We start from the raw sequence: 58881 nt of genomic DNA, 5'->3' as shown, positions 1-58881 counted from the left end.
CCTGAAACAGGGAGGAGGGCAGTCAGCAGCTCAACCACAGTTACACTCGCTCACCTGTAGGAGGTGCACCCCGAGGGAGGCTCCAGGTCTACTCACCCCCTTCACCTGGGGACTCTGTGGGGCCACATCTGCTTGAGAGAAGAGAGGGTCCTGCCACCAGGATCCAGGGGACAACTGGGACTAGACAGGCCCCAGCCAGTCCTCAGGAAGCCTCAGCCCTATGTCACTCTAGGAAGCATCCTGGGGGTAGAGGGGTCTCAGGAGAGCAGTCACAGGGTCTCTGCAGTGAACTTCCTGTGTGTCCCTTCAGATCCACAGGCGCAGCCCCCAGGGTGAGGGGTCAGGAGGTGGCCCTGGGGAGGTGTTCGGGTCCTGAGGAGGTAGTACCTGCTGGCCCTGTGAAAGGGGCTAGTGCCCTTTCAAAAGAGACTCCAGGGAATTCCCTCAGGTGGCACCATCCCTGAGGCAGAGTGGCCCTCTCCAGACACCAAACCAGGGCCATCGTGGCCATGGCCTTGGCCTTCAGACCTCCAGGACAGTGAGTGGTGACTGCCACAGCACCAGGGCTTTGGCTTCATGTGGCTGCAGCCTCAGTGGACTGAGAGGACCCCCTTCACCCTGCAGACCTCAGGCTCCTGCCACCAGTGACAGGTGCCACCAGTAGGAAGCCAGAGAGGATGTCTGCTGGGTGGGAGCTGAGGGGAGGCTGAGCGATGGAGTCTTCAACGGGGACTCGGGGTGAAGGGTCGGGGGACATGGGGAGCACCTGGGCCCTGCTGCAGCCCAGCCCCCCAGAGCCCAGACGGTGTGGCCTGCTGGGAGTCCACTACCCTGCCTGGCTGCTGCAGACCCTCTGGTCTCTCCGAGGCTCCCATGGGTGGTGGGATGGACAGCAGGCACAGAGTCACCGGCCCTTGGCCCTCTTGCCCCTGGGGTCTGTCTGCCATTGGTAAACTGGCCCCAAGACGTGGGCACCAGAGCTCAGGTGAGGACAAAGGAGGACCGGTTTGCAGGTTTCACTCTGGGAATTCTCACAAAGCCACTGGAAAGCGGGAGACCGTCCTACTTACACACGTAAGCAGCTGAATTCCTGGTGCAGACTCAGGAGTGGTGGCAACTCCTGGAGACGTGTCTGTTCAACTCCAACCTTCCCCAAGAAAAGTGAAAGATCAGGGGAGAGAAGGTGCCGAAGCCACCTTTCCTGCCCGTAGGACACCACGGGCAGGAAGGCCCAGGGCTGCAAGACAGCTCAAGTGGGGTGGCAGTGGGGGGACGATGGGGGTCCCTGAGTCCCTCCCAGCCAGCCTGTGGGGAATCTGGACTCAGACCAGCGATCTGCGAGAGTGAGTAGTCTCCAGAATCCAGGAGCTGCCCATTGCCACTGAGACCAAGAGGAAGATAGCATCAGCAGACTGACCAACTGCCCAGCGTGGCTACGAGCACACCTGGGACGCTCACCGAAGCCAGGCTCCACTGTGAGAAGCATCAGCCCACGCCTCCTCCTGGGACTGAGCTCAGGAGCACTGCTGTCCCTCTGTGCAGGACACACCTAGGTTGACTTCTCCTAAGAGCAAACCAAGTGCTGGGCAGCGGTGGAGCTCAGGAGTTGGAGCATGAGGCTGGTCAACACCAGGCCATGTGCTTGATCCCCTAAAAGAGAAAGAAAAAAAGTGCTTTTTCCCTGGGGCTCAGGGACCAGGGACCTCTTCCAGCGTGACAGGGGCCGGGCTGCCCCTGCTTGGAGAGTGCTCAGCCTGGCTGGCCCTGGCAAGCTGCTCTGCTGAAGGCATCTGGGAAAGTGCAGGGGGACCATGTCGCTGGGAGGGCCGAGTGGTGGCTGAAGCAATGGGGACCTCACTGTCTGGCCCCAATCCTGACACCTCCCCATCTGCTGCTAAGGTGGGGGTCCATCCTGACCGCCTGGGGGGCAGTGCAGGGCGGGCTGGAGTCAGCCTTCTTCAAGCACGCCCCCTGGGAAGAGACCCTGCACTCCCTGTGTGGAGCTGGGGGTCAGGGGGCTCTGTCCTCTACACTGGCCCAGCCCTCCCACCTGGGGCCGGGCCCCCTCCAGGCTTCCCACGAACACTCCTAGTCAGGTCCACCCAACTCCCCAGCCCCATTCTCTGCCCCCCAGGAGGCAGGTCCACTTGAAGCTCCAATGTAGGGGCTTCTCTGCTCCCTCCAGGCCCCTTGGGTCACCAACACTGGCCACACTTGGTAGTGCTGGACAGACGGGGGGTGGGCAGTGGAGAGTCGGGCCTCAGCAGGGCACTGAAGTGCCCAGAAGCGAGTTCTCAGTGGAGTCTGCAGCAGCAGGAAGGACCTGGAACCCAGCCACCCTCCTGCCTTGTGAGGGGGGCCTGCTCCCAGCCAAGTGACCACCAAACCAGCCTCCAGGTGTACAGCAGCTGCGGCCACCTGGACCTCTGGCTCCTCAGTCCCTGTCCCTGGTGAGCCTGCCCCTGGGAGTCCCTCCCTTTGTCCTCCCTGCACCAGAGCCTGGGCACCTGTCCTGGGGAGAGAAGCAGGAGACCTGCTGGCCAGGAGGGGCAGTGACCAGGGCTGGGGCCCTGAGCCTGGCAGCTGGGAGCAAGAGGTCTGAGGCCAGCTGCCCACTGCACACTCCTCCCACCTGGCCAGCCCTTCCCATGCCCTCGTTCATCCTGTCACTGAACCAGGCTGTCCAGACACAGCCAAGAGCAGAATTGGGGGTGCTCTGCACTCCTCGGGGCTCCCCTGTGGCTTCCACCTGCCGCACACTCACAGAGACGGAGGGACTTCTGGGAAGAGCCTGGTTTATGGGACAGGCCCCTGGAGGGCAGCCTGGACCTTCACTGCCCACAGTCACTGCCCACCATCCCCACTAGTCCCCTCCCTGAGCACTCCCCCTGCTGACCCATGAGTGGTGAGGAAGAAAATGGATGCCACAGGGGCCTGCCCCTCTGAGGCCCTGCCGTGTCTGTGGGGCACGAGGCAGATTGCTTGACCTCTGGAGCTGAACACCGTGGGCAGGCGTGTGGAACAGACTCCTCACGATGGACCACGTAGAGGCTGGAGGCAAATTCCCAGAGCTCCAGCCAGGGCCGGGGCTCCCAAGTGGAAAGAACAGAAGGGTCAGCGGGCAGGGCTTCAGGGACACTCCTCCCTCCCCACTCTGGGCACAGCTTTCACAGCAAGGTGGGTGCCCAGTCCTGAGAGAGAGAGAGAGAGAGAAGGGCATCCTCAGGGGGTCCCCAAGCAGGGGCAGAGGGCTTGGAGGGCCTGCGCCCACCAACTGGCACCTCTGCAGCCCCGGTGGGGGGCCAGCACGTCACTGCTGTAGCACACACTCACCCGCACACGCACGAGTGCACACGCAGACCACATGGACGGCACCAGGGCACTGGGCAAGAGAAGCACCAGCTGCCCCAAAAGTGCTCTGTCCTCTCCACACACGCCCACCTGCCCGCCAGGTGCCAGTCCTGATGAGCCTCCAGGCAGGGCCTGGGGACCAGGAAACTGGGGAGCTTGATGGCGGAGGTGCCCCAGGAAAAGTGCTCCGTGGGGTGGGGAGGGCTTGGCTTCCTGCAGATGGCAGACACTTGGTGATTGTGAGGCAGACCATCGGGCAGAGGGGGCCTGGCAGAAACAGAGATTTAGACGGCCTGCTTCAGAACAGTCAGTGATGCTGAGCCGCCTCAGGGCAGGGACTAGGAGGTTCTGGGCATTTGGGCACGAAAGGGAAGGGGGCCCTGGAGACTGGGTGGGAAGGAGAGGCACCCAGCTGCCAGCCACGTAGGAACCGCACCATCTGCCCCACACAGACAGGGAAACTGAGGCTCAGCTGACTTGTTTCCCTTGCCCAGAACCCAGGGTCAGGGCGTGGTGGAGCTGGGACTCAAAGACCCTCCTACCCCAGCCATGGCTCCAGGACCCTCACACCCCTGTCATAATATTTGTGCTAAGTTGCCTTGATGATTTTTAAACCCCTGGCCTTGGGGCACCTGTCCCTTGCAGGCACCATGAACTCACATGGCCACCCCGCTCCCCTCCTGACTCTTCCACCAGAACACAGCTCACATTTCCAGAGAGCTGGCCAATGGCAGAGCAGAGACTGGGAGTACGAGGGGCAGGGATGCCGATATCAAGGCTCAGCAGGCCTGGAGCTCGACCTCTGGATCCGACAGCCGGGGAGATGCTGTGAGCACAGGCAGGTGCCAGGCAGAGGGCCCCTCCTCCTCTCACACAGGCACATGTGTTGCTCTATCTTTAAGATTCCTTCTTGGAAGGCAGCAGTCCTGGAACATGTGCGATTTCCATGTTGTGGGAGCTCAACTCTGTGAAATATGCACATTGCATCCCTGCATCTCAATCACAGTCAACCCCACCCACCTCCCCATGTATAATAACAGTGAAGATAAAGGACGCAGGTTGAAGCCACTGAGTTCTGGGTGCTTTGTTACGCAGCAGCAGGTAACTGAAGCAGCTATTATTATGAATTTGGTTAATGTTTTAATTTCCATAAGAAAGTTTCTTGTCCAGTAATAGGCTGGCAGTCAGTTGAGAGAGGGGCGGTGCCTAAAGAAAGTGGTATTCCTGCGTGCAGGGGGGGGGGGGCTCTGGACCTGTGCCCAGGAGGAACTCAGCTGGTGACTACTCGTCCTATTGGTTCAGGAGAAATCCACAAGGCACCAAGTGTGTCCTGGGCCGTGTTGGGGACATGGGAAAAGATAGAAAAGAAAACAAACAGGTGTCCCTCAGCCTCCGTCCTGATGGAGTAGCCAGCATCCCCTCTGCTGCGAACTGAGTGGGCCCAGTTCCCAGACCTTGGACTTCCTGCTTTAAAACAAGGAGGGTCCTGGAAAACCAAGCTGTGGAGGTGAGGACCTACGGACCTTCCCCGTCTGCCATTCGAGGGCGTCTGCAGCACCATGGGAGGAGCTCCCCCAGGGCAGCATTGGTGGCCCTTGGGACTGGGATGTGACCTTGCTATGTCACACAAGCACATAGAGTGGAAATCACCCCTGCACGGCAGCATCCAACAAACACAGAACTCTGAGGGGATCTTGGCCCTTGCTGCACAAGGGACAGGCCAGCTCCAGCACCTGAAGGGCCTGAGCCAGGGCAGGAGGCGGAGACCTATGGCTCTACAGAGGTCTGGAGCAGCTCACGGCTCAGTGCTTACACCCAGAGCTGTGCTCTCCAGGGCTGAGCCAGGCTACAGTGTGCTGGGTTGGGGTCCTGCAAGCTCCTCGCCACCACTTTCCTTAAAGAATCAGTTGCTTGGGGGCTGGCATGTGGCTCAGGGCTAGAGCACCTGCCTACCACACGCAAGGCCCTAGGAGAATCAGCTGATTGTGGTGCTGAGCCTTTCTGGCTCAACCAGGAAAGAACAGCCCAGAGTATGGTCACCAGGTCCCAGTGTTGAGAGCCACAGCCAAAGGGGCCCCAGCAAATTTCCAGCTGCCAGCAAACTTCCAGCTGCCGGCTGATGATTGGCTCACAGCGGCCCCAGCAACATCTAGCTGATTGGCTCCTCCACGGAGCTGCTCATTAGGGGACTTCTTTGGCTCCGCCCACGCGACCCAGCCAATCGGCCTCAAGAGCAGGAGGATTGTGGGAGTGGGGGAGGCTGGTGTTTGGTGAGAGGCTTGTGGGAAGCCGGTGGTGGCAGTTGGGCTCTGAGGATTTTTTCCTGAGGAGCTGTTTTGTTTGGCGTTTGTAGTTCTAAAAATAAAGTTCGTTTCTTTTGACAAGTGGCTCCTGAATTGTGCCCAGCCAGACTGCGGCATCCCAGGACAGCCTGCTGCCTACTTTGTGTAGAGCAAACATCCTTCTCCAGGGACATTTTTCTAGGTGGCTTTAAGCAAATGCCTCGTCATAATATTTGTGCTAAGTTGCCTTCATGATTTTTAAACTCCTGTGTTAGCACCAAACAAAAGCTTCAAGAGAAGCTCAGACAAAGGTCAAGCTGGAAACAAACATGGACTCAAGAGCCAGGGCTTGTGTTCGCCTGTGCAGCTGTAGCCCCGGGCTAGAAAGGGCTGGGGGTTCCTCTAGGGGCTCCTGACAGATGTGGCCAGATGGCACGGTCATCGGACAGACCCAGCTGTGACTGCAGCCCTGAGAAGCAGTGAGTGGCCAGCACCACCACCTCTAGTGTTGGTGGACACTCAGGTCCCAGCCCAGCTTGCTTCTGTGGCCAGTGGGAAGTGCTTTCCAAAGACAAGCCCAGTTTGATCCAGTGGAGCTTTCAGGCCGATTTTGCTGGACTGGGCATGTGCCTCATATCCTGCAAAACTGATGCACAATCCACTCAACACCCTTCACTCCAGATGATACCCATGAGCATCAGCCTTGTCCCAGGGAGTGCTAATTTGTCACTCCCCAGTTCTGCAGGTGAGTTGAGGCCCAGAAAATTTAATTCTCCCCCTCTCTCTTTCTCTCTCTCTCTCTCTCTCTCTCTATATATATATATATATATATATATACACACACACACACACACACACACACACACTTTATTTAGAGACAGGGTCTCACTGTATTGCTTAGGGCCTTGCTAAGTTGCTGAGGTTGGCTTTGAACTTACCATCCTCCTGCCTCAGCCTCCTGGGCTGCTGGGATTACAGGCATGTACCACAGTGCTCAGCAGAGAGTTAAACATTAAGGGCCACAACTTGATCCTTGCTGTCTATCTCCAGGCCTGTGATATGCACTGTGAACAAAGGGACCATGTGTGTTTCCTTTGAATTGAGGATCAATTGTTTGCGTGCTTGTTTTTATGTGCTAAGACACCTTGACGAGGACATCACACTTTGGCAGCGCAGGCAGGCCCAGTGCAGGCAGAGCACAGAAGTGTGCACATGGGCCAGCAGAGCCATTGCCAGCAGCCGGAGTGTCTCCCTGATGGCCGAATCTGGGCCCATAGTCTGGGCAGGGTTTGCTGTCCACCTCCCCTTCTCTCAGTACCCTGTGACTCCCCCAACCTGCAGATTTCCAATTTCCAACACAGCAGATGCAACCAGCTGGCCCATGAGGGACAGGGACAGGCCCCTGGGCTGTCCTCCTGACCTTGGACACCCCAGGATCCAGGATGGGTTCTTAGGAGGAGGGGAGCAGGGGAAGGGGCAGGGAGGGCCCAGGGGAAGACATTGGTGTGGCCCTGGGTAAGCTCATGCCTGGTTGCTCTTGCCAGAACCCCTGCAGGGGAGGACTCGGGGAAGTTCAAAGAGCTTGCCCTCCAGTGGCCAAGCTACAGGGAGAGGCAACCTGTGGAAGGCTGGGGTGGGGGTGGAGGGTGCCCAGGGTTGCACCACTCCCCAGGGCAGATGCCCCTCCCCATCACACACTGCCCCCTAAACCCTGCAGGGCAGGGCTCTGATCAGATCCAGGTGGTGGCAGTGGCCCAGAGGGTGCCCATTCACACCCCTCCAGCACCAGAAGGCCCAGAGGACCCCTCTGCTCACGGCACAGGACTGAGACAGCTTGGCGAGGAGTGTTGCTCTGTCAGCCTGCTTTCCGTCCCCCCACCCTGGGACGCTGTTCAACCCCTTCCAGACTGAAGAGTAGTGGAGCCTGTCTGGTGCTCAGCCTCTGGCACCCATGGGCACTGGGGAGGGAGGAGGGCTCAGCCAGGCAGTGCAGAGGCCCAGCCCGCCAGCGGGAAGCCTCCTCACCCAGCTCTCCCCACTAAGACCTCTTCCTGCTCAGCCAGCTGGAAGCCACGGGGGGCTTTCTGGGAGGCTTGCTGGGGGGCTGAAAAGTTTGGAGAGACTGGAAAGAGGCTGTGCTGCCTGGGGAGGGGTGACTGGAAAGACCCATTCCCCAATACCCCTTCGCACCGGAATCCCGGTTCCTTGGGCTCACCGAGTCCAGACTGCCCCTGACGGCACGCAGGGGCGGCCGTCAGTCTGCGGGGAGGGGACAGCGGCTGGGGCTGCCTCCCTCCTCCTCCACCGCCCCTCACCGCAGGACGCGCCGCGCAGCCGCCAACTCAGTGGAGACGCGAGGAGCCGGGAGGGCGCGGGCGCGGCAGGAGGTGTGCGGAGCCTGGGTGCGCGGAGAGCGAGGCAGGAGAGCGCGAGCGAGGGAAGCGAGCGCGCCGGCAGCGGTGCGTGCGTTCCGCTGGCGCCACGGGCTCTCCCGCGAAGCCCGAACCGGGCCTGGCGCTGTGCTCGGCGACCGCGCTGCCTCCCTGGAGCCCCGGTGACCGCAGAGCCTAGAGATCGCAGGCAGCCCCCAGCCCGGCAAACGCAGAGCCTGGAAGGAGCCTGAGGAACCGCAGAGTGCGGACCCGGGAACACAGAGCTGGGAATCCGGAGAGCTGAGCCCCGAGCCCGGGGAGCCCCAGGCGAGCGCGAGCCGAGCTCTCCCAGGGCGGCGCGGTCGGCGTCCAGCGCTTCCTGACTGGACGGCGCGCCTCCTCGCCTCTGCACCCTCCCCCGGCTCCTCTTCATCTGCCCTGCCTGAGGCGCGCCCACCCTTGCCTGGACTTCCAGCCCCAGAGGCGCAGGACAAAGCCGCGGACCCCGCGCCCACCATGCGCCTCAACAGCTCCGTGCCAGGCAGCGCTGGTGCGCCGGTGGCCGACTTCTTCCAGCAGCCGCAGTCAGAGGTGGAGGCAGCGCTCCTGACCCCGAGCTTGGTCAACGGCTCCGGCAACGTGTCCCAGCGCAGCCTCCCGGCGCCCAGCAGCGACCTGGACGTAAACACCGACATCTACTCCAAGGTGCTGGTGACCGCAGTGTACCTGGCACTCTTCGTGGTGGGCACCGTGGGCAACTCAGTGACAGCGTTCACACTTGCCCGCAAGAAGTCCCTGCAGAACCTGCAGAGCACGGTGCACTACCACCTGGGCAGCCTGGCGCTGTCGGACCTGCTCACCCTGCTGCTGGCCATGCCCGTGGAGCTGTACAACTTCATCTGGGTGCACCACCCCTGGGCCTTTGGCGATGCTGTCTGCCGGGGCTACTACTTCCTGCGGGATGCCTGCACCTATGCCACCGCTCTCAACGTGGCCAGCCTGAGCGTGGAGCGATACCTGGCCATCTGCCACCCCTTCAAGGCCAAGACCCTCATGTCCCGCAGCCGCACCAAGAAGTTCATCAGCGCTATCTGGCTGGCCTCAGGGCTCCTGGCCGTGCCCATGCTCTTCACCATGGGCCAGCAGAACCGCAGTGCTGACGGCCAGCACCCCGGAGGCCTGGTGTGCACACCCATCGTGGACACTGCCACCGTCAAGGTCGTCATCCAGGTGAGTGCCTCAGGAGAGAAGGGCAGGAGGATATGGGCCTCGTTAGCCCCTCTCCGGGAGCCTGAGCACTTCCCTTTCTTTCCCCAAAGTAGTTTCCCGTGGTGTGCCCCCTGGGTTCCAAGGCCCAGAGAGCGGTCACTGAGAAAGGCCACTCCTGGGAGGCTGGGAGGGAGCAAGGGTGCCTCAGAGCAGCCCAACTCCTTCCCACTTCTCAGGCCAGCGTGGCCAGCCCCACGCCCCCTCAATCCCTCCTTCCATTGAAGGGGCCTGGAGCCCAGTCGGTGACCTGGTGACCTCCGGCGGGGGGGGGGGGGGGGGGTTCTGAGATCTGACGGAAACCTGAGTGTGCTCTCAGGGAGAGGTCCCTTCATCAGCTTTTCTAAAGGCTTTGTGCCCTCAAGGGCTACACCCCAGGACTCTGCAGCAGGAGCCCCAGCTGGGCTCCCCCTGGGCTTCTACCCTGCCCTGGCCAAACCCAGGAGGTGGGGCTGCTGTTGATGCCACAGTGGGCTGCTCCCCGTTTAGCCACAGTCTGGCCATCTGTGAAGTGGGGTGATTACAAAGCTGGCTGTTTGAGAGAAGCTGGAGGTCTGCAGGGCCAGGGGCAGAAGCGCTCCCCACTGCCCTGATGCTGCTGTGACGGTTGGTGCTGGGAGCTGGAGAGGACTGCGGGGAGCGGGCAGGGCCAGATGGCTAAAGGGGGCCCTGAAGGTCTGAGCAGAGCACCCTGGATCTCTGGCTGGAGCCCTCCTTGGAGTGGGTGTGGATGAGGCCGCGGTGGGGAGTTCTGCTGGGCCCCAGGTGTGAAGGCCCGAGGTGTGAGGAGGGCGTCCACAGAGGAAGTTGGGCAGAAATGACATTTTGTATGGTGTCTTGAGTCTAGGATATAGGTGGCCACAAGGTACAGGCTTTCCTCCACCCCTGGGTGGGTAAAGAAGGCAGGGGTGGGGGGCCTGGGCAGGGTCTGTGTGCTGTGCCACACTGACAAGGGGCCGGCTGACTGTCCCCATCTGGCTGGCCCTCACCAGCGGAGGCAGCCTCCAACAGAATTCCACAGTTGCCTTGGAAGCCCCAGTATGGTGAGGTGTAGCTTAGGGGCAGAAGTGTCAGGGCAGGGACAGCTGTCATCTGGCTGTCAATCCCTGGGTTTGACCCTCTGCCGGCCACTTCCGACATGCATCATAGGGGCAGATAAACTCTTGGTCCCCAATGGCTGCACACAGAACTTGTGGCTCCCAGTGTCCCCACTCAAGGGCCCTCACTGGGATGCAGCAGGGCCCTCCCCACACCAGAGGCAGAAGCAAACAGGATGCCCCCTGTGGTGGACGGTGAGAATTACCTTCCCCCTCTGTTTTCCTTCCCCAGGCCAGGTCCATTGTGGGCTCTGCCCGGGGGGTGCCCTCCGCATACTCAGTACCTTCCCCTGCAGGTTTGACTTGACATGTCAGGTGGCATCTGCCCCAGGAGCCACCTGGGCATAGCCCAGGCCTCCCAGCTCCTGAGCTCCGTCTGGAGCAGCCTGGACTATTCCAATCACCAGCAGCAGAGGAGGGATGGGGGGACTGCCTCAGCCCCCATCAGCTATTGGCCCCCAGAAGCATCCTCTCTCTCCTGATGCCTGGGGACCCTCCACAATATCCCTTGGCCTCTCCAAGTGCCATTCATCTGGTTTTGTTGCTGGGCAGGTTGGGAGGCCTATTCAGCCTGGTCCTGGTCACTGGTCCCCTTAAGGATGCCTGTTGAGCGTCCACCCTGGGAAGGGCTCCGACTTCAGCAGAGGCAGCTCTGTAAGGTCCACTTAGCACTCACTGGCCTCCCCGGCACCTCCCTTTCTCTCTGAAGGCCTGGCTGTGTTCTTGGAGCGGCTGATTACAAGGACGCTCTTTCATCTGAGGCTCTGACCAGGCTCCCAGAGTCCAGAGCACAGCAGTGTGCTTGAAAAGCAAGCTCCTGAGAAGAGGCTCTGACCACCCCTCCCAGCCACACCACCGTCCGCCGCCTTAGGAGTGGTTGCAGGGGGATCACTGTGCGCAGTGCCCATGTGAACACCACTCTCTACAGCACCTGGCCCAAGGTGGGGCATCCTTACCCAGCATCTCCCTCTCACTGATAGCGTTTGGAAGAGTTAATGTGTTGGCCAATAAAATGGCCCCACCTTCCAAACCAGGAGGCCTCTCCCAGCTTGAGTGTCCCCCACAAGGTCTGCCGTCCTCCACATCCATGAGGCTCTGTCCTGGGCATCTGCAAGCAGAAGGCATGTTTGGAAGCAAGCTGGGTGTTGGTGGTGGAGTTTCGGAGCAACTTGGAAGCATCACTGCTGAGGAGAGCCAGCCAGGTGCTTTCTGAGTGTGCAGCCTGAGTGTGGGGGGTGGGGGGCAGACACAGGGCAGGGTGGCCAGGACATGATGCCAGGCTTCTCCCAAAGGACAGAGACCCTTGCTGGGGCCAGCAAGGTGGCTGGGAAGAGGAGCTGGGGAATGGGGGACCTACAGGGTGCCCAAGGGTTCCTCTAGGACGGTCATGTGGTCCTGACCACATGGCTCCACCTTGAGTCCAAGGTGGTCCTGACATAGTCCAGGCCAGCCTCCTGCTCTGGCCTTAGATGTCACAGCTCTGTGTTGCTGGCCTTGGGGCTGGTGGACAGGCAGCAGCTCAGGCAGGTCTTGGGTTCACCCAACCAGGGAGTGTGTACTAAGTGTGCACACCTGCGTGGGGAAGACGGGCCAGCTGGGGACAGATAGCAGCGGTCTGAGGGAATTGGGTGTCTAGTTCAATCTGCCCAAGGCCTCACTGTACCCCATCCAACCCCCAGCCCCAGGGTAGTCCTAGCGCAGCCACCAGCTCTGAGTTCCAGGCCACAAAACTTGACACATGCTGCCCCTACATGGGCTCTCATTTACCTAAGGACAGTGCGAGGGCCTAGGAGGCCCTGATCACCTCCAGTCCAGTGTCCCGAGGCCTGGGGCCTATGCACGCAGGTCGTGTGTACATACACACAGAGCACACACATGCACTGGGCACCATGCACTGCGTCCAGTCTGGATTCAGTGTCCCTCTGCAGGCAGGGGCACAAGCACGTTGCTGCCTTTGTTGTATAAAGGGTGCTCTGGAATAGCCCTCCAGTGAGGGGTAGCATCTGAGTACCACACACCCGGGTTAACAAAGGAAGAAGGAAGCAGAGCGTCAGAAACCACCACATGCAATCCTGGAGCCACCAGCGCAGGTGCTGGTTCTCTGCAGCTGACGTCGCAGAGGACAGAGTGGGTGGGCTGAGTCCAGGTGCTTGTTCACAGCCCTCTCAAAGCCTTCGAGGGAAACATGGAAATCAAGCCTGGCAGAGCCCTTGGATGCAGCTACCGGCTCAGAGGACAGGCAGGGGACAAGGAACGGGGGAGACCCAGCATTAGGATGCCCTCAGCAAAACCCAGGGGCGAGCAGTGCCTGGGACAAATTGCCAGCTTCCCCTGCGGAGAAACCGAACTGGCAGCCTGCGGTCCTCCTTCATGCCAGAAGCAGTGAAGGTTCTGGGCGGGTGACGGCACCTCCTGGGTGCCCCCGGCTGTTTGTTCTGCAGCTACCTGGGTAGAGTTTTAAAAACCGCCCTTATCTCTTAGAGGCACATACAGAGAGATTTACAGACAGAATGCCGTTTACTGTCTGGACACAGGGACACGGGGGGCTGTGATGAAGCAGACTGGCCGCGAGTCTGCTGTGGTGGAAAGTGGGGATTGATTTTTTGTATATGTTTGAAATGTTTCAAGCTTAAAGTTTTTAGAGCTGGGCACAATGGCCACATCTAGTCCTAGCAATTGGGAGCTTGAGGCAGGAGGACCAAGTGGGCCAGAATTCAAGACCAATCTTGATCCAAAAAGGGTTTAAAAAAGCCTAAGATGCCCGAGGAGGAGAATCTGGTGTTCGGACAGCAAGTGTCACTGCAAGGCCCTGAGGAGGAGGGGCCACGTGCGGAAGAGGTGGGCTTGTGTCATAGCACTGGCGCTGGCCTGCCTGTTGGGGCCAGGTGGTAGACACAGGGTGTGCAAGGCGGCCAGGCAGGGTCCACACCTGGATCTGGTGTCCAGAAGGTGGAGCAGAGGCCAGAGCCACCTGTGCCCACCGCGAGGCTGGAGGGGGACACAGCCCAGAGGTGCTCAGACAGGCAGGTCCAATCTGATCCTCTCAGGTGTGCCGGGTGGAGCGTGGGGGCGCGCAGGCCCGGAGTTGGTGGGGCTGGCTCTGGCCCAGGGGGTCCCAGGCGTGAGTGCCTCAGAGCAGTCCAGGGCCTCAAGACCCAAGCATGGGGCACTCCTGCAGTCAGACAAGGTGGTGGCATTCCAAGGACATTCATCTCCAGGAACAAAGGGTCTGGAAGCTCACCCTCGGCTCTGCGGCACGGCCCCTCAAGTGCCCAGGACAGCAGCCAGGACCGTTGGAGCGTGAGCATGCACCGTGTCAGTGAGGCCTGGGGACACCAAGAGGCTGACTGAGAGCCCTCCATGTGACCCGTGGAGCTCCCGGGGTCACAAGCAGGACAGGCAGGCCCCTCAGACAAGCAGGGCAAGGGCAGAGGGGCACTTCAGACCACAGAAACAGTCCCATGTGGTCACCTGTGCTTGTGTTTAAGAGAAGGAAAGTCCTGAGCTTCTTATTTGTTGGGACAGAATCCCCACAGTGTCAGGGGTCCTGACACCTGCAGACGTCCGCATTGACAGGGACTGTTGACTGTTGACATGGTGCTATTGCTGCCTCAGTCCCAGAAACTGTCCCCTCCCCATCAAAAACACACTCTGCCCTGCTCCACCCCTGCCCCTGCCCCTGCTCCTGCCCCTGCCTCACCCCTGCCTCACCCCTGCCCCGCCTCACCCCTGCCCCTGCCCCTGCTCCTGCCTCTGCTCTGCCCCTGCTCTTGCTCCTGCCCCACCCCCTGCCTCACCCCCTGCCTCTGCTCCTGCCCCACCCCCGTCCCTGCTCCAGCCCCTGCCCCTGCCCCTGCCCCACCCCCTGCTCCACACCCTGCCCCAACCCCTGCCCCTACTCCAACCCCTGCTCCTGCCCCTTCCCCACCCCCTGCTCCAGCCCCTGCTCCAGCCCCTGCTCCATCCCCTGCCCCTGCTCCACCCCCTGCCCCACCCCCTGCTCCACCCCCTTCCCCACCCCCTGCTCCAGCCCCTGCTCCATCCCCTGCCCCTGCTCCACCCCCTGTTCCACCCCCTGTTCCACCCCCTGCTCCTGCCCCTGCTCCACCCCCTGCTCCAGCCCCTGCTCCATCCCCTGCCCCTGCTCCACCCCCTGCCCCACCCCCTGCTCCTGCCCCTGCCCCACCCCTGGCTCCACCCCCTGCTCCACCCCTGCCCCTGCCCCACCCCCGGCTCCACCCCCTGCTCCACCCCTGCCCCTGCCCCTGTCCTGCCATGTCCCTTGTCCTGTCTGGACTTGGCCACCCGCTCTCAGGTAACCGCAGGCCTCTTCTCAGGTTTCCTTCAGACTCAGGTTTGAGGGACACCTCAGGCTGAGTGCAGGAGGCCAGGCCCGGAGGCCACTGTGGATTCCAACCATGTGACACCTGAAAAGGCACAGCTAGAGCAACAGGCACAGAGGGATGGCCGAGGGCTATTAGCCGCGAGGGGCGTCCTGTGTCCTGGCTGTGGGGGCTGTGCCCTGGGTGTTCATGGAAGCTCCCTGAGTGGAGGCCAGGGGAGGCCATGGAGCTGCAGTGGGGGCAGGTCTGAGGCCCCACCCCCTAACAGCTTTCTGCAGGGTCTTCTACCCTGGATGGCCACCTAGAGCCCAGTGCCCAAAAGAACCAGAGGAAACCAGGGGACAAGAAGCCCCCAGGTGGCCCTTTCATGCCACTCTCAGCTGCTGTCACCCGGCTGGGGGCTGCAGATGGAGCAGGCCTACCTGGAGGTCGCAGTTACTCTGTGGCTGTCGATGAAGGGCTTGTGGTGGCACCTGGGCTGAGAAGGCTCAGTGTCCTGCACACAGGGCTCCGGCCGCTCAAGCTGACAGCAGGCCATGCAGGTGCCACCACTGATACAGGGGGTGCCCGAGCAGTTTTCCTCCCAGAGGTTCCCCAGGCTGCAGGTGGCGTCGTGCCACCACCCACCCCCAGTGTCCTGCCATAGCTCCCACGCCCTCAGGGCCGTGTCTGTCCACCTCCACTGAGAAGCATCTGCTGCCTGAGGCGAGGCCCAGGCCAGGCCTCTCCAGAACCACAGCTGGGGTTCTCCTGCAGGTCTGAGATGCCCCTGTCCTTCCCTCCCTCCCCCCCTCCTTCCTTCCTTCCATTGTCCCTGGAGCTCCCACTGCCTGCAGGTCACATAGGCCACCAACTAAACTGGTGAAGTCTCTGCCTTGAGGGAGCTCAGGTGAGTCCAGGGAGTGGGTGCAGTCCAGGAATCGCAGGCTGTACGGCAGCAGAGAGCGGGAGGCAGGAAGGGAGGGTCGACGGCTCACAGGTGACGGTCTCAGGGACGCACACAGCATCAGTGGTGTGGGAAAGGAGGACTCCCCGCAGAGGGGCGAAACACACGGCTCTGTGCTGGTGTGTCCAAGGAATAGCAAGGGAGCCCAGGTGGCAGAGTGACTGGGCAGGTCAGGCCAGGCCTAACACCAGTGTGGTTCTTATGCTAGGAAAATGAGTGGCTCCCGAGCTCCTGCAGCGTGGCTGCCTTGTGGGGAAGCACTCCTGGGTCAGAGAGATTGGCCAGGGAGCTGCTGCAGCGCCCCACGCGCTTGGTCAAGGCGATGTAGACGAGCAGGGCAGACCGGCCAATACTAGACCCGTGTTCCTCTTTTTCGAGTTTGTTTTTCGGTTTACATACGGTAAACTCTGCTTGCTTGTTTCCGTGCTTTGACTAATGCACAGAACGTGAGCCCCCGCGGCACACGCTGGAGCGTCCCCTGCGCAACCTTGCTCTGTGCTCTGTAGCCGACCACTGCTCCTGGCCCCTGGCAACAGCCAACCCCCCCTGCTCCCTGCGGCCAGGCCTTTTCCAGGATGGGAGCAAATGAAGCCGGGGGCTGTGGCCTCTGGGGTCTGGGGTCCGAGGCACACAGAGCCCCTGCCACACAGGCACACGCGGCCTTGGGTGGGGTGTCCTTGGTGCTGTGGAGTCGAGCTCCATGGGGTGGAGGCTGCACATACTGCTCTGCCGTTTGTCTGCTGAGGACGCTCAGGCCGTTTGCAGTTTGGGGTGATCCTGACCATTTGGGTATGTACCAGCGTCCACCAGTTGGGCTCCGCACAAGCACGAGCTTCCATTTCCTTAAGTAAACACGCAGGAGTCCCACTGTGGGCCCTACAGGGAGCAGGGGTTGGCTTTCTGGGACACCACCAGTGTTCTGGGAGTGCTGTCTGCTGCTGGGTCACCTGGCACTGTGGTCTCTGGTAGGTTCCCATGGGTGTCCTGCCATGGGTCCACTTTTCACTTGCCGACAGGGTTACTGCCCATCTCCCAGGTGGTCGGCAGCCACAGGTCTGGGTCGGGCTCTGCCCCAAGCTGGGTGGTGGTTTCTCAGGGTTCCATCTCCAGGGTTCCTACGTCCTCTGCCTATATGTCCCTTATCAGGCTCATGATTCCATTCCAAAGAGGGGCTTGTCCTTGCCCTCTCCTAACACTGTATCTACACAGTGAAATCTTGTCACATCGACAAATTCCGACTCATAGGAACTTCATGGATTGAACTTTTGGCATCCGTGTCTCAGACCTCATTGCCTGAGCCAAGGAAGTGCTGCAGTTTCACGTTTGTGAGTTTTCTATGGCGTGCGAGGTATAGACACTTCAAGACCCTGCGTATCGGTTTCCAAATGCCCCAGCGCCCCTTGTGAAGAAGTGACATTTGCCCCACTGAAGTCTCTCTGCAGCCTGGTCAGGCTGCATCAGCTGAGCACAGCCGAGTGCTCTGTGCCCAGACCCTCACCTGCCCCTGATCTGTCTCTGATTCCTGTCGTTTGACAGTGAGTCATTTGGTTAGCCTGGGCCTTCAATTTTGTTCTTTTTTTTCCAATTTTTTTATTTTAATTTCTTTTCCTTCTACCTGCTTTTAGAATTAGTTTGTTAGTATGTGTGAAAATCCTGCAGGGACTTTGGTTGGGGTTATGTTAATACGTAGGGGAGCCAGCCTTGGCATCTTAACATCAACTTCCCAATCTGTGAAGATGGTACATCTCTCTATTTATTTGGGTCTTTGATTTCTTTCACACAGTAGGAATTTTCAGCATATAAGTCCTAAACATATTTTGTTCGATTTCTAAGTATTCTTGTTTTGGGTGTTACCATACATGACTTTTAAAAAGTGTTTATATTTTTTATTTTTCATGGCCAGTGTACATAATGGCCCTTGTATACTGACTTGTGTCTCACAGCCGTGATAAGCACACTTCCTGATCTAGATGGGTTTCGGGTTCCTTGGAGTGCCCCATGGAGAGGGCTATCTGGAGGGGGAGTTTTCTGCTTCACATGCCCCATTGGTGGGACTGCAGCTTCCAGGGAGCGGTCACTAGGAGTGGTAGGAGCAACCTCCTTGCTTTGCTCTTGAGTCTTTCTAAATATGAAGATTTTGGTTTATTTAAGTTTTGATGAGATGCTCTTCATCAAGTGAGTCCCTTCCTTTCCTGGTTGGCTGGGAGGTTTTGATCATGAACGGGTGTCGGGGTTTGGGCACTGATTTTGTGCTTCTCATGTGGCTCCTGTTGGTCAGTCAGCACAGGGTATCATCTTGACCACTCGTTCACGGTGCCACACTGTACGTGACTTTAACCATTTTAAGGGTAAGCTCCATTAAGCACATTCACACTGCTGCGTGACCACCTCCACCATCCAACTCCGGAAACTTCCATCTTCCCAAACAGAACTCTGTGCCCTTAAGCATGACTACCCACTCACCTGTCCCATGCCCCCTGGAAACCATGTTCTGCCCTCTGTCCCCATGAATGTGACTCCTCTCAGCGCCTGTGGTGAAGAGCGTTGGTTCCTGTCTGATGCGGAGCCGGCCACGCATCCCTTGGAGAAACCTCGCGAGCTGTGCATTTGCTGTGTCATCGGGAGTTTTCTGTCTGGTCTTGCTATCGGTTAATACTGTCCCCGTGAAGTGCGTGGGGAGGACTGCCTACCTGAGTTCTTAGAAGGGACTGTGGGGACAACAGTTCTCCTTTGAAGGCCTGATGGGACTCTCCCGAGAAGCCCTCGGGCGCGGGGTTTGTGAGGCTCTGGCGAGGTGCCGCAGTTCTTCTTGAGTAAGTTGGCAGTCTGCCTTGTGAGAAGTTGGTGCACTTGGCCCGTGTGGTCAAGCTTGGGGCCTAGACTGCTGACGGGGCTCTTCCTGACCCTTGTGACGTCTCCTTTTCCATTCCTGAGGCTGACCACAGGCCTTCCCCTTCCTGGGTCGGCACCGCTGGGAGTGTGTGACGTTGCTGTTCCTGGGACGTCAGCTTCGGTTTCACGGCGCTTCTGTTGACCTTCTGTTGTGACCTGTTTTATTTCTAACCTTCCTTCTTCCTTCCCTGCTCGCTAGGAGATTAATTTGCCCTTTTTTCCTACATTTCTTAAGGTGGAAGCTTATATTGTTGATTTAAGACCTTTGTTCTTTTCTAATGTAAACAATCAATGCTATAAAATTCCTCCTAAGCGTTACATCGGTGGCGTCTCAGATCTTTTGAAACTTCTTATGCTTATTTAGTTAAAGAGATTTCTGATTTCAGTTGCAACTCCCTCTTTGACCTTTGTGGTATTTAGAAATGTGTTTTTAAGTTTCCAAACGTCTGGGTATATCCATCTCTAACTTCATCCTGTGACGCTCAGAGACTCTTGGGTTCGTGTCAGGTCCCCGGCTCAGCCTGTGGGGCGGAGGTCGTGCCTGTGGGCAGCTCCTGCGGCTCTGCTGTGGCTGGGCAGTTGTGCTAGGCCCCCTAGCTGGAGGGGTGGCACTCTGGAGTCCTAGTTGTGGTTGGTCTTCAGCACGTCTTCTTTTTCCCTGTCTGTCTTTCCGCCTGTCCCCGTGGCTCCTGCCTCTGGCCCTCCAGGAGAGGTGCATTTCCTGGCTGGCCTGGGGCGCCCTTGTGCTGCTTCCCGAGTGTTCTGAGTGCCGCTGTGGCGCCTGGCGCTGAGGCCCGTGGCGGCTGCGGGGTTTCCCTGCAGCAGGCAGCCGGCCCCGGGCAGGCTGCCGCTTCTCCCTCACCCTCTGTCGGTGGCAATCGCAAAGTGCGTCCCGGCTTTGCACCCTCTGCCAGGCTGCTCGGCTCCTCCCCAGGAGAGTGCCGCCCTGGTCCTGGTGGCAGTTCTGAGTCCTTTAGGTGTCTTCCACGCGGGTCACTCAGGGCAATCCCAGGCTGTGTGTGGGTTCAGGTCAGGGGACCCTCGTTCTGACCCTCTCCTCTCAGACTCCTCCACACTCTCCGTGTCGGCTCCTTTTCTCTGTTGGCTGGCTAGGAAGCCAAGGTGCCCGGGCTGTTTCCCGTTGACTTCTCAGGCCCAGCTGTGGGTGCTTTTCCTGTAGTGTCGCTGCGGGACCGTCCATCTGCCTCCCGGGTGCTCAGCCTGAGGAGGGCTGTTGGTGCCCAGCTGCGCCTGGTGCTCCTTCCACCTGGCCTGCTCTGAGGGCTGTTTCCGGAAGCTGCTCTTTCCTTCCCAGTGGGTCACATCTTCCTATTTCTTTCTGTATCTGGCAGTTTTTTACTCACAGTGGATGTTGTAGAGGCCACATCACAAAGCCTCTGGGTTCTGTTATCTTCCTCTGAAGAGTGCTGGTTCTCCCCTGGGCAGGCGGTCCAGTGCAGACCACCCGTCCTGTGCTGTGCAGGCTTGATTTCTGCTTCACCAAGTGCAGATGTTAGTGCAGATCACAAGTGAAGGCCCAGGAGGGCTCCTCTGAGGTCTCTCTGGATCAGGGATTTACTTCAGGCCTGCTGGGCCTCGCTCTGGGCGTGTCCTCCCTCTGAGCTCACTTCCTGGCCCCTCTGCTGCAGGTGTGGTGTGTCCACAGGCCTCTTCTCCAGCTCCAGCCTCTATGAATGCCCACTGCCTTCTGGCCAGCCTCTCCTGGGGTTGGTCTGCACACAGCCCAGCGGCCCGGCACCCACAGGAAAGCCCTGCCTAGGCCTCTGAGCTGGCCCCTGCGGGTCCCTCTCCCACCTCACTCTGCAAGGTCCCCTCTCTGAGGGTCCCGTCCCGAGCTATGCCTCCTCAGCTTGTGGAGCCGCATCTGGCCCAGACTCCATCAGGAAAACCCGGGACGCGAGGGCCAGTGGAGGTCTCCTTGGTGCCCCTACTGTGGAGAGCACAGTCCAAGGCCCGTCCAGTGTCTGCATAGGACACCTGGTGCACTGAGTGGGTTTTATGGTTGCTTATGGCAGAAGAGCTAGTCCAGGACCCCAAACGCAGGCCTCTGTACACTTTCAACACTGCTTTAAGCACTCAAAAATATCTGAGGCAGCTTAAGATGAAAGACTTCAGGTCAAAGGAATTATTAAAACAGTGTTGCAAGAGAATACATAGCAAAGAAACATAATTACCTTAGAAACAAAGTCAGGGACAGCGCGGCGTTGAGTAAATCTTACACCGAGGCTTATAAAAAAGAGCAGCATTGTTTGGACTTTAAAACATTTTTAGCCCGTTGTCTGTGAAAAGGTGAATTTATTGTAAATTTCAATAACTCTCCTTTGACGTATTTAAAGGTTAAGAGTGTCCTTCGGCGAGCTTTGTGTTCTTGGAACTTAAAACAGCTCCTCTATTTAAAAAGACACCACTCGGTTCTGCCCCTGGAGGTTGGAAGAGCACTGGCACTTTTCATCCCTGTTTGGGAAGACCGAGTGCTCACGGCAGGCCTACCGATGCTGTGACGGGAGCATGATTTCCCTGCTCCCAGGGTCCAGGAGCGACACAAAGCACGTCTGGGTCCTGTCATTGGGAGCCCATCCACCATCTGGGGCTGTGCTGGTCTGGAGCCAGGCAAGGGCTGGCTCATTTGTACGCCTGTCTCCTCGGGCCCTGCGCCCAGCAGGATGTGCACAGTAGGAAGCGGCTGTCGAGGTCACTATTTATTGCCTGGAGGGGAAGAGGGAGCCTTCGCATCTGGCTGATAGACCTGGATCTGACAGGATCCCTGCGCCCCAGGCACTGGCCACTGGCCTCTCCCCGCACCCTCCAAAGACAGAGTAGCCAGCAGGGGCAGGTCCTGTCCAGCACAGAGCCCTTCCTGCACGGGGCAGCCTGGACCTCTTCTCTGATGGGAAGCGCAGCCGGGGACCTTGCCTGGATCCCGCTTGGCCAGGATCAGCCACCTTCCTGCGTAAGAGACAGGCAGACAGTGGAAGAAGGAAAAGTTCATTTCGTGCTATTTGATCAAATGGGGGAGAAGCAGCTGGATGCCTCTCTGTCAGCCCCTCGGAAGCCCTTCCAGTTCACAGAAATGAAAGTCAGGTGGCCCCTAGGCAGGTCGGCTATGTGCTCAGCCAGGGAAAGCCAGAATATCAGGCACTTCCTAGGGCCTGTCCCCAACCTGGAGGGGAGCCGCGTTCAGAAAGGCAGTTATCAGGAAGCTGCTCCTAGTTCCAAATGGAGTCTGCCTCACCCAGACTGTCCTCAGTAAGGGGACCCCAGGACATCACCCGGTGCCCCCCCACTGACGGGCCTGGGGAGCGGGCTCCCCCAGGGAAAAGCACGCAGATCCCTCTGGGCCTCACCAAGTGGTCTCCAGGGCATCCTCCCCTGAGAGCAGGTCAGGAGGGAGGCCCCATGTCCCCGTAAGATGGACGAGAGCACCCTGGAGTAAGGGCGGAGCCATGCTGTGTCCCTGTGCTGGCAGCCATGCTCATAAGAGGCAGGGGGGGTGGCTGTCCCCATGGCCCCTCAGTCCCCACAGGCCCAGCATGAGTGTGAAGGCCCATTTGCAGAGATGAACTGCACCTCAGGGGACTAGAGCCACTGCACAGGGCTGGACTGCATCTGAGGAGATGGGCAGACCAGGGATCTGGTACCAGGGGCCTGGGCTCAGAGGACGCTCCAGCCCCCTGCACCGTCAGGCCCAGGCAGCTGCTCAGACACTGACGTGGTGATGTGGGGTCAGCACAGGTGCCTCAAGCTGAGGATGGTTTCTGGAACCCTGAGCAAGGCGCCTCCAGGGCCCCATGCTGTCAGACCTGCCTGCTGACGGGAAGCCGGTAATTGCCGGGCTCTCAGGCAGGTTAACGCTGGTTAAACTTCCTGTGATTAATTTTCCTGACAGCTTGTTTAAAAGAAGCCTAATGTATTAAAAATACCTGCATTTGGGCTGGGGATGTGGCTCAGGCGGTAGCGCGCTCGCCTGGCATGCGTGCGGCCCGGGTTTGATCCTCAGCACCACATACCAACAAAGATGTTGTGTCCACCGAGAACTAAAAAATAAATTAAAAAAAATACCTGCATTTGTCAGATCGGCTGGAGACGTTCAGAACGCTCCCAGCCAAACCCGCCAGGGGCGGACATTCAAGCTGGGACAGCTCAGCCCCCACCTTTGTGCCAGTCACAGGCCGGGGAACCCAGGATCTCAGAGCACACAGCTCAGCCTCCTCGGCTGCAGTGACAGCGAGACCAGCTCCAGCCAAGGACACTGACTCCCTCAGCTCTCCACACTGACAGCCCAGGTGCAGGGCGTCACAGGCCAGGCTCCCTCCAGCTCTGGTGGCTCCGGGGTGTCGTGGGCCCCTGGCCACCTCTCTCCAGCCTCTGCCCTGGCTACACATCATCTCCTCCTCTGAGTGTCTGTCTTCTGAGGACACGGTCATGGACTTGGGAGGGTCACCTCAGACCCTGCAAAGATGTCTTCATCTGCCAAGACCCTTTTCCCACATAAGGTCACACTCAGGGGTTCCATGGCAGATATATGGTGGGGGTCCCTAATCACCCTTCAAAGGGACACACAGAGTGAGGCCAGGCAGCCCTTGCGGGGCCACAAGAACTCATTGCCATGCTTGTCTGTCTGGCCTGGCCAGGCCCAGGAAACCCGCTGTTCCCCAGGGCACAGGCCAAGGCTTACGGCTCCCGTGCAGAGCTGACGCTGACACACTCAACGATTGCGAGGGCCTGGATGTAGATCACAAAGCTCCCATCCAGGCCTGACACCATGCCCAGAGCTGACCCCAGGACCAGTCGAGATGGGACCTGGATCTGGTCATCCTTCTGGCCTCCCCACCCAGGTGAAGTGGGGGGAGGTGGGGAAGTAGGGGGAAGGTGGGGAAGTAGGGGGGAGGTGGGGCAGGAGGTGATCTCCTTGCCCAGGGTCTCTTTCAGCCCCATGGTGGCTATGGAGCTGCCCATCATACCGCTGAGCTGCAGGATGTGGCTGCTGCCTCCTGGCCTGGACACCATGCTGGGCAGTGCCCTCACATCAGTCCTGCCCACCTTCTCATTCTCACTCCCAGTCCTGAGTGCTGGCAAGGCCCATGGGTGACTCAGGAGGAGGCAGAAGGAGCCTGGAGCTGGCCACAAGCCTCCTCCCTAGGACATGTTGGCACCCTCTGCCCACAGCTGCCACTGGGTTCGTCTCTGCCTGAGCCTCCTGCCCCCTAGGGCCTGCTGTGGCAAGGGGTCCCGCAGTTGCAGCCCCTGAGTGCTGCCCTAGCCTGACCGGCTGTCCCTCCTGCACACACCTGGCACCTGCAGGCACTTACATGGAGACCCCTGGAGAATCCTAGGACCTTGGTTGCTCTCCCACTGGGATCACACCATGCCTTCTGCCCAAGCAGCTGGTGCCCAAGGCAAAGCCTGGCTGCCTGCTGCCCGTTGCTGGGCCTCGGTGCTGAGAGGCTTGCAGACCCAGCAGCCCTTGTGCAGCATTGGAGTGTCACCCCTCAGCACTGGAATGCTGTTCCCTCTGAACCCTGTTCAGAAATGGGCTCCGTGGGGAACGGGCGGCCCAAGCACCAGAGCTCACCAGGAGCGGACACTGAGACTCAGCAGGGCTGTCACCACCTGGAGTTGGTGTCCTTCCCTGGAAACGGGGCCCACCCAGCAGGCAGGTCTGGCGCCAGCTTCTGCCTGAGTAAAGCTGCTGGAGTTCAGTGAAGTGGCCTTGTCAAGTGTCCACCACAGGCTGGCTACTGGGCAGTGGTTCTAAGCCCCAGTCCCAGCATGGGGCTGCAGCTGGACATGGGCTTCCAAGAGGAGAGGCTGGGTCCCGCAAAGGGCCTCACCGTTTACAGAGCCAGCATGGCAGAGCCTCAGGCTGGGACGGCAGATCCCACCTTCAGGGCCTGGCATTGTGTGTTGGGTGGGCTTGGGCGCGTGCACGATGACCTGTCACACACAATAGTTCCACTGCCCCAGTGTCCTGTGCTCCACCTGTCACCCTCCCTCCAACTCCTGGCCACCTCTGATCTTGTTATTGCCTGTAGCTTTTATTTTTGCAGAGTGTGGTCCAGTTGGAGGCCTTTTGGGTGGGCCTCTAGCTTAGCACTGACCACTTCAGGCTACTCCCTGTCTTATCAGGGCTTGAGAACTCGTGTTGCTGAATTAGACTTGTCATGGCCTAGAAGGTAGCTGCCCAGGGCGGTGGGGCAGGTAGGATAGGCTCTCTCCTGTGCGCCCCTCCCTCCTGTGCCCTCCTGCTGTTCTCTTGAGCATGACATTTGCAGAGCCAGCGTTTTTTATTTTACAGAAGTCCAGTTTATCGGGACATTTTTCATTCGTGGACCAGGCTCTCGATTGTCGGAACCCCCTGCCAGCCCACCTCGCCTTTCCTCCCGGTTGTCACCGAGAAGTCTCGTCACTTGCCTTTCGTATGCAGGTCTGGGACCATCTGGAAGCTGGCTTTCTGATGGTTGACCTGTTTTCCACGTCTAGTGGCCGGTTGTCTCAGCGCCATGTGTGGAATAGAGGCCTTTTCTCCACCTGCTGCCTTCTCCCTTCTGTCAGTGACCCTCGGCCACACTTGGGTCCGTGGCAGGCTCTCAGTCCTGTCCCCCTGACACCTACCTCCATCAGCCAGCACCACGCCGTCGTGACCGCTGGGGCTGAGAGGGGCACGTGGGTTTGTTTATTTATTCAGTACAAGGGATTTAACCCAGGGCCCTTAACCACGGCCCGTCCTCGGCCTTCTTAGGTTTTTATAATGAGACAGCATCTCACGAGGTTGGTGAGGCTCACCTCGAACTTGCAGTCCTCCTGACGGAGCTGCTAGGCTTCCGGGTGTGCACCACCACACCCAGCCAGAGCGGCTCTTGGAATCGGGTGGCCTCCGTCTTCAACTTGTTCCTCTTCAGTAGCGTGTTGACTATTCAGGGTTTTTTCCTCCTTCAACATAAGCTTCATAATCTGTTGTTGGTATCTGTTTTAGTCAGACTTTTCACTGCTGTGAGCAAAAGACCTGACAAGGTTGATTTTGGAGGAGGAAGAGTTTATTTGGGGACTCAGGTGTCAGAGGTCTCAGTCCATAGACAGCCGGCTCATTCCTCAGGGTTCGAGGTGAGGCTGAACATGGTAGAGGAAGAGTGTGGTGGAGGGAAGCAGCTCACATGGTTATCAGAAAACAGAGGGAGAGACTTAACTTGCCAGATACAGAATACACACCCCAAAGGCACACCCCCATGCCCACCTCCTCCAGCCACCCTCTGCCCACACTTAGTTAGCACTCAGTTAATTCCTATCAGGGGACTAACTTGCTGATTAAGTTAAGGCTCTTGTAACCCGATCTTTTCACCTCTACACCTTCTTGCATTTTCTCATTATGAGCTTCTGGGGGACACCTCACATCCCAACCATAACAGTATCCACAAAATGACTTCCTGGATTTTTATCAGGATTGAGTTGAGTCTGTGCATTGACTTTGGAAGAATTCACACATAATGTCGAGTCATCCTATCCATGAACATGGATCATCTGTTCATTTATTTAGATTCTTGATCTAAGCATCAGAATTTTGTAGTTTTCCTTCTAGATTCTGTACATATTTTGTTAGATTTCCACCTAAAGTATTTTATCTTTTTGGTGCTGTTATAAGTGGCATTCTGTTTTAAGTTTCAAATTCTAATTGTTTATTGATGGTATATAGGAAAGCAGTCGACTTGTATGTTGACCTTATATCCTGCAAGTTGGGTAATGTTGTTTATTGGCTCCAAGAGTTTGTTCATTCTCTAGTACTTTCTGCATAGATTCTCTGGTCATCTGCAAACAGTTTTTCTTCCTTCCTAAGACATGCACGTACCTTTCACTTTTCTCTCTCTTCCTATCTTGTTGGGCAGGACTTCTGGTACGAGGTTGAGCAGGGCAGTGCTAGGGGATCTCCGTACCTTGTTTCTGACTCTAGTGGGAAGCTTTGAGTTGCTCACTGTTGGTGAGACCACAGCTGTGGGGTTCTGCGGATGTCCTTCACCAGGTTCGGAAAGTTGTTCTCTTCCTAGCTTGCTAAAAGGTCTGTCGGGAATACGTATGCCATTTTGTCACCTCGTCACCTGGTGGGAAGGTTTGGAGTTGTCAGTCTAGCCAGAGGCTGGGGCTCTTCACAGTCCCTGCCCCATGTTGAGGAGGCTGCAGTGGTCAGGGAAGCCCTTTCCAGGCCCACAACTGACCCCAGTCTATGCCACCAATCGTAGGCACCTGGCCACCTGCCCTGCATCAGATCTCGGCCTAACTGGGGTCCATTTTTGAGGCTGGTGGAGGAAGGCAGAAAAGAGGAGGGTGTGAGAGGGCTGGTGGAGGTGGCAAGATCGAGGTCAGAAGACTCTGGTGTCCCTTTCTCTGCAAAGAAAACCCATGAAGTCCTGGGTGCGGCCAGCCCAACTCACCTGCAGGCAGATGGAAGGAAGCTGAGCCCTGCTGCTAAGGGGCAGTTCTTCAGTCAGTGTTTAGAATGAGTAGCTCACCTTGACCTTGTGCAGATTCTTACACACTCTGTACTGGTATATAAGAATCAAGGGTGGGGGCTTGGGATGTGGCTCAAGTGGTAGCACACTCACCTGGCATGCATGAGGCACTGGGTTCGATCCTCAGCACCACATTTATATATATATATATTGTGTTCACATAAAACTGAAAAATTAAAAAAAAAAATCAAGGGTGACCCTGAGGCCCCAAGTCTCCACTGACTGGTCTCTAGGGTAGAGGCCAAATCACCACACACCAAGGCCAAGTGCTGCCACGGAGCTGCAGGGTGGACACCACCTTGAAATCATTCTGCAAGGCTTCCAAGAGCCCCCAGAGCTGCCCTGTCCACAATGGCCACTAGTCTGAGATTTCCAAAAGTCAGCACGAAAGGAATGATGTAGGTACCTCGTAATACTTCTGCAGGTTGGAACAAGAAGACCTGTCTACTGAGTAAAATAAGATACATTATCAAGACCATTTCCACCAATTCTTCCTGCTCTTGTGGACAGCTGCTTGCTTGCCCTCCGTGCAGCCTGCCTCCTGCTCTTGTGCCTGCGAAGTTTCCACTGGTCACCTTGGCCTTCAGGCTCGGCTCCCCCGGCAGCGTCCTTCTGCCCTGAAGGCTGGTAATACACCCTCTACCCTCAATCCCTCCAGCCCAGGCCCATCTCAAGGCAGGACGCCCTCCTAATGGGCACTCCTCGCTAGGTCTGAGCACCTGTGTTGAGTGACATGAACACAGCCTGTCCCCAGACGGCCCTGGGGCAGCAACTGAGAAGGACCCTGCAGGTGCACAGGGGAAGGAGCCGGCCCTCCTGCTCCACCGGCTCCGGCCAGACTGGGGCAGCCCTTTATCCGGGTGCATGGGTCACCACCTGGCCTGCTGGTTCCTCTGAAGCAGACCTCCAGAGGAGGTGGTACCACAGGTCAGTCTGTCCCTGTCTGATTGTGACAAACAGCCCAGCGGCCTGGCCAGCCCCACTCGCAGCCATTCAGCCTGCCTGACCACAGAGGAGGCAGACGGGCCGCGAGTACGTGGAAGGCTGGCGGGGAAGAAGATGAATGCCTCATTTGCTTCCCTCAAAGCCTGGTGGCATTTAACTGAGATTTTTGAGATTGCGTCTCTGCCACAAAAAACCCCCAATGAACGGCCTCCGGGCGCTCGGTCTTACAAATGAGCCAGTTATGTCTTTGTGACAAACAGATTATTAGGAGGGGGGTGGTTCCTCTTGTGGGTGGGGAGGAGGCAGAGGGAAGTGGTCTCCGCGCAGGGAACAGCCTCCTCCAGCTGCTCTGCAGGGTGTGCCAAGACCCCTGGAGGGCAGAGGGCAGGGGCAGCCCCCACCCACTGCGTGGCCACTGCGGGTGGCTGGCATGGGGACCAAGCCCATGTGTACCCGGAGGTAAGCCACCGCCAGCGGCTGGAGGAATGGAGGGTAGAGGACGGATTAATCAGCCTTCAGGGCGGAAGGACGCTGCGGGGGGAGGCCCCAGCCTGAAGGCCCATGGTGACCAGTGGCAGAGATAAGTCTCGGCTTCAAGTCTGCTGCAGAGGGTCTGGTCGAACCCCAGGCCTGAATTCCGTCTTCAGGCATTCCCCACGCTGCAGTCTTGTCCACAGGAGGTGACCACCAGCTAAATCTGCCTCATGTAGGAGCCAGTGTGTGTTGGTTACCCACTGGGCTGCCAGCTCAGTGGGAAGGTCATTCTGGGACTTTTCCATCAGTGTGGAGCCTGGGCTAGAACCTGGGGTGTGCAGGTGCTGGGCGGGTGGCTGGGGGCCACGGGGCTGCTCTGCCCGTGCCCAGTCCAGGTGGAGCCAGATGAGAGCCCGGGTCTGGGACATTGCACTTGGTGCGGGGAGGCCCTGGGAGCGAGGAGTCAGAGCCTTGCTGAACCCTGGGACACAATTGGCTGGAAGGCGTATGACTACCTGTGTTCGGAAAGCTGAGGGTCAAAGCCCTCTCCTGGCTCAGACCCCAGTTTGCACTCGGAATCTCTGGGACAGCTCGCCCGGCCAGGTGGCCAAGGTTGGGGGAGCAGGAATAAGGGGCCCTGGCTATTGGAGGTCAGACTCAGCCCAAGGCCCCTTCCCATGGCAACATCTGCAGGGGCCTGGCAGGCAGATCCCAGGGGACCACCCAAGACCCCATCAGAGGGCGTGTGGGCTCGGGCCAGGACCACACAGGAACCAAACGTCCTCCAGAGCTACCTGGCGGGACCCTGCTCTCAGGGCCACTCGGATCAGGCAGCCACCAGGTGTTTACATATCAGAGTGGCCTACACGGCCTGGGTGCGTCAACATCAAAACAGGGGTGAAAATGGGGGCTCACACACACAGGCACACACGTGTGCACAGATAGACACACCTGGGCACCCGGGGACCACGGAGACCCACATGTACACAGTCACATGCAGACACACACATGTGCAGAGACAGACACACCTGGGCACACAAAGCCCTGGGCCCCCGAGGACCACAGAGACCCACATGTACACAGTCACACACAGACACACACGTGTGCAGAGACAGACACACCTGGGCACACATAGCCCTGGGCCCCCGAGGACCACAGAGACCTGCATGTACACAGTCACACACAGACACACACATGTGCAGAGACAGACACACCTGGGCACACATAGCCCTGGGCCCCCAAGGACCACAGAGACCCACATGTACACAGTCACACACAGAGACACACGTGTGCAGAGACAGACATACCTGGGCACACATAGCCCTGGGCCCCCGAGGACCACAGAGACCTGCATGTACACAGTCACACGCAGACACACACGTGTGCAGAGACAGACACACCTGGGCAACACATAGCCCTGGGCCCCCGAGGACCACAGAGACCTGCATGTACACAGTCACACGCAGACACACACGTGTGCCAACATAAGTTCTCCAGGAGAATGGCTGCACTGACCACCCCCTACCCCATGGACCTTCTGAAGACGCAGCCCAAGTGCTCTATGGCCGCTGTGGGCTGGGAGAAATTGCAGAGCAAGGCCCTCAAGAGCCTACGAGTGGCCATTTCAAAGGCACCAAAGCAGAATCATCTCCCTGTGTGCGCGGCCGTAGTGGCAGGCCAGGGCCTGGTCGCCCTGAAGGACCCTGGTAGGTGAGCCAGGCCACCTCTCACCTGGAGCAAAGCTTCCCTGGAGGCAGGCGGTGTCCAGGCTGCGGAACCCTTTGCGCCTGAGGCTCTCACCCATCAGCGGGGCAGCACCCACCTTGGCTGCAGGGGGAGGTGCCGAGGTCCTCTCTGCTGCGGCTCTGCAGGTAGATCCCTGTGAGCGTGGCGCGGCGGCTGACTCTGAGTCCCACTGAGGGGAACAGGTCTCATCGTGCGCACTCCTGGGACATGGCTGACGAGGTCGTCTGGCAGGGGTGCCTGGCAGCTGGTGACGCTCAGTGGAAATCAGGAGCCACGTGCCTGCAGGAAGGGATTTGCCCACCAGGGGAAGGGTCTCTGTGGGGCATTTCCATGGGAGGAGATGCCAGCTACCAGGTGGGACGGTCAGCATGAGGTGCTCGGGCAAGTCTCATCTGATGCAGAGTGACCAGGCCCTGACCTCCAGTGTGGCCAGGCCCACTCGGCAGGAGGAGATGGATGGAGCCAGGGGGGCGGCTCCGCCAGGCAGACCCATCCTGGGGCCATCTTAAGCCACAGAATGGCGGCGGGGGGGGGGGGGGGCTTTCTTAGCCTGATAGCTCTCCCCCAGGGTCCCCACGATGGCCCGGGGCCCTGTTGGCCACACGCTGCCTGCAGGGCCCACGGCCACCCAGGGATGGTCAGTCACTGCCAAAGGCCCCTGGTGGTGAGGAGAGAGGCGGGTGGGGACCATGTTCCTTGCCGTCTGCACCTGGCCTCCCTCTGCACACGCGCCACAGTGAGGCCCCTCCATTTCTGCTCCTCCCTGTCCCACCCACACGAGGCACAGGCTGTGGACCCTCCTCGGTCCCTGGCTATTTTGGCCCTGACTTTTCCAGGACAGACAGTGCTGGGGACAGTGTCTGTCCATGGTCCAGAAGTCAAGCCTGCAGGACAGGGGACGGCGGCCAGGAGTGAAGTCCACCCGGCCTACTGCTGCGGCCCACCTGCCCCTTCACACGCGCTCTCAGGCCATGTTTGGGCTACAGTGACCAGCTGAATAGTTTGGGCAGAGACCGCCTGGCCCAGAAAGCCAAAATCAGTGACTTCTGGCCTTTACAGGAGACATCTGAGGACCCCGCCCCAGGACACAGGTCCAGTGGTAGGACAGGGTTGGGGTGGGCAAATGATGGACAACATTGGGGTGACCCCTCACCACGACTCCCCAGCTTCTCAGCCTTACAGTAGTGGCAGGAACGTGGCCTCCTGAGCCCCCTCAGGGAAGCGAGGCTGAGTGCTGGGCATGGCCTGCCCTGAGGGGGGACCCCCGGCCTGCCCTCTTCCCAGTGTCTAGAAACAAAGCCTGGGCATGTCCCACCCAGAGCCCCCAGCTCACACCCAAACGCACCGTGGAGAACCCTAAGAGATGGAACCCTCCCTGTCTGCTAAGGTGAAGAAGAGCCCGTGTGGCCGTGACAGACACGTGGGGCACGGCCTCAGTGGCCTGCGCGGAGAGGAAGGCTGCCTTGAACTGGGAGAGCACCCTGCAGCCCCTCTGGGCCACGTGCCCCTGGGGCTTCCCGCAGCCAGCGGGGCCTGTGTGGGGGCAGTGCCCTGGCTCCTGGTTGTTCTCGGGCACCTTCCTACAGCCCAGGGGACGGGGGACAGAGGCACCATGTCACATATCCCAGGGGAGACCCCATGTCTGGTCATCTTGGGGAGAGACGGGGCCCAGTTTTGTCTGAGTTGGATCCAGTACCCCTGCACCGAGGGCCCTGCGGGACGTGGGTGCCCACTCCCAGCCCTCCCTATCCACCAGCCACCCCCAAAGCCTCTTCCGGCAGGAGAGGACAGTTGGCTCTGTGTCCACCCTAATCAGATTCACCTAAGCAGGACGGAGGCTGATTCTACGGAAAGGCACGGAGAGGCTGGGGGAGCCAGATGTCCACGGGGAGCACAGGGACCAGCTTGGCCAGTGGAAGGCCATTAGACATGGGGAGGAACAGGATATTTGCTGCCCACACAACTACGTGGCAAGAAAACACTCACAACTGTGGGTTGTGAGTGCCAGTGGCCACGAGAGCCAGAGAGCCCCAGCAACCAGCCGTGGGTGGCCAGAGTGGGCAGCCACATCCCTGTCCTTTTCCAAATGTGTCTGTGACATGCACAGTGAAGTCCTGCCTCCCCATCCCAGCTGAGGACTTGGTGCAACTCCGGGAAGCCCTCGGCCCCACGCCGGGTCCCGGCCCTCCTGGCCTAGAGCAGGGAGCCTCAGCAGGGCTCGGGTGGTTCAGCTTCTGCCTGGGCTCGGGGCGTGGCTCCGCACCCCCACGCTGAGGGAGTCACCCCACTTTGAATCCTTCAGACTCAAATTGATGCCCAAGAGTTAAAAAATATGGACAGGGCTGGGGCTGCAGCCCAGCGGCCGAGCGCTCCCCTCGCACGTGTGAGGCCTGGGCTCCACCCTTGGCACCACACAAAAATAAAGACGTGCTGTCCATCTACAACTGCCAAGAGGTTTAAAGGAAGAGGGAGGGAGGGCAGACAAGGCTCAACCTGGCTGGGCGTTGGAGAGGCCGCGTGCACAGGGAGGCCAGGCGCACTCCTCCACTGCGGGAAAGGGCGGGGCCAGCCTGAGGGTGGTCAGCCCACCCCAGCCCTGTCCAGCTGAGAGTGGAGCACCCTAGAGGGACGAAGAGCCCTGGTCGGAGAGACACAGCCGGTGGCAGCTTCCTTCCAGCTGCGGCTCCAGGCCGCAGGTCATGGGTGGGGCCAGGGCCGGGGCGGAGCCGGCCCCCCCCCCCAGCTGGAGCACTGTCCTGGGCTAGGAGCATCCTGTCCTGCTGACGACAAGCGCCCGAGTGCGGGCAGCATCTGTCCACCTTGAAGGTGCTGGGAAGACCCATAGCCACTTTCCGCCCCGGCTGCTGCTCCGCACAGTGTCAAGGTCTCTGGTGAGCCTTGTCCAGGCCCCACACCCACCCCTCTCCGCCGGGGAGGCCCTTCCCCAGGGCTTAGGGTTCGGCACAGGTGGAGGAGGCCAGGGCTGTGGGAAAGGCCATTTCCCTAATCCGATTGAGGCCTCTGGGCCGAGCTAGTGGTCTCCCAGCAGCCAGGCTGGTGCCAGGCCAGCAGCAGAGACAGGAGCAGACAGGATGTGGCTCCTGAGGGTTTTCTGTTCTGCCAATTCTCCCTCAGATGGTGGCCGCTGTGGCTCCAGCTCTCAGGAGCCCACGTCCAGGGCCGCCAGCTGTGCGGAGGTGGGGAAGGCCGTCCTGCAGAGGGCCCAGGCTGCTCTCCGCTCCAGCCTGGAGAAAGGCCTGCCAGCTCCCCGCCCCCGCCAGCCAGTCTGCCCTTTGGGAAGGGACCCTGTCCATGGTGCTGACCTCCCAAGTCTCCTGGGGCTGTGGCATCTCTAACTGGGAGCCCAGGCACTGTGGTACCCTGGTCCAGAGATTCCAAACCGGAGGAGGAGGACAGCAGGTGGGTCGGAGGGAGAGGAGGACAGGAGAGAAGTAGGTAGAGGCTGCTGGGCAGGTGCCCGGGAGGACACCCCGGGAAGAGGAATAGGTGTGCCCCTGCAGGCCACAGCAGGGCAGTAACAGCTCCCGCGGGCAGAGCATCTCCTGGGTCCCCAGGAAGGCGGCCCAGGGGGTGGCAGCTTCTACCTCACAGGGTTGACACATGTCCACTAAGGGGGTCCAACAGCCACCCCAGTGGTGACCACAGTGTGGTATCAGCATGGACCGAGGTGGAAGCTAGGGAATCCAAACGTCATTTCCCTATTGAGCCCGGATCTGTGCACCAGAGCTCCGGCGGTGGGGTGGACGGGTTGAATCAGGCCGCAGAGCTGGAAGCTGCCCCTGGACCGCAGGGCCCCTGGGTAAGAGGCTGCATCCTCTCCTGCTCCGCCCGACGCTGGCTTGGAGATGCCAGCGGCTTCTGTGAGTGGAGGGTCAGACCCAGGACCCTTTCCTAGAGGCATCCACCAGGCTCCTCCTGGACCCAGGTCTGTGGTCACTTCTGACTGAACAGCAAGGCAGGCTTGATTTGACCTGTCCTGATTACGAGGCTAGTGTCCACTGAGGTCGTGCGCCCCTGCTGGGCTGAGAATCCCACAACTTTGGCTTCCTGGTCTGGCAGCACGGAGTGTGAGCCACGGCCCCTCAAATATCTGCATGGAAACTGGGGCAGCACAGTGTCCCAGGCTGGCCCCTCCCGAGCCACCTAGAACCAGGTCATTCTTAGACCTTCAGTCCTCCCCCTGGACACCCACTCACACAGGACCCTGCCCTCAGGCGTCTGTGGCTCTCTGGGCTGCTTTTCTTTCCCTTCCCACCCCCAGTCCTTCTCGGAGGACCAGCACTGGGCAGTCACCTGGACCATCTCACTCCTGGGAGATCCTGGCCTGTGACACCTTGAGCGACCCCTTCCTGCTCTCCAGACACTAGCATCCCACCTCTCAAGTGAGAATAGACCAGCAGCACGTGGACTCCTTCTGCCCAATGTCCTCCCTGTCCAGGAAGGAGTGGTGGCCTGGGAGGCTCTGGTGTGACCACAGGGCTATTGCTCACCCTGGGGCACCTGTCACAGGAACTGCCTGAGAGAGGCAACCCAGGCACCTCTGTGCCTCTGTCTGATGTTGTGGAGGCCACTTGGACCGACCGAGCTCCCTCGGGCTCTCTGCAGAGCCAGGCTGAGTGCTCGAGGGCCACACGTGAGCCTCCACACTGCACCCGGCCCAGGCTCACTCTTTCCTAAGCCACAGTCGCAGCCACCTACCTGTCCCACGGGGTGACAGACACAACTGGCTGGCCAGCCTCAACGGTGGCCTGTGAGTTCCGCACAGCTTTGCCACTTCAACCAAGCCTGCACCTTGACACCCTGGCCTCAGTGTGGTGGAGGAGGAGAACGGGGCAGTGCCAGACCCTGGACTTGCCCTGGGTCAGCATGTGGAGGGGCACCGAGCTAGCCTGGCAGGGGCTGACCATCTACTCTTGGGGCCATAGTGTGTCCCAGTCTGACTGTCCCCAGGTGGGAGGCCTCTTGTCCCCCGCTGCCTCTGCAGGGCCCTGAAAACCTCCTGAGCCCGGTTTGGAGCTTCACCCTCATGTAGGAGGTTGCTGAGCCTGGAGGCAGACAGCGGGTGGGACTGTCTCTCCATCTACATGCAAGAGCAAAAGGCCCCGCTGCAAAACAAGCCGGAGTCATCTGCAGAGGAGGGCCGATGGCAGTGGACCGCCCACCCCGCGTCTGTGGCTGTGTCAGGTCACCCCCCTGCCTGGGCACCTCTCCCTGGGCAGGCATGCTGAGGGCGACCTCACGGACCTGCCCGTGAAGGAGGCCCCGCAAGCTCAGACCCACACCCAGTCCAGCTGACCTGAACTCCTTTTTACCATTTAACCCTTGCACTCCACCTCTCTCCTCCCCCCGAAAGTCCCCATGAAGGAGAGGACAGAGGCATCGCTCAGAGCGGCCCGTGCCCGCTCCCCACCCTGGGAGCTCCCCACCCTGCCAGCACCCTGGGACAACCCTGGTGTGTCGGAGGTCAGAGATGCTCTTGGCACTCGAGTGAGTAGTTGTCAGTCTCCCTTTAGAAAGGAGACCGTGAGGCTGGAGTCTACCCAGGACCTGTCCAGGGCCCCAGCTAGCCAGAGGACAGGCTGGGGCTTCCTGCGGGCTGGGTGCAGTCCACACGGTAAAGGCCATGAGTGACAAGCCACAGGGGTGAAAGCCACAGCTCCTTCCTCAGCAGGGAGGCCCGCTCACACACTGACCGCCCACCCCACTCTGCGCTGCAAGAGACATAAAATCTACCACCTGGGGAGGAAGGACGGCATTGTCTGCTCTCCGACAAGATGGCCACACTGCCGGGAACCCAAAGACTCCTCCAGAAAAGTCAGGCCGGAGTTAAAGGAGGCACGATTGTGATGTTGCACTACAAAAATCAGTTGTTTCCATGCGCTAACAGTGAGCCAGCTAAAAAGTCATCGGGAGAGAGTTACATTTGCAGTAGCTACCAAACCAGGTAAAACGAAGTCCCCGGGGGTCAGCGTGACCAGGGAGAGAAAGGTCTGCACAGCTGCAAACCGAGAACAGTGGGAAGGGGTCCGTGGTCGGGCAACCTTCAGATCAGGGCGAATCCTCCCAAACTCCCACTGACGGTTTTCACAGAAATGAAGAAATGACCCCTGGAGGCCCCGTAGCCTGGAGGAGGAGCAGAGCCGAGGCTCCACGGCCCTCATCGCAGACCACACCACAGAGCGGCTGAGTGGCACAGCGTGGCGCTGGCACAGAACCAGCCCACACAGGAGAGACCGAGAGCTCAGGGACCCAGCCCCACGCGTGTGGTCAACGGACAGAGATGCGGGCAGCAAGGCACGACGGCCAGGTCCCCGCGGTCAGTGGTGCTGGGAAGACAGGTGTCCATGTGCAGAAGAACACATCGCCACATGGGAAAGAACTTGCAGCGGGTCACAGAGCTGAGCGCGAGGCCCGGAGCCAGGCAGGTGCCAGAGGAGACTCAGGCGCGAGTCCCCAGCACCGGTCCTGGTTTCTGGGCTATGTCACCAAAAACATAAGAGACAAAAGCAAAAATAAGTAAGAACACCTAAAATTCAAAAGTTTCTACACAGCACAGGAAGGACTGCAGTGGAAGGCGTGTGCAGCCTGGGAGGAGACGCAGGCAGGCCGTGGATCTGACGAGGTGACCTCCAAACAGGCAAGGACCCCGTACCACTCCTCAGCCAAGAGCCAGCGTGGCGAGGACTCCCGAGGCCACGCTCCGGGAGGACACCAGATGGCCAGCAGGTAGGAGGAAAGGCAGCCGGCATCATACATCGGGCAAATGCAAACCAAAAGCACAGCAAGACGTGACTCACAGCGAGGGCATGGAACAGGTGGCCGCCCCGGGAGTGTGCAGAGGGGAATGCCACCACAGTGCTGGTACAAAGGTATAGCGTACCGCCTTCAGGGAAAGCAACACGGGGATTCCTTAGGAGCTTAGAACAGAATCTAGGACCCAGTGGTCTCACTGTCGAGTAGCTATCCACTTGTGGCAGGGACGTCCACCCCTGTGCTCACCACAGCCAAGACGTGGGGTGATGGTGAGAAAAAGTGGAACACTACTCAGCCCTAAAAAAGAAGGAGATGCTGCCACTTGGGGCAATGTGGGTAAATCTGGAGGAGATGACACTAAGTGACAGAAGCCGACATGGCAAGAAGGAGACTGCGTGACCGCACTTGAAAAGTTGTCTCAGAAACGTGCAGGATGGCAGCTACCGGGGGCTGGGGCTGCGTAACGGGTCTGTTGGTCCAAGCTCTCAGGGTTGCAAGGTGCATGCATCTGGGATTGTGCACATTGGCTAAGAGAGCCAGTCCCGATGGCCTGATCACAGAAAGGGGTTGACTGCCTGCTGTGGCGGGTAATTGGCTTGACGGTGGTGACCAATTCACAGACACAAATGTCAAAATGTACCCTGAATACAGACAGCAGTTGTTGGCCCCCACTAACAGTCAGGGAGCCTGGCAAAGGGGCGGGAAATGCCAGGGGAGACATCCGGGTGCATGTGAGACCTCTGTGATCTCTGCTATGATGGTTTCAGTCTTCTTTCCACCTGGACTTTCTTGGTGCTGGGTCACTGAGCCGGGGCACAAGTTCCAGGAAATAAATCAACCTGTCTTCAGCAGGGAAAGGAATACTCATTCTGTTCAAGAAACAAGTCTAGGAGTAACAGCTGCAGGCACAGTGGGATCCAGGGGCTCCCAGGTGTCACGAGTGGTTTTCTCTCCCCAGTGCCGGCTTCATTCCTAGGCACTTCTCCCCAGTGGCTGCAAGATGGAGTCTGCAGCCACAGGTGCTGTTTCCAGTTCAGTGAGCCCAGGGCAAAGCCTGTGTCCTGCATCAGACTAATGTGATCGGTGCTGAGATGACAGCGCGGTGGTCATTTGTCTGATGAGGGCCAGGCCAGGGCTTCGGAAACGTGCTGGTGGCCATTTCCCTATGGGGAGTGGGCAGCTCCCCAGGAAAGGAGACAGAAAGAGCAAGGGCCCTGTGGCCCAGTGCCCGCCGTCATGTTAGTGTCCTGTTGCCTGGGGACCAGGAGTAGGGACCAGACACGTGCAGGAAGGAGCCTTCCTGCCAGCCACGCCCTCCTGCTCCTCTTCAACCCGCCCCAGAAGGGAGGCTGGCGGGGAGCAGGACTGTCCACACACCAGGTCAGAAGGTCACTCCCCACACCCCAGCAGCTTGTCCCCTTTAGGCACAGTTTGAGCCAATGGACCCAGGGTGAGCTCAGGCCTCCTCTCCCTGAAGGCGCCAAGCCCTCCTGAGTGGGGTCTGGAGCTGCCGTGGGGGACAGGGCCTTCAGGGTTGCTTTGGCCAATGCACCAGAGGCCCAGAGAGCGAACCTGTCCATGTTCTAGAAACTTCCAGCATTTCTGGGCAGCTGTTCTGGGTCTCCAGGTTCCCTTCCCTCCTTCACAGGTCATGGCCATGATTGTCCTCCACAAAGGGCACCAGGCCCGGCACTGAGGCCACTGCTGGCCAGCACCCGCCTCTCACTCCCACTGGGGCATGCCCACTGGTGTGCTCTATTCCCGTGCCGAGTGGCGCCTCCAATTCAGGAGGTGGCATGGCCACTCTCCTCTCTGGACAGGCCTGGCCACTTGTTAAACAGGTGCCCATGAAGGCAGTCTCAGCCTGCATCAAATCCAGGTCCTGCCACCTCTGAGCCGGTGGCCGAGGCTGGCCCTTGGTCTCTGGGACTCTGTGTCCGGGGAGGTTGCAGGTGTGGATGGGGCCAGGTGCGGGGAAGAAGGGCTGATGCTTCCAGCCTGATGAGGCAGCGGGTGGGGTGACGGTCCACCTAGGGTGACGTGAGCAGTCAGCACACAGGGTGGGACCTGTCTCCGTGGAGCAGCCACATAAGTGGGGCTGCAGCTGTGGACGTGACCTGCCCAGACCTGGGAGCCAGGTCAGGTGGGGAGGGCTGGGGACACTGACGGGGAGTCGGCTCGGGGCTGGGGGTCGGGGCACTGGGGGGCCAGGCCGCCTGGCCTGTGTGGGTGGAGCGCCTCCCGCTGCAGGCCCGGCTGGCCTCCTGCCCAGGCTGACGCCCACCCTTGCTCCCTGCAGATCAACACCTTCATGTCCTTCGTGTTCCCCATGGTGGTCATCTCGGTCCTGAACACCGTCATCGCCAACAAGCTGACCATCATGGTGCGCCAGGCCGCCGAGCAGGGCCGGGTGAGCACGGTGGGCGCCCAGCACAGCACCTTCAGCCTATCCGTCGAGCCCGGCAGGATCCAGGCCCTGCGGCACGGCGTCCGGGTCCTACGTAGGTGACCGTGGGCCCTGGGGTGGGGCCAGTGCCGTGGGACCCAGAGTGGAGCAGGGCTCGAGGACAGGGGACAGAAGCCAGGGCGGACGCCTGGCCGGGTGCTCTCCCTGCCTCCTCTCCTTGGCGCCTCACCAGCCCGTGGGGCGGGGCCTCTTGCTCACAGGCAAGAAGGCAGCAGAGGTGGAGGCCAGCCCTGCGCGCTGGGGACAGGGGCTCTGGGGACCCAAGCTGTGCCCCGCCTGGCACCTTCAGACAGCGATGAGCCAGAAGAAGGAAACAAAGCCAGTGACGAGGCCCCGGGGCGGGGTTCTGGGCGGAGGGCAGGCTGCGTCCTGCTCCCTGCACCTCGGGGTGACTCCAGGTGTGAGGCGAAGGGGTCAGGGAGGACTCTCATTCCAGGTGCCTGGACCGCATTTCCGTTTGCCAAAACCAAACCTCAGCTCCTTCCTGGGCCCGGCCCCTCAGATTTGTTCTGGGGTGTGGCCAGGTCTCCGGGGACTTGCCCTGTTGAGTCCCAAGTGCGGCCACTGCCTTGCTGGCAGGGAACCTGAAGGCCAGCCCTGCAGCCCTGCAGCCCAGAGCCTCCCGCCCAGGAGCTGGGGCAGGGCTCACGAGGGGGCAGCGGCCACCCGGGGCCCAGGCTGTGCCCAGAGGCAGCACCTGTGGAGAGGACTTTTCCAAACGCTACGTCCCCTGGAAGGCACTGCCCCCACCTCAGTCTCCCGGTCACTGAAGCAGAGTGACGGGGACCTGGTCCTGAGGAGGGGTCTGAGGGCTGCCATCAGAGGAGCCCTGGCTGGAGCAGCAAGGGGCACCCCGGTCCCAGCAGAGCTGCCCTGGGGATGTCGCTGGTGGCGATCCCGTCAGTGCCCTGCAGATAGCCCGCGGTGGGCTCTGCGGCCAACACGAGGGTCTCCAGCTCATCCTTCCTTTGCAAGGCTGTTCTTGCTCCTCAAGGTCCTTTGAGATTCCTCATGAATGTCAGGACTGGACTTGATGGGATCGCGGTGAGCCGACAGCTCACTCTGGTAGCCCGGGCAGCTTAGGAACGTGTCCCCCTCTGTGTGCTTGGGACGTCTTCCTGCATCTCTTTGAGGCCCCGGTCTGTCCCTCAGGCGCTGTGGTCATCGCCTTTGTGGTCTGCTGGCTGCCTTACCACGTGCGGCGCCTCATGTTCTGCTACATCTCTGATGAGCAGTGGACCCCGTGAGTGCTTGGGCCCCGAGTGGACACCCCCAGGGCAGGTGGAGTGGGCAGCACAGGGCAGGGCTGGGCTGGGCAGGAGAGGCTGTGGAGGGCAGTCAGGCAGAGGGGCAGCAGACCCTAAGAATCCTGCCACGTTTACATTAGGTCTCAAGGGGCAGCTGTTGGGCCACCACAACCTGGGCTGGACCCAGGGACCCAGTGGAGTCACACTCGGGGCTGTGACTTGTCACAGCTAATAACTGTGGACACAGGAGCAGGAATCAGGGGGAGGCAGACACGCTTAGCTCCCCAGAGGCCAGTCACCTGGGAAACCTGCAGGCATCCCGGCACCTGGGTTCTCCCGGGGACTGGTCATGGAGGCACACGAGGTGCCCGCTATCTGGCAGGCAGCAGCGTTCTGGGCTCCAGATGGAAGAGAAGGTGCGTGGCATACTCCCTACGTGTACAGAGAGTTAAGGTGCAGAGCCTCCCACCCGGCGGTGGTGAGGTCCTGAGCCACACACCCGCCAGCAGGCCTTTCTGAGGCCACCGCCACGGCTGCAGCGTACACTGTCCCATGCACGTCAGGGCTGCCAGGTCCGCTGGTGACAAGTTCTTCAGCCTGATGGGCACCCCTGGGTCAGCATGCCTGGGGCGGGACAGAGCAGGGAGGAGAGGGCAGGCCCGGGAAAGGCTGCTGAAACTCCCACCCGGCAGGGAGTGAGACGCCCTGGGGGGGCAGGCAAGTTAGGCCGGGGGTCAGCCAGGCCTTGGGTGCTGGGCTACAGGACAGTCCAGGAGGGCTGCAGGAGAGGTGAGGACCAGGATAAATGGAGCCCTCCTGAAGAGGCCAGGTCCAGGCAGGAGTGCAGGAGCCAGACCCAGGTCTATTACCAGGCGTCCACGCAGAACAGCGCAGCTGCGCCTTGCCTGTGGGCGGCAGGGTCTGAGCGCCTCTCGCCCCCAGGTTCCTCTACGACTTCTACCACTACTTCTTCATGCTGACCAACGCACTGTTCTACGTCAGCTCCACCATCAACCCCATCCTCTACAACCTGGTCTCCGCCAACTTCCGTGAGATCTTCCTGTCCACCCTGGCCTGCCTCTGTCCCACATGGCGGCGCGGGAGGAAGAGGCCAACCTTCTCCAGGAAGCCCAACAGTGTGTCCAGCAACCACGCCTACTCCAGCAGCGCCACCCGGGAGACGCTGTACTAGGGTCCAGCGGGAGCTTCGAGGCCTAAGGAGGCTGGGAGCAGGCGGCAGCCCCACCCAGGGCCTCCAGGGTCCGGCCAGCCGCCAGCTCGCCTGGGCCTGGGCCCAGCACCCCCACCACAGAGGCTTCTTTCCCCCACCCTGTCCCCGCTTCTTCATCCCCTGCCTTTAAAAGCCAGATGGAGACTTTGTTCACCTCCCAGATCCAAAATCAGCCTTTCACTGAACAGCCAGTGCTCAGTGGGGGGCAGTTTCTTTGTCCCCAGGTTAATGGATGGCCAGAAAGGACATGAAAGGAGCCCCCGGGGCTGGCCTGGGTAGCTGGGCTGTGTCTCCCCAGGGCGCTTCAGTGCCCGCACTAGGTCTCACCACAGGACCCCAGCCACCGCCCACCCCAGGGGTGGACAGCCAGGAGAGGCCACCGCCCACCCCAGGGGTGGACAGCCAGGAGAGGCCACCCAGCCCGGCATGGGCTCCATCCTGGCCTCCCTCTGCCTCTGGTTCAGGGTGAGTCCAGTTCAAGGTCCAGTAAGTTCCACTCCCTGGGCCTCACACCCAGACCCTGATACTCTCCTTCAGGCCTGGGGACCATGCTGGGTGTGAGGGGACCCCTCCTACTTGCCCTCACCCTGGTGACCACAGAAGAAGCTCAGGCTCCAACTGATACGTCCATAAAAAGCCAGCCTGGACGCTCCAGCCCAGGGCCTCCCCTCCTGCTGGCCCGACCTTTCCCTGGGGGCCCTGCAGGGACATCCTGCAGGAGGGGCCGAGACCCCACAGGTGCAGAGGGAATTGCAGATCGGGGTGTCTGCCTCCCCCCCCCAGGTGTCCTGGGTCATTCAGCGCACTCTGAGCCTTGAGTCTCAGACTGAGCAGGCTGAGGACCGGCAGGCAGCAGCCTGGGATGGCTTTGGGGGCAGGGGGTGGCCTAAGCAGTGGGAGGGCATGGGCCAGGGCTGCTGGGACCATGTCCTGTGTCAGGTGCCAGGTGCCCAGGGCTGGCCGCAGGTCAGGAGCCCGCTCCAGGCACCCTGCTGGCCAGCAGCCCGCGGCTCAGACACGGGTTCATTTGTCACCAGCTGCCAGGCAGCAGCCCTGGCCCCAGGCTCTGGCGCCTGGAAGAGCCTGCCAGCGGGCGCCTCCCTGGTCTCTAGGAGCTGTCTCCAAACAGGACAGAACCTGCCCAGGCCCCCTGTCGAGAAGGTTCTGAGCCCCTGAGACAGATCCCAAGATGAGCTTCCTGGACCAGCGGGTGCAAAGTGCCAGGAAGCAAGACTGAGCCTGTTTAAAAGTAGCTTCTGCCGTCTTGGGTCCCCTGGCCCAGGAGGGGAACAGGTGGATGGGCAGACAGGCTGCAAAGCAGCACTGTCTTGGGACACAGGGATCCCGCTGTGGCCACCCGGTTCAGGCCACTCTGCTATCAACTGGAGTGCTCTTTGGACCCCACGAAATCCCTCTGTAAGCCACATGACCTTTCAGGTCACCAAGGGCAGGCCTAGGCAAGTCAGGCCCATCTGCTCCTTCACCCCAGTGCCCACCACAGGGTCTGCCCTGCCCACTCGGGGGTTCTGGAGGTCAGGGCAGCACCACCCTAGGCAGTGGTGGGTGAGGCTGGGCGCTGGCACCAGACATCTGAGCACACTCACACAGTCCACCCAGAGATCCCTCCCGGACTCCAGATGTTGGCATGACTCCTCTGAGCCTCAGACTCCCGTCCAGGAGCAGGCCTGGCCATCCCACCTCAGACTGCTGGGACTGTCCTGGAGGCAGGAGGGACACACCCTGAGATAAGGCCCAGTCCACCAGAGCACTGGAGGCGGGTCTGCATGGAGGGTCTGGGCTGCGACCAGTGTCTGGCTAGGTCATCATCGCAGTCCTGAGTGCGGAACGTGGGTGGGCACGTGTCCATGCAGTGCCACACGCGCCCGTGACACTGATGGGATCCCAGCCCTGAGTGCTGTGGGCATGTCTCCCACAGAGACCAGAGTCCCAGGAGCCCAGTGTTGATGGCAAAACCCACTGTGTAACTCCAGGGTCCCTCGGAATGTCCCCACCCCACCACTCTGCAGTTGAAGAAGCCCCCATATCTCAATAAAGGACCCTGTGGACCCCAAGTTGGACTTTTCTATTGAGGGCCTCCGCGCACATCCCTCTCTCACTCACTCGTTCCCACGGCGATGGCACGGGCGAGTCCTGCTTGGCATTCTTTTTTTTTTTTTAAAGTAAGTGGTAATTTTTTTAAATATCATTTTTATTGTTGCTGTTTATTTTATTGTTGTTGTTTATTTTTTATGTGGTGATGGGGATTGAACTCAGGACCTCATGCATGCTGGGCAGGCACTTTACCACTGAGCTATCTCTCCAGCCCCTGCTTGGCATTCTCACCAAGACGCGTGGGCTGAGGACTCGGCTGGGGACCTGCCAGGGTGAGCACAGAGCCCCCCCCCCGCCCCCTCCCCAGCTCCTGAGCAGCCTCCACTGTTCTCTGCAGAAATTCCCCGCGCACAGCCAACAAAGTACCTTCTAGAACTCTGGTTACGTGTTTTAAAGTAGAATTACTGGGTCTGGGGGTGTAGGTGAGGGACAGAGCCTTTGCCCAGCAGGCTCTGGGCTTGATCCCCAACACCACAAAAAAATGGGTGAAATATAACAAACCCCTGGGTTTAGCAAGTAGGATTCTCCTTAAAATAAGACGCTTGGCACAGACAGGAGCAAGGCCAAGGTCTGGCCGCAGTGAGGGGCTGCGGACCCCACGAGCCGTGCAGCTCAGCCCAACGGCTGTGCTCAGACCAGAGCGACAGCAGAAGACCCCTGACAGGAGGCCCACAGAAACCCGCCAGCTCCCCTGCCTCCAGGACCTGGCGCTGACCGCCTGCCTGGCCTCCCTGCCGGTCCACTGTCTGCTTTCCCTCACCAGGTTCTCTGCCCAGCGCAGGAGCCCCCACGACTTTTGACCTGCCAGGTCTCTGCTCCATCCCAGTCTCCAGGGAGCCAGGAAGGAGTGGCTTCTCCTGAGAGTGGGCCATGCACCGGGGACAGAGGGGCATGGGTCCTGTCCACCTGCATGAGTCCCCAGTGGTTCAGGTAGCCACACTCACACATGCTCATTCACACTCATACACACTCACACTCATGCACACGCTCATACACATGCTCATACATGTTCACACACACATTCACACACACTCATACACACTCGCATCCCCCAGGCCCACAGACGGAGGCAGGGCCTTGTCCACAGCCAAGTGCTGCCTTCTGTGGGGCAACAGGAAGCCGTCCAGACTGCAGGCCTCCAGGACTCCCCCACCCAGTGTCCCTGGTGGTCGGGGGACTGGTCAGCACCAGAACCACAGGAGCCTGCTGAAGGTCGGCCTCCCGGTCCAGCCCGGCCTATGCAGTGGGGAGCACCCCCCTCAGCTCCCCAGCCCCCCCCATTCATCCAACACCCACGCCCCAGCCAGGTGCTCCTGGGACAGGTGTCCTCAAAGGAGGCCCGGCCCTTTCCTGAGAGGCAGAGCCGCAGCTGTGAGGCTCCAGAGCTCTGTGAAAAGGCCTTCAGTCCCACTCCCTCAGAGGCCTGGGGAGCTGGCCCCCACACTGACCTCAGAGGCACGCTGACCAGAGTGTCAGAGGAATGAGACTCACGGCAAAACTCCAGCCAGTTGTGAGAGGGAGGTCGAGGGACAAAGGGCAGGCAGCCCTGACCCCGAACACCCTCCAGGCCAGCCCGCCAAGGTGAGAGCCCTGGCCGAGCCCTCCCACCCTGCAGGTCTTTGGAACTCAGCCCTGTTCCAGGACCTGGACAGGGGAGTGGGCGGGCTCACACCATTGCTAGGCAACGGGACGGGCTTGGGAGAGGATCCTCTATGTCTTGAAGGACACGTGTGGAAGGACACATAACACAGCCCCTCCCCTCGCTCACAGCTCCCTGCAATTATGACCTGGACCCGGTTCTTACCAGAACACCATGGAAACCACGTCCAGGCTGGATTGATGAAAGGAACACCACCCATCAGAGACAGCCCGCCAAGGCGGGGCAGGAGGCGAGGCAGGGGCCAGCGGGGTGGACAGCAGACAGCACCAGGTGGGCAGGAGGCCGTCCAGCACCTGCCCTCCAAGGGCCTCCCAGCACACACAGGCACAGCCTGCAGAGGATGATTGTGCACTCGCTACGCTCGCACAGCACGAGTGTGACACTAGTGCACAATCTCATGTGGACACAAGGGGGACGTGCAGTGCAGGTGAGCGTCACATGCTCGTATGCACACGCCAGGGCACACTCACACACCATGAGCACGTGACCTGCACGCACACGCCGGCCCTCTCACCCACAGGGCCTTGCTGCCTGGGCTGCCTGGCCCGGCTAGTGAGGTGGCCAGCAGAACCACGGGAGCCCAGGAAAGCCCAGCTGGGCCAGAAGCCCTAAGCTACTCGGGCCTGGGGCAGGACCTCACTCAGCCACCCTGTCCTCCCCCACAGCTGCTGAGCACCAGTCAGCAGTTGGAGCCGGCTCTTGGGGAGGAAGGCAAGAACCCCCAGCTCTAGCACACACAGGACCCCAGGGGAACTCATGCCCCTCTGAGAAAGGAGTGGAATAGATCCCCGCCCGGCCTCCTCTTCTGCCTGACGGTGATCACTCAGTGGGGCACCAGCCTTGCCCTTCACGGGCCCTCCTCCCTCCCCTGCCGACCCACACTCTTCCTGGGGTCATCCCAGGCACCTGACATTAAACCCTGTTTCAGTCTCTCCGCCAGAGAGAAAGAGACCAGGGCGTCCGAACCAGCCATAGGAGGTGGCCACATGAGGACAGGAGCCCAGACACCAGATCCCAGCCTAGACTCAGGCATGGGTGGAGACTGAGGGGGATGGGAGAGAGCAAGGGGAGGACACACAGAGAGTGAGGGAGAGGAGGAGAGAGGGGGACAGGGAGGAGCAGGGAGGAGAGGAGAAGAGTGGGGGAGAGGAGGAGAGAGGGGACAGGGAAGAGCAGGGAGGAGAGGAGGAGAGTGGGGGAGAGGAGGAGAGAGGGGGACAGGGAGGAGCAGGGAGGAGAGGAGGAGAGTGGGGGAGAGGAGGAGAGAGGGGGACAGGGAGGAGAGGAGGAGAGAGGGGGAGAGGAGGAGAGAGGGGGACAGGGAGGAGCAGGGAGGAGAGGAGGAAAGTGGGGAAGAGGAGGAGAGAGGGGGACAGGGAGGAGAGAGGGGGACAGGGAGGGAGCAGGGAGGAGAGGAGGAGAGAGGGGGAGAGGAGGAGAGAGGGGGACAGGGAGGGAGAGGAGGAGAGAGGGGGAGAGGAGGAGAGGAGGAGAGATGGGGACAGGGAGGAGCAGGGAGGAGAGGAGGAGAGTGGGGAAGAGGAGGAGAGAGGGGGACAGGGAGGAGAGGAGGAGAGTGGGGGAGAGGAGGAGAGATGGGGACAGGGAGGAGCAGGGAGGAGAGGAGGAGAGTGGGGGAGAGGAGGAGAGAGGGGGACAGGGAGGAGCAGGGAGGAGAGGAGGAGAGAGGGGGAGAGGAGGAGAGAGGGGACAGGGAGGAGCAGGAGGAGAGGAGGAGAGAGGGGGACAGGAGGAGCAGGGAGGAGAGGCAGAGATCTGGATCCTTCCCTCCACCCAGACAGGAAGTGAGCCCCTGGGTGCATGCAGCTGGCAGGACCAGGGCAGAGACTCCTGGGGCACAAGCCACAGTCCTGGGGTCCAGCCTGTCAACAGGAGCCTGTTTCCCACACCTGCCCTGAGACAGAGGCCCTGGCTGAAGTCCATCAGCCCCCAGGAGGGAACCAAGGGCTACTGCTCTCTGTCAGGGGGCCAAAGGGGAGGGGTATGCCCTGGGGCCACAAAGGAAGGGTGGGGCTCTGCTGGGGTGTGTCCCTCCCTTCCTCTCCCCTGGGCACCAGGCTTCGTGCTGGCCTTGGAGAAGGACAAGTCAGTCTCCCTCCTACTCATCCAGGACATGCTGATGCCTCTAGGGCATTCTCTTGATAAAGCTGAATTGCTGGGCTCTGGGCAGGGGGAGCTTGCTGTGCCTGATGGCTGTTGGGGACACTTTCCCCCAGGAGGGTCTGGGGATGGCCATGTCCCCGAATTTTCTTCCAGCTATGCAGAGGCACCCAGAGAGCCGGTGCAAGGAGACATAGCCCACTGTGTCCCTGTGTGCACATGACAGGCTGTCCTGGCGAGAGCCCTGTCCCTGGAGCAGTGGCCACAGATCCGAAGGGGAAGTGCTGCCAGTGGCTCACAATGGATGAATTCTGCTCAAGTCCCTCTCGCTCTGAGCAGCAGGGCCAGCGCTAGATGCGGGTGTCCTGCGTCCATCACCCACCTAAGCCTCACCTGGACTCTGTGTTACTCCCCCACGCTACAGACAGGAAGCTGAGGCTCAAAGGCTGTGTCACCTGCCAGGTTCAGGCAGAGCACATGGCAGGGCTACTGTCAGCTGTCCCGCCTGGAGCCCATGGAACATGCAGAGAACCTCTGGGCGCAGTCCTGCAGGGGAGGACGGACAGCTCCCCAGGGCAGCCGCAGGTCTGGGTGCTCCTGGTGCAGGACCCACAGGAGAGGAGCAAGTCAGCCGCAGTCCACCAGCCTGTCCAGGCCCTCGCAGCACCAGCCACGCCTCCGGGGCACGTGCACCTGTGGCCTCCAGGTCAGTCCTGTGCCCTCCCAGTCCCACCTGGGAGCCAAGAAGTCCATGTGAAGCCCCGACAGACTCCTGGGCTAGCTGGCTTCTAGGTCGGACAGACGCTCTGCCCCCTCGAGCGCCGGCTGAATGAAGCCACCTGGGTCCCTTTACCAGACGCCCATCCCACCACTCCCACCTCATGTGCCCCCAAAGGCCACCACTACCCCACATGCCACTCCAGAGCTGGTGACGCCAGCAAAGATCGCAGGAAAGGGCCGGTGCCAGAGAAGGAGGGCTTCCAGGGCCAGGGGCACCTGTGCACCCACCTCCCCAGATTAAGTCGCCCCAGAACTCCTGCTTCCCTGGTGCAGCTCCAACCAACTCCAGGGGCCAAAGATCAACACCCAGCTCCCTCCAGGTCCCAGCAGCAGGGACAACCCAGGCCCCACCCAGCAGGATGTGCCCCAGTGCCCACAGGGTGCCCCGCTTGGTAGCACGTCTCCCAGCTGTCTGTGCCTCCCAGTGTCACCTCCCAAAAGAACAACTGTACTCAAGCCCTTGCCTCAGGGTGGTCCTCAGAAGCAGCCCCCTGGCTGGGCCTTTAGGATTGGACACCAGGACCCAGCTGCCAATCATAAATGGGGGTCAAAGTCAGGGAGTAAAGAAGGAACAACCAGGGGCTCCAGCCTGTCTGGCTGTCCCTCTGTTCAGCCCCAGCAGTCCACCTGCTGGTCACTGCTGCTCAGTCTGTCCAGAGTCCCCGTGACCCCTGCAGAGTTGGCCCGGGTTCCTTCCACCTCCGTACTCTGCATCTGCCCCGCATCTTAGAGATGGCACAGGACCTGCGCCCCAGCATGGCCTCCCATCTCCCTGACACAGATGAAGCTCAGGGGACAGGCCAGTGCACAAGGGTGGACATGCAAGCTGATTCCTAGCCCTTGATTCTCCAGCATGCAGTGAGCCATCTCCCACCCTGCACCGGCGTGCCCCTGACACCAGCGCCCACCGTGGGATTGGCGTCTCTGGGCCACAGGTGGGTGTATCACACACGCTGCAGAATTGTGCCCACAGCCGATAGCATCTGCAGGAGGCTCCACAGCTCCCCTTTGAAATTGCTGGTGGGAGATTCCGCATGCTTCTTGCTATGTTGGTCACCAGGAGCTCAGAGGAAGCCCCAACCTTCAGGTGAGCTCTTCCTGCCACTGGGAGGTGCCCCTGGCATGAGACACCAGCACTCCTAGAGTGGTGGCCACAGACACTGCAGCAGGCCTGCATTAGCCTCAGCCTGCCCAGCTGCTTCAGGAACCAGATGGACTGGATTGCGAGGGTCACATCCCATGGTACGAGGACAGCGGCTCCAGGCAGCTTGGCCAGCTCCCTTGAATAACTCTCCAGACCTACTCTTCCGACGGGAGGTGCCCTCCACCTCCAGAGTGAGCCCGAGGACTGGACAGAGCTGGTAAGGATCCCTGCCCCGGGGCCTCCTGGGTTGCAGTGCTGACCGGAGCTGCCCAGCTCTGGAGAAGCCCTGGGCACTTGTGCGATGCAGGTATCCCTGCCCTCATCAGCACTGTGCTGCCTGAAATCCTGGCGCCAGAGCTGGAGGAGGTGGGGACACCAGGGCACTCGTCCAGAGAGGGGCAGCAACTGCCGGAGGTGGCCTGAGGCTGAGGGTCCCTCAGCTGCCCCACCGGCTTGGCCTGCGGGCTCCCAGCACTGGGCACAGGACAGGGACTCGGGTGGCATTGTTCTACCCTCTGCACCTCGCCACGTCAGGCCCCGGGGCTGGGGCCATCAGGGAGCTGGGGCCACCCAGCCCCTTCCCCTGGTTCCAATCCCCCAGCCCCTCACCTCGCCCTCCAGTTCACTGTGTGCACATTCACGAGATGGAAAAATCCCGTTCTTTTATTGTAGAAGCAGTCATTCTCGTGAAAAATTTGAATATGAAAGAGTACATAGTAGAGGCGAAGTCTGCGCGCATCCTGCCCAGAGATAATTACACTAACAGATGGGAGAACAGCCGAGAGCACGCTGGCATCCGAGCAGCTGTCGAATGTATATATAGCCTGCGAGCAGATCTCAGGCACGGGCTGCGCTTCTCGCCAACAGCTCCTCGCACGGAGCTCAGGGCGCCCCCTGCCTCGGGGTGCACAGCGGCAGAGGCCTCTATCCTTGAGATTCAGAGCTAAAATGATTTGCTAACATTTAGATGCTCTAAAAGCAAAATGGCCTGTCTTGTGCAGTACAGAGATCCTGGTCCCAATGGTGTCAAGCAGGGAAGCAGCCTCGTTACTAAGACACTGCCAGGGACAACATTAGGCAGCAGGTGGACTGAGAGGCCCTGAGGTCCCCCACACCCTGCAGCCTTCGTCTCAAGAAACAGCAGCATGACTGTCTATCCCCTCAGCAGGCGGAGCCAGGCCCCTCCACCCTGCACCCCCCTGAGAGGGGGATTCGGGGTCAGGGCGAGCCCACTTCTAACTGTCCACCCCTGCCCTGCCCTGCCGGTCCTTTTAGTACCAGGGATTGAACCCAGGGTTACTCTACCACTGAGCCGCATCCCAGCTCTTTTAGATTTATTTTGAGACAGGGTCTCATCAAGTTACCTAGGCTGGTCTCGAATTTGCCATCCTCCCACCTCGGCCTCCCAAGTCGCGGGAATGCCACTGCACCAGTCTCGCCCAGTTTTATTTTGACTTTTTTATGGGAATATTCAAACATACTCCACTCACTTCCATGTCGATGAGCTTAGACATCCCCCACCACCTCCTCACCTGTTTCCTTTAAAGTAATTCATTCAATAACTGTTTGATGAGCACCTGCTAGGCGCCAGGTCCTGGGGATCAGGAATGAAGCAACATGGTCCCTGCCCTCATGATGCATACTGCAGTGGGTCCGATGGTACCAAGTCTTTCCCCACTGATCCTGGAAATGGGACCTTACATGCGAAGAGCCTTTGCAGAGGTAAACTTATTCTCAAGATGAGACCAATGTTAATTAGGATGGACCCTACATCCAGTGACAAGTCTCCTTATTATAAGAAAAGAGGGCCAGCCACCCTGGCGCACACCTGCAATCCCGGCAACTTGGGAGGCTGAGGCAGGAGGATCTAAAGTTTGACTCCAGCCTCAACAACTTAATGAGACCCTGACTCAAAATAAATCTAAAAAGGCCTGGTAATGTTTCTCAGTGGTAGAGCACCCCTGGGTTCAATCGCTGGCACTGACCCCAGGAGGAGGAGGAGCAGGAGGAGGAGGAGGAGGAGAAGCAGGAGGAGGAGGAGGAGGAGGAGCAGGAGCAGGAGGAGCAGGAGCAAGAGGAGGAGGAAGATCAGGAGGAGGAGGAGCAGGAGCAGGAGAAGGAGGAGGAGCAGGAGGAGGAGGAGCAGGAGGAGCAGGAGGAGCAGGAGGAGGAGGAGGAGCAGGAGCAGGAGCAGGAGGAGCAGGAGCAAGAGGAGGAGGAGGAGGAGCAGGAGGAGGAGGAGCAGGAGCAGGAGGAGGAGGAGCAGGAGCAAGAGGAGGAGGAGGAGGAGGAGCAGGAGGAGAAGGAGCAGGAGCAAGAGGAGGAGGAGGATGAGGAGCAGGAGGAGGAGATGACACGGGGAAGCTAGGCAGGACAGAGGCACTCAGAGCACACCAAGGACCCCCAATGGGAGAGAGGTCTGGGGCTGACGGCTCCTTGGCCAGAGCCCCAGGAACCAACCCTGCCTTACTAGGAACCTCTGGCCTCCCCAGCTGTGAGGAATGGTTCTGTCATTTAAGACCCCCAGTTGGTGGCACTTTACATGGCAGCCCTGGGGACCCTGCACAGGGGTCAAAGGCCTGTGAATGGATGGCGTTGCCCTGGTACAGACATGACCACCCTGCAGGAAGTGGGCTGCTGCATTAGGCACCTGAAGCTCATCACGCCCAGGAAGGGACACTGCTGACCACTCAGGCCAGGCCCCAGGCAGCATTCGCAGTGAGGCAAGAAAGCCTGTCCTTGGTGGCTGTCCTGGATTGAGCCATCCTCCATGAGCCACGTCCCTGGCCACGGCGGCCCACACTGTCCTCCGCAGCTCCGGCCTTGCCTGGAGTCAGCCCCATCTGCTCCTAGTCACAGGCTGCATCAGCCACACCCAAGAGCCAGTATCTTGAGGACAGCCCAGGAGCTGAACAGGGCTCTCGGCTGGCCCCATGGACAACTTGGCCTGTGCATGGGTTTATGCAGCAGGTTGGAGAGTTTGGAGCTGCGGGATATTGGGGGGCAATGGGCACGTGACACCCCAGCCCTTCACGTCCCCATGTTCATGCTCCAAAGAGGCTTCATGATGCAGGCACCTGGCCGGCATTTGCTCAGGGATCTCCACGCCCACGCCAGTGGGTGCCCGTCAAGGGCAGCACCTGCCAGGACTGTGGAGCCCAGAGGAACCAACAGGCACCTCCCAGCCCTGCAGGAAGTGTCGGGGAAGGAGAAGGAAGATGGGGTCGCAGCAAGCACCAGGGAAGCAACGACGCAGGGCCAGGAGGTCGAGAAGCAGGTCTTACGCACACCACCCGACAGCGACCGTCATCAGAGATCCTCGGCCCCCACAGCCACCTCCGCGGTGACTGAGAAGCGCCTCTGGGGGGACATCTGCAGCCCTGCCCAGCCCACTCGGAGGATTCAGTGGACACACAAACCTTAGGGCCCCTGATTTCCACCTCTCTTCCAGCTCTAGCCCTGCAGGAGCTGAACCGCAGCACGGCCTGCCCCGCTGCAGGACCCCCCAGCTCAACAGACACCCAGCTCCAGCTGGCCAAGGAGGAGCCCAAGGACGGCCCCCTGTCCTCCTCTGTGTGGCACTTCCTCCTGCGAGACCGTGCACGTGCGCAGGAGGGGGATGCGGCAGCTCCAGGACCCACCACGGAGCCTGTGGAGCCAGCCAGACTCACCTGGACCCGCCCAGCAACCTGGCCCACAGGCCCTGTGTAGTTGCCCACTGCCCCCAGCCACACCCACCTCGCGTCTCTGACGCGCCTCCTGGGGCTGTCCTGGGAGTGCAGTCCAACCACATGGGACGGACGTCTCCAGTAACACCTCCCAAAGGCCCAACAAACAGGTGGGACTCGTTTTAATAAACAGTTAATTATCCTACTACCCTCCAAATATTGTCTCCTCAGCCTAGAATCACCATGAGAAAGTGCTGCTTCCACGCTGCGTCTTTGACACTAGCATGGATTTTACGCTCCAGCACCCCTCCATTTAGACACTAAATTTGCATTGGAAATACTTGATCTGTATTTGGATTTTGTAAATCACACAACTCAAAAAATAAATTCACATATGTTGCTCCGAACAACAGTAGTTTCCTGAAGGTTTTCAATGACTGGGGTGGAGCATTGGCCACTGTGGCTGGGACTTGGTGGAAGAGGCAAATCACACATGATCTGAAAGGTCGCAAAGCTGGCCCAGTCCCAAGCACAGGGGCCACCCACCCCTGCTGTCCTCTCCACAGCTTCCTGATCCCGATGTGCCCCTGCAGGTGCCTCTGTGGGACCAGGGCACTCCTGCCTGCCCAGCGCATCCAAGCACAGCTGATGCCACAGTGTTCAGGACCAGGTGCCACCAGGCCTGGCTGCACTGGGGGACTGAGGCCCCAGGGCGGGCTCCTGCTGGAAGCCCACAACTCATGGGACAGGGAGGCGATGGCCTTGGAGGGCCCACTGATGTGACATGAGGACTGAGTAATGCGGTCAGGCCATCAGGAGAGCAGGAGGCGCCAGGCCCAGGAGCGGCCCTCTTCACTCAGAAATGACCACCACTGCTGCCCCAGGGTGGGGGGGGGCTCTGACCCCAACAGGAACCCCTCCGTAAAGGGTGACCCCCCCTGACAGGCTGAGGCCTCGGCCCCCGCACAACCCTGAGCCGGGCCTCTGCAGAGGAGAGAGCACTGGATGAGGAGAGGGGATGCAGCCCAGGTGCGCCTCCAGCTAAGTCCCGGCCTCAGCCCCTGCTGCAGGGAGGATGAGACGCCTCCCTCCAGTTTTCCCGCGGGGGTGGGCTCTCTTGCTCTCACCCATCAGACAGGGGCCAGAGTGCCTGGGGACAGAGCCACCAAGGGCCCTGGTGGGTCTGCAGAGTGCCACGTGGCATCCGTCAGAGGCCCAGGCTCTGTGTCCCACCCTAGGGGTGGGGGCCTGGAAAGGGAGGCCTTGCAGTCAGGCTGCCCCACACGGTCCCCGGGCTGTGTCGTGGCCTTCCTGGGCCTGGGTCCCTTTTCTGGGTCCTGGCAGCATCACAGGGGGCAGAGGGAACGGGTGTGAATGGGTGCCTGCCTCTTGAAAGGGCTGTAGGGGCACAGCTGTCCTGGTCCCCTCCGGTTCTGGCCTTGGCTCCCGAAGTCCAGCCCAGCAAGAAAACAGCGAGCCTCCAGGCCCATGTGACTTTCCTCCCAGGCTGGGGCCAGAGGGGTGGACCTGAAAATGCCTTCCAGGCAGAGGCCGAGGGTCAGCAGGGACCATGGAAGCCAAGACGGGCCTCTGTGGACCAAGGACCCCAGGGCAAGATACCCAGCGCTCCCACCCACAACCAAGGGTGGGGACGAACCCTGGAGAAAGACCTGGGGACAGACTCAAGGCTGAGCCTGGTCCCTGCTCTCCTTGATCCCAGAGGCCCTGTGAGAAGCCACTCGGTTCACAGATGAGTCAGAGCCAGCTCAAGCCCCAGGAGCCCATGGGGGACACCCCCAGGAGTCTTCCCAGAGGGGGAGGGCAAAGGCCCAGGGGCTTCCCTCCCCTGGAGCAGGCAGAGAGCTTTCAGGCCAGGTCAGCTCCCTCCAGTCCACCTCTTGGAAGAGTGTGGTACAGGGTCTCAGCGAGGGGAGGGGATGACGGCAGGAGACACAGCCTGACCCCACCCAGGATCCTGAGCCTCCCGCTAGGAGGCCTCAGAGCAAGCCAAGCAAGCCAGGAGCTCAGCTAAGGGAGTGTCTGCAAGACAGGGCTCTGGGAGCTGGGGTCTGCCCCAGGGCATGGCCTCGGGTGGGGGTCAGACACTGACCAGGCGGTGTCCTTGGCCACCGAGGCAGGGCAGAGCAGGGCAGGGCAGGGCAGCAGGAAGAGCCTCCATGTGACCTCCACAAACCTTAGCCGTCACCTGGGGCAGCCCTTCAGGTGTCAGGTGTGCCCCGGGGGGGGGGGGGCACAGGGCCTTATACCTACACCTCCCCCAAGCAGTCACTGGATGCAGCCCAGGTAAGGCCAACAGGGACAGGAAGGAGGGACAGGATCTCACCTCAAGCCTCGAGAGGCATGTAAGCAATAGGGAACACTATGACTTTCAACATCCCCGAGAGCCCCCCGTCCCCAGAGTCACCCCAGCATGGCGATGGGAACCTGGTCCCCCATAGGGAGCTGGTCAGCGTGCACCCTGCACTGCTGGCTCTATCTGTCCACATCAGCCATGTCTCTTGGGCCCAAGTTGCCCTATTCACCTCTGCAGGCAATTGGCTTCCCCACCTGGTCAGCCATTCCTCTGCATTTGCCAAGGGCCAACAGGGCTCAGGGAGGTGGTGCCAGCCGACCTGCTGATGCTGCAGGCCTGCCCCCGACTGGGCACAGACAACACCCACCTCCTGTCCAGTGGTGTGGACCCCAGGCTATGTGAGACCGTGAACCTCACCTCCTGTCTGATGGTGTGGACCCCAACCTGTCCAGTGGCATGGACCTTGGCCTGCCAGAGGTGACCTGACCCCAGGCTGGAGGGAACAGCAGGCCCCTCCTCCAGACCCAGAGCTCCCACGTATGCCCTGGACCTGAGCATGGCCCCCTGGCTGCTGCACCTACCTGTCTCCACGGCCCACTCTTCCAATCTGCATTCTGTCACCAGCACTGGACACACATTTAATGAGCTTCTACTGTGTGTAACAAGCCAGGGGACAGTGGACGCCATGGGTCCCGCAGAACAGCTCCATGGGTGCATCTGGCTTTCTCTATGAGAGGAGGCCCAGAGACCTGCGCTTCACCATGGACGGGCGGGCCTAGGAGGTGGTGACCCCCATCGGACCCTTGATGGGAGAAGAGAGGGGCCTAGGAAAGGGTGGGCCCACATCCCCTGAGCAACCAGACCCTGACTGGTTCAGCAAGAAAGAGCATCATACTGGGGTTGGGCTTGTGGCATGGACTTTAATGTCCACCGTCCACTCAGGGATCCTGACCCCTACCCCGACCCAGCCAGAATTGCTCTCCCTCTGGGCAGCACCCCATCTGCAGCCCCCACCATTCTCCACCTCGTTCAGTTAAGAACAAGGTGCTAGCCCCAGGGCCCAGTCCCTAGCCACAGAAGTGACCATGGCTAATGTCCCCTGGCTCACAACCTGCTGCATGGGGCCTCACAAGGGCCTTGAGGAAGGAGCTGGCAGCAGAGCCGGCTCTTTCCCGGACGCATGCGGCATTCCCGAAGTATCTCCCAGCCAGGAGAACACCAGCACCACTGTGTGTGCCGTCCTTCCCAGTGGCCCACCCTGAGACAGAGGAGCCTTGTCACAGGCCCTGGGAGGGAAAACGGAAAAAAAAGAGAAGAAAGTCTTTTTCCTTGGTGCAAAAGTGGAAGGAAAGCACCTGCCTCCACCTTCAGCTTTTACTTGGAACTTGTAATTGCGGTGTGTTTGACATGTATATAAATCTTTTTAAAAGCTACAAAGGCTCTAGTGTCTTTCTGAGGACCTGGAAGCCATCATCTCTTTGCAATGTAAACAGCAAGCAAGGGCGCCCTGGCCTGGCTGTACCTGCGGAGGGCAGGCACCTAACTCCCATGCAGGTTGCTCCACGCTGCCTCCTGTCCCAGAGATGAGGAAGTGCAGGGTCCCTCCCGACAAGCCAATTACCAACGGTCCCAGGATTTCCAGGGGGTTGGTTGGGGTGAAGTGTGTGTGGGGTGCTGCCCTGCCTGAGGAGGAGCCGCTGCTTATTTTGAGAACACAGTGTGATGGGTCGCATCTGCCTGGCTATATGCAGACTGAGATCTCTGTCTTTGCAAACGCTCAGCAGAGCGCCCGCAATGCGCATGGATTCCAATTTAATGCTTGCTTGGTGATAAAGCCGTTATCTTTCCCTCTACCTTAGCAGAGAAGTTTTCTTGCTGTTGCAGGAGCTTTCCTTTTCAATTATATTCCCCTGACACCCAAGTCGCCCCAGCTCCGCAAGCTTTGGCAGGTGCCAGGGGAGCCCCAGAGTGCCACCTGACACTGGTGCATTTTCTGGCTTACCCTTGACTTTCTCATGCATCTAGACAGGCAGCCGCTGGAAAAGCAAAATGAGCAGACCTAGGGACACCTGCCCCGACCCCAGGCAGAGCTGCCCACCTGCAGGAGGGCGGTGGACATGAAATTGCTTTCCCAGCCTACGGAAAGGCCAGCTCATGCATGATTTAAGGAGCAATCATAACCCTCCCCGCTGGCCGCCTGCAAACTCAGGGCTGAGCCTGGGGTTCTGGAGCGCCTGTGGGTGGTTTTAAATGATTCTCCATTCATTACTTGCCAGGAAGCCCAAAATGGCTGTGAGCCTGCCTGCCTGGGAGCCCTGACGGGGACCTGCTTCATCTTTTTAATGTATAATTTAAATATATACAATTTTCAAGTAGCACATGATCTAACCCAGAGGAAGGGCAAAAGGAGCATCAGGGTCCCTCCCTCCCCGGGGCATTCTCGCCCTCCCCGGGTTACTGGGACAGGGCTTTCTGGCACACAGACTGGCCGTCTGTCCTCTTCATCTGCCTGCAGCTCTGGATCCTCCTGCTTCAGAGCCTCGGGTCTGCCTCACCCCGGGGAAGGCTGCTTGAACCTGAGCACACCCGGCCGTGTTAGGTGACAGGGTCGAGGGGACTTTGCAGAGGGGACAAAAGCTGCACCCTGAGTGTGCGAGATAAGTCTGGGGTGTCGGGTGAACCAAGTGTGACCCCAGGACCCTGAGAGGGCTTCACCAGGTCCTCCCTAGGTAAGCAGGACTCCACCTGCCCCTGCTGGCTTTGAAGCTGGTGGGACCCCAGCCAGAGAACAGCAGCCTCCCAGAGCCAAGAGCGGGAAGACAGGCCCTCATGCAGGGGCCTGACCCCCACAGTGGCCTGAGCCCTGGGAACCCTGCTGGCTGGGCCTCATCTCAGCCTTCTAGACCAGGAGCAGTAGCTGTGCCACGGGACTCAGCAAGGACCCCAACTGTCCTACCTCTCACGGCAGCAGCAGGACATTGATGGGCAGCCGCCCACCGCAGGCTCTGCTAAGGACTCGTCCACAGTGCCCGGTGGTGGAAGGACCAGCTCCTCCCTCCCTTTTGCTACTAGAGTTTCAACCAGCTTTTTTGCTGCTGTGACTAAAGGACCTGTCCCACCCATTACAGAG

General features: G+C 60.0%; 1 protein-coding gene across 1 annotated transcript; it reads left to right on the top strand.

Moving 5' to 3' along the window:
• Positions 1-8521: 8521 nt before the first annotated feature.
• Positions 8522-41913, top strand: NTSR1 (neurotensin receptor 1; the record flags this gene model as incomplete). The annotated part of the gene is made up of 4 exons (XM_081292287.1): positions 8522-9235; positions 39307-39508; positions 40627-40717; positions 41664-41913. The coding sequence occupies 4 exons, from the start codon at positions 8522-8524 to the stop codon at positions 41911-41913; spliced, it is 1257 nt and encodes a 418-aa protein (XP_081148413.1).
• Positions 41914-58881: the final 16968 nt, after the last annotated feature.

This window comes from Spermophilus citellus (genome assembly GCF_964194105.1).
Source record: "Spermophilus citellus genome assembly, chromosome: 4".
Lineage (NCBI taxonomy): Eukaryota > Metazoa > Chordata > Mammalia > Rodentia > Sciuridae > Spermophilus > Spermophilus citellus.
Note: the sequence above shows the minus strand (reverse complement) of the source record. Positions and strands in the feature narration are given on the sequence as shown.